The sequence below is a fragment of the Megalops cyprinoides genome, chromosome 7 (assembly GCF_013368585.1).
Source record: "Megalops cyprinoides isolate fMegCyp1 chromosome 7, fMegCyp1.pri, whole genome shotgun sequence".
Classification (NCBI taxonomy): Eukaryota; Metazoa; Chordata; class Actinopteri; order Elopiformes; family Megalopidae; genus Megalops; species Megalops cyprinoides.
This window is the reverse complement of record NC_050589.1, coordinates 33,669,205-33,720,002: the sequence shown is the minus strand read 5'-3', so window position 1 is coordinate 33,720,002 and position 50,798 is coordinate 33,669,205. Positions and strand designations below refer to the sequence as shown.

The 50,798-nt window shown below is 46.8% G+C and overlaps 2 protein-coding genes across 4 annotated transcripts in view; one reads left to right on the top strand and one right to left on the bottom strand.

Moving 5' to 3' along the window:
* Window positions 1-993: 993 nt before the first annotated feature.
* Window positions 994-34,977, bottom strand: LOC118780980 (protein CBFA2T2-like). Of its 3 annotated transcripts, none has more exons than XM_036533794.1 (11): window positions 34,807-34,977; window positions 11,611-11,754; window positions 10,973-11,214; window positions 10,512-10,601; window positions 8,698-8,879; window positions 7,805-8,052; window positions 6,406-6,491; window positions 5,981-6,179; window positions 4,957-5,025; window positions 3,381-3,571; window positions 994-2,553 (listed from the first exon to the last, which is right to left on the bottom strand). In XM_036533794.1, the coding sequence occupies exons 1-11, from the start codon at window positions 34,832-34,834 to the stop codon at window positions 2,242-2,244; spliced, it is 1,791 nt and encodes a 596-aa protein (XP_036389687.1). In that variant the 5' UTR covers window positions 34,835-34,977; the 3' UTR covers window positions 994-2,241. The 3 variants fall into 3 exon arrangements, with proteins under 3 accessions (XP_036389687.1, XP_036389688.1, XP_036389689.1); XM_036533795.1 differs by lacking the exon at window positions 34,807-34,977 and adding an exon at window positions 24,592-24,761; XM_036533796.1 differs by lacking the exon at window positions 34,807-34,977 and adding an exon at window positions 23,882-24,340.
* An 8,352-nt stretch (window positions 34,978-43,329) lies between these two features.
* LOC118780648 (alpha-1-syntrophin-like) overlaps window positions 43,330-50,798 on the top strand; it is a 25,052-nt gene continuing 17,583 nt past the window's right edge. Inside the window, exons 1-2 of the mRNA XM_036533264.1 lie at window positions 43,330-43,816; window positions 48,609-48,794. Of these exons, the coding sequence (XP_036389157.1) occupies window positions 43,453-43,816; window positions 48,609-48,794 (550 nt within the window). The 5' untranslated portion in view covers window positions 43,330-43,452. The remainder of the gene's footprint in view (window positions 43,817-48,608; window positions 48,795-50,798) is intronic.

Below are 50,798 nucleotides of genomic sequence, written 5' to 3'. Positions count from 1 at the left end.
TCATTAAGAGTAATGGAGTCCCTGTTGATGTTTCTACGATGAAACCAAGTTTTGTTGAATATTTCAAAACTAATAAACTGTAGAGTGGCAATCAAAACGTACTGGCTGGATTACAACATAAAAACCGTAAAATCAGCTGCAGTTTCCTACTGAAGCACTACTCAAGAGAAACATGCCCTTGGATTTAAACGCGGTAGGGCTAGGATTCGTTGTGGTTCAAGCGCACTGAACCTAAGCGTCAATTTAAGTACTTATATTTAAATACTTATTTTTAACTACGTTGTTGGTATATTCGCAGCTTGTCGTCTGTAATTAGTAAACGCAGGCTTGATTTGATAACACGCACAGCTGACGAGGGGCGATTATCAGAGGTCATTTGTGACAACACTCAGCAATGTACCCTAGCCGCAGCTTCTCTTACCTTGGAATCGCCTAGCAACACAAAAAGATAATAGAATTGGCCTTACACGATTCACTGCTTATATTCCGCTCTTGTGACACCTTCAAACTGCATTACACGTCGTCTGCCAAATGAATAAATGTAAATGTAAATGTAAATGTCATTTGGCGAATGAATAAGACACACCTTTCTTGCCGGAAACATCTTGATTTCTTATGGACCCCAGTAAGGATGGTCAAATTGTTTATTTTTATTTTTATTTTTTTTATTTCAAGATTACGTTCCGAGAACGCATGGCATTACATACAGGTGTCGCTCCTATTTACTATGTGTGTATGTAAATATATGATATATCCCATGCAACACAATTTTTACTCAACTTTTTCCACTGTACCGGTATAATTGTGTCGCGGCAGATTCCAACGTCATCCACGAGGTGGCGACAGAGTCATTTTAAAAACCACTGAGGGTTAGAAGTACCAGTTTCCTTCCTTAACTGACCTGGCTAATCATGAACAGTGCAGCCGGCTGTCCAGACAACTGAAGACATGACACTGAAGAAAATTACTTTTTTCTTTTTTATTTAATGGTGACATAGACATATGAATGTACAATATACTCCTGAGATTTGAACAGATTCGCAAGCCATAAAAGGGAAAGAAAACTGAGCAAGTGGCATGGAATTGCAAAGAATAGCCACGTCAGTGGTTTGCTTGTCCTTTAGGGTTTCCATTCTGTTATATACAGTTTGTATTCATGAGCAAAAACTGAATTCCCCGGAACATGAAATGAAAGATAGTGTATTGAGCGCAATCTGTTTGGCTCTGATAAGATGGATATGGTTGTGGCTGCTTGAATTACCTGGATGGCAGAAAGCAGAGACGGATGAATGATTCTTAACAAACCCCGAAATAGGTGGAGCCGTTATGGGTTAGTGACTCACTGATTCAAACCAATCAGAGTGTTTTGGCATGCAGAGCCAAGATTGGGTTATGTAAGTCAGCGAATAATAGCCCTTAACAGCTCTACCTCTTTATGTGGCTCATGAAGCCAGACTCTACTACCACTAGCAGAAAGAGAAAGGATTTTAAAAACAATATTTACACAACACAGAGCAATATTCATTGTGTTTACATCAAAATGCATTGACAAATGACGGGACATCAACAGAAAACTTTGGTTAAACAATTGCTTGGTTTCCTGAACAATTATTTTATACTGGTGTCTGAAACAACGAATGTGAGTACTGAGATATCTGTAAACAGCTGACGACACAGATCCACTGGGGGCAGAACCCACAATGAAGGAATCTGAAGATGATTTTCATGAACAACAACCACATATAAAACATTCTCAAAACCAAAAGTAGAAGCTGTTCATAAATTTTCAATTGTGTGGCGTGTAGTCAAAAACAGTTTAAATAACAGACTAGCATGGAGTCTTTCCTTCCCTTTCTCTCTTCTGCTGAATATACACAAGCTTACGAGGGAATACGTGTGTGAAACTGTGTGTGAACCGACATTGCATCTGTGAATTGTGGGTAAAACATGAATATGAGGTTTTACATAAAAGGAAATGGTACTCCTGTCAGTTTTTGTCACGCCTTTCATCCCACGCCTGGCCCTTTTCGGGCACAGTGGCAGGAGGGATGATGTCTACACTTTGGAAAAACCGTCCATATGCTCGACAGAGGATAACACCGGCTGTCCTGTCTCTGTCTTCGCCCCTCTCTGTGACAAGTCTAGCAAATCCATGTGTGTGTTCCACCCGTCAAGGTAGGTAGGGGTGGGGTGGGGGGTGGGGGTTTGCGTCTGGAAGTAGGAGGGACAGGGGGTGGTGTTCTAGAGTCCGTTGGTCTCAGAGGCAGAGATGGAGGCCGGCGTGGACGACCTGGAGGCCGCGGTGGCCTTCTCGGAGCCGGGCCCGGGCGCGGGTGTGCTGTCGGGGGTCTTGCCCGAGACGCTGGGGCTGGGCGTGGCCGTGCTGGCCCGGACGGAGGAGATGGAGAGGGGTTTGGGCTGGGCCTGGAGCCCCGGGCTGCAGATCAGGTGGTGCCTCTCCCAGTCCTTGTGCTGGCAGAAGGAGCCGCAGTAGCGGGCGGCGTTACAGCCGCTGCACGTCTCGCTGGCCTTGCGCCCGCAGTTCCAGCAGCTCTGCGTGCGGGAGATAAGGAGATTTGGTTACGTCTCCATCCTCCCCGGCTCCCGGGAGAGCAGGAACAACAGCAGCCCTCTAATCCCACTGCCAGCGGTCTTAGGTTGGAGAACTTAAAAAGATTAGTCTGAGGACAGGTTCTGACACAACAATGCTCCTTAGACTGCCAGGGATCCATATTAATCGGCCGCATTCACAGGCACATTGTGTTCTTGACACGAGCTGCCTCTCACTGTAATGTGTGCTTTTAACGGCTGCCACATGGAGCGGGCTGCGCCTTAAGTGCTCTCGTCTGAAAGGCTGCTAGTGATGCTGCAGAGGCGACTTGACTTTGACAAATCCAGTCTGACCTTGAAATTGGCCTCTCACACATATGTCTGCATGTGTGCATGTACTTGGATGGGTGTTTGTGGGTGCCTGCATATCTTGAAGTGTGTGTGTCTGCCTGGCAGTGTGTTAGTGGTGTGTGTGTGTATATGTGTGCATACTTGTGTATCCATATCTATATATGTAGCAGACTGCATTGGTGCTTTTGGTGTGCCTGTGCGCTAGCAGTGTGGGTATGAGGTTATCTCTGTATATCTATGTGTATATACATACATGTCGTTGAGTGCATGGGTGTGGCTGGCTGTGTGTTAGCAGTGGAAGTGCATGTGTGTGTGTGTGTGTGTGTGTGTGTGTGTGTGTGTGTGTGTGCGCGTATATGTGTGCATGAGCGTATGCATGGTGCAGACGTGTGTGTATATCTGTGTGCTTATACATGTGGATGAACATATGAATGCACGTATGCATGGTACAGACACAGGTGTGCGCAGGGAGCGGTTACCTCACTGGAGTCCTCCTGCTCGTTGATGACCTGGATGGCCTCCTTGGTGGCCTGCCTCTTGGCCTCTGCGAGCGTCTTCTCCATCTTGGCCCGTTCGGCGGCGATCATCTCAAAAGCCTTCTGCTCCGCCTCTGCCACAGCCTTCTGCACCTCATCCATGGCCTGTCGCTTCACCTCGTTCACTGCTTCCTCTGTGGTGGGAGGGGCAGACACAGGGGTCATGACCTCTCACGAATCATCAGCCAACCACCAGCCTCCATCTCACGCAAACTCAAGGGTCTGCTACTGGAACCAGCAATGCTGGTACCACCAAGCAAAGCAATTCCATGTTCACAACAGGTAGACCATGTTCTTAGGTAAACAACAGTATGTTTATTCTCTGAAGGTACTGCAAAAAAGGCCGTGTTTTCCATCTCTGGCCCTGTAGCACATTGTTCAAACACAGTGTTAACAGCCCTCTTCTGCTTCCCTTGAAATCATGTTTACTGAAATTATGGATGTTTGAAAAATGCATCAACAGGCCAACCCAGCTGAAATGTACAAGAAAAGACAACCAGACAATGGCAAAAACAAAGGAGCAATGATATGAGACAACCTGGAAGTGCTATCAACGTGATGAAGACCATGTTTGTTTGTATACGGTTGTGAGTTATAACCTTGTTCTTTTCAAGAGCATTTTCCAAATTATTTCAATGTAGTCCATTCAATGCATGGCACCCTGCTTTCATACCAAATTAAACACTTGGGCCTACCAATGGAATCATTGCGGCAGGTGTTCACTAATCCTACCAACAATCTCTTTTTGTGTGGTGTTGCAAATTCCTTGCTTACTTACTGACAATGGACACAGATCAGATTAATGTGTTGATATAACAAAGGCTCTCTAAGAGCCTTCCCATTCTATAAAGGTAGTCAGCATACATCTAAGAGAGATCTTCCTGTCCTGTATACAGATCCCGGATTCCGAATCCAGTGTTTCAGTCATGGTTCTCTTCCACATTCCTGTCCACATTAAGCCGTAGCTGGATGTTCACGCTTGCCAGACTTCAAAGACGGAGGAATTCTCTTGTGGTAGTAGTGAGGCACAGCAGTAAGGAGCTTGCAACCCAGGGGTTACTGCTATTGTATCCTTGAGTGAGGCACTTAAACTGAACTGCTACAGTGGATATCCAGCCACATTGATGGATGATGCAAGTCATGCAAGTCGCTCTGGGACAAGGCTGACTGCTAAGCAAATAACATACTAATGTACAGCAAGGGTCAGTCAAATTCTACGCACGAGAAGACAGAAGAAAGAGTCTGTACTCTACTCAGCTGCTTCAAAGTAGCTTCATGTGCTCACTGGGGGCCTAGCGAAGATCCCGGGGATCTAAGCGCTGCGTCTATGTGCAAATAAAGCCACCTGAGAATAACAGAGTATTGTGTGCAGACTCTGTTTCTTTCTTTTCCAGTTATGTTTCTGTCCTGCACTGAGCACTGTTTTTAGGATGCCTGCTGAAGGGAAACCATGGAGAGACGTGAGGTTTCACTCAGGTGGGAGGGAGGGGGTGTGTCTCGCTACGCACGGAGGGCTCACCGGCTTTTCTCCAGATCTCATCGGGAACGTGCCCAGAGCCCGGCCGCGGGGCAAACTCTCTCTGGGACTCTGTGGGGAGAGGAGAGGTCGCTTTAGAACACTGTGGCAAGGCAGGGAGAGCTAAAAGGAGAGTAGAGCGGACGCAAGGGGGGCAGAGCTGTCCGAAAAAGGCAAGCCAAAGCGTGTCCCTAACTTAACCTAACGCTATCCCTAACCCGAACAAAACTTGCAGCGGCTGATGTTGAACTGATTTCATTCATATGGCCCCAAGCTGCATTTTGCCTGTATGGAAATCTTATGTAACTGTTTCAAAGCACTCATTTTTAAGACAGCTGTCCGCATGCTTGTGTAGAGACTCCCTACAAGTCTCTGGCCACATTCGTTGACAGGGTTGCTTTGGTATGGCAGGACTGATCTGCTTCTAGCATCTGCAGCCAGGACATGTTGGTTGAAATGGCTATGCTAACAGATGGCTCTGAGCTGGGGAGCCAGCGTCGGTTCCTGTGAAACCAGCCCAGTCATCTGTCCCACCATGGACAGGTTGCTGTGGCATCTGCTGTAGGCATGGATCACCAGGCACTGTAACATACGCTTTCCACCATGCACCAGCATCAGACAAATAGTAATATCGTTCATACACACAATGGCCACTAGAGGGCAGTCTTTAGACACAGCAACTTTAGAGGGCTACCTAATACTGTTCTGGAAAAAATTTACCTTACACAATATAAAATAACAGTAAGATCTGTTTGGTGCTTGAAATGAAAGTGCTCTTATATTTCAAGCACCAAAGAGCCTACAAGTATTACAAATGTATAAGTAATGCAAAAATATAACCCTGTGGTAAGTGCATGGCTGGACACAACAACTCTGTGCCCTGAACAAGGCTCTTACACATACTTGACAGGTCCAATCAAGCATCTGCACAGAGTTTTACCGTCTCACACAACCAGCCAAGGCGCCTTTAATCTGTGCGTACAGGCGAGGTGGGAGACGTAGCGTGACCCCTGCGCGCCTCTCTCACCTGTGTGGACGGCCTCCGTGACGTGGGGGCTGTGGGCCTTGGAGAGGGACAGGGGCTGCCCGCTCTTCCGGGCCTCCTCCTGCTCGCTGGAGCGCCGCCTCCAGTAGTTGAGCTCCTCGCGGTCGGACTCCTGGCAGCGGCGCAGCACGCTGACCGAGCGCCGTGTCTTCTCCACCATGTCCACGATGCAGTTCAGCACCTGGGGAGCAGCACAGATGTCAGCCTCAGGTAAGGCGGATACATTTCATAGCAGTTAAGCAGTCATGTGTTATATCAAAATAATCAATTTATCACTATAACAGACTGAGGAACTCAGACCATGTGTTAACACACTCTTCTTCAGTAACAGGGTAAGGATGCCCAGGCCCTGAAAGGGTCATTTGAGCCCCTCAGCCTGTCCTCTCAGCTAGCAGAACAGCTCTTACGTGGTCAAGGTGCCGCCATTCGTCTGCCCACTCCCTGTCCGTCAGCCTGTGGTCCACCGGCTCTTCATGGTAGCCCCCGTTGGTGCCTGATTAAAAAAAAAATGAAAATATTTCAAATATTCCGAAAGTTCCTGCAGAGTGTCTGGAAAGAAAAACTGAAGCGATGCTCCCATCAATGATTAGCGTGAGGAGGAAAGCTGTGCAAACACACTTCAACATGCATAACCATACGAAAGACTTTGCAGAGTAGCCAGGAGGGTGATGGTGAGATAAAACAAGAAAGGTTTCAAGATAAACATTTTGCTCACACCGCCAAATACTTTTCTTTATTGGTGGGAACAGAATACCAAGATATACTTCCCACTTCTTTTATTGACCGTGATGGAAAGAAGCAACCTGAGAAATGAAAGTCTCTCACTGACTTACACATTGACTGAACGCTAACAGAGTGTGTGGCTCCTGCAGTAACTTCAATTACAGCTAGTGGCCTAGAAGGCCAGCAGAGCAGTGCACGTCCTGCTCTTGTGTTAGCCCACATCTAGGGCAGTGATTTTATGGTGAATTCCAAATGGAGCGCCACCGCATCCAATGAACCGGCAGCGCAGAGAGTTTTACTGTTGCCCCCATGCGATCCCATCTCCAAATGGGCCCGCCCCGCTCCTCTAAATCACTTAGCAGAACAGACAAACACGTTCCAGGGAGAGCTCCGTGCCAACGGGCAAGCTCCCCCCCCCCCCCCCCCCCTCCCCCCCTGCCCCCCACAGTTGAGCTGGGCGCGTCTCCGCCAGGGCCCCAGAACAGAGGGAAAGCCTGTGATGAAAAACAGACATCCAGCACCGCTCAACATGTCAGGCAGCCAACATCTGGAAGTCAGCTGTCAGCGCTCTGCCCGTTACACCCCCCCCCCCTTCACCCCCCCCCATGGCCCTGCTGCTGTCAGAGAGGAGCCGGCCCTCATCTGGAGTGCCCATCACACCGGCTTTTCATCAGGGGGCCCGGACAGGGCCCTGGGCTCCAGCCACCACTAACCAGCCCGGCCTGGCTAAGTGGGTCTGACCTCACAGCTGGTCCGGCACACCCACCGCGATGCGGTTGAGTCACGGCCCCCCACCCCGGCCGTGTAGCTCCCGTTATGACCGTGCCGGGGCCGCATGGGCCGTGCTCGTTGTCAGGCAGCAAGGAGTGGCGGTTGTTTTCATCCGCACCGCTTTTGAAGGCACGTTAACGGCCTTTTATTTGAAACCGCAGCCGCTTCTCAGATCCCACACGCGCGCAGATCAAATGAACGTGCCCAACGCCGGGGGCTAGCATTTTCTCTTTGTTTGCTCACCACACAGAGAGACCTTGGCTAACGAATGTGGAGCGCTACAAGGGGCGGGGGATGGTTGGGCTGGGTTACCTGGGTGCCGTGGCCTGTCCTTCAGGTCTCTGAGCTCCAGGAGGCGCTGCGGGTCCCGGTGCAGGTGAGGCATGCCGATGTCCTCCAGGGCGTAGTGCTGCAGGGGCGGGGGCGTGGGGTGGAGCTGGCCGCCGAGGGGCACGGGCAGGGCGGGGCTGTGTCGGGGGGCGGGGCTGATGGTGCAGATGCGTTTGGCTGGGGGCTCCAGGGGACCAGGGGGCCGCTCGTGGAAGCCGTTCTCCTTGCCCCTGTTCACAAATGACAGGCTGTGTCACCCCTTGCTACACCCATAACCAGCTGCAGCAAAGACCTCTCACTGTCAATAAGTGCTGTGCTTTTCAAAACCAAACCAATTAGATTCCAATTGTGTGTACATTGAAACACTCCACCCCCCCCCCCCCCTGCAGTGTATTAACATTGTGAGCTATCATATATTTGGAATTTGCAAAGTGCTGTGTCACTAAAACAATTCATTGCTAAAAATAACGAAAAACCCAACAAATTGCAAGGACTTAAGATATGCAGTGCCTTGAAATGTGCTCTATCTGCTTATGATTATCAAAGCAAAAATAAACAAGCTTGAAGAACTCCAGGGAGTCCCAACAACACTGTTTTGCAAAAGGAGGAAATTCACAAAGAACATTTTTAATAACAGCACCAGAAATGTTGGCAACTAAAATATCATGCATGATCACAACACACACGTTCCCAGGCTTACAGTAGTGACAGAGCTGAATGCAGGACAGGATGTGCCCCTTCCTCAACAGCTCTGCTACTGCTGACTGCAACCGGGGTCTGCAGAGCTCAGGGCCCTGCGGGAGGTGGAGCAGCACAGCAGGAGGCGGGACAGCACCGTGGGAGGTGGGGCAGCACGATGGGGGGCGGGGTCTCACCTGTCGGGGGTGTGTCTCTTGGCTCCCTCGCCGGGCTCCAGCAGCAGCTCGGAGGAGTCGGGCGGAGACGCCAGGGCGGCGCTCAGCAGCAGGTGCTCGTGCTGGGACAGGTACTGGGCGGGCGTCTGCTTGGCGGCGCGGGCGCAGTGTAGCAGCTCCCTCTGCAGGAGGGGCAGGTTGGCCTGAGGAGAGGGGAGGGGGGAGGGGAGAGCAGAGGAGGCGACACGTCATGGGGGGAATGGGGACAGTGGGAGGAGAGAGGTGCAGTCCACAGTCCCGCCCTGCTTAGACCGCACTAGGACCGCAGGGTCGCCAAAGCCACGCTCTCACGGTCCAGACCAGCCGCGGCGCCACGCGGAGAGCTAAACGGGCCGGGCATCTGCTTAACGTGACAGCAGCTTTAGGGCGATTTCTCACAGCGCGCCTCACAGACGGTTTCGGCGCAGAAACGTTCGATAAATCTTTCTCGGGGCAGCTCTCGGGGACGCCGTCCAAACCGAGTCAATAAACCAGTCGAGAAAGACGGATTCTTCTGGAGCCCTTGCTCATAGAAGGCGATGTGCGCGGGGTGCCAGCACTTGCTGGCGGTTTGGAGGGCGCGTTGAGAAAGAACAGGGCCCTCTTGACTGAAGGCAGGCGCGGCGCGTAATGAGAACCAGGCCCCCCAGGCGAGCGTGGGGATACGCCCACTTCCTCCCCCCCCAGAGGCCGGGCCTCGGCGCACGCGCCTTCTGTCAGCTGGCGGCCTTCCGCGGGTGGAAACGAGATTTCAGGCCCCCCCTCGGAGCCGGACGCCTCCCCCCCATGGAGGAAACACAGAGCCCGCGCGGCACGCGGCACTCGTAAAAGCACAAAAAAGAAAGCTTTAAAGGCGCGCTTCACACTCCCGGATCCTCGATAGAAACCGCAGCAGTGTTTTCCTCTCCCTGAAATTAAGACTCGGGCCCCATCTCCAGAGGCTCCTCGTAAACAAGGCAGAGGAAGGTCTGAGAAACGCCGGTCGCCCCTTGATATCCCACTTCAAAGGCGCAGCCCCCAACGCAATTCCAGACATTCACGGCTTTTGAGGACATTAAAGCTCTGACGTGGTCAACGATTCAGCAAAAAGGAATTAATGCGGAAAATACTGTGGTCGCCCAAATTCAGCAGATAGCGAGAGGAGAGATTTCAGATCCGGTGGTGTAATTTTTTTCTTGGGAATTCCCAGGAACATTGCCACATATGCCTTTTGAAAAAACATCAAGGTACTTCTTTCATCAAGGAGGCTTTAAAATATTTTTGCTAAAGCAATCGGGAAAAAAACAGACTGGCAATCTATGGGGAAACGGAGGAGAGAGGAAGCATTTCTTTTATCACAAGTTCTTAGGGTGCTTCAAGTTACCCTACTTCTAAAAAAAAAACAAAACCCAAAAAACTGGCTGATGGAATTGTTACGAAAACACTGCGCCCAGAGAACCTGTGGAGTTGTGATGTGTCAAATCTGGCTGCAGGCAGACGTCAGAGGAGTTTATGTTCCGCTGTTCTGTGACCTGGAGATAATGCTCCCCCAAAAAACTGCAATTCACCTTGGGCCACCAGCCTGGTCCATCAGACAGCATAGGCCTGATTCTTAGTGGACTGCGAACCCAGTCACATGACACAGGATCACCTGTGAAACTTCGGCTGCAAGACTAGCGAAGGGAGCAGTTAGGCTTTGTGAACCACTTAATATATATACCACTTAATATAAGATAACACATGATAGCTCCACCTATTTTGGGATTCATCTAGTCTCGCTCTCATATGGATATCTAAGATGTCAGTGTTAGAGGTACCTTCAGGAAGGGGATGACAAACGGGCGCAGGGGAAAGTTGGTCGCCTCCTGCAGCCTGGAGTGGAACTCCTCAATGGTGACCGTGGAGTTCTGCAAGGGACAGTAACAGGTTGGTGAGATTTCAAACACAGAAGAAGCAGTAGGCAGACACCCCAGTACAAAAAACTATAAAACTGTGCGTTAGTCTGTTTGCTCACCTCAGCAATGACAAAAACCAATACAAACACCATCCGCAAGACCTCTGAAGAGAACTGTGGACTTCATTACTGTTACGAATGTGCTTGGCGGATTCCCTTGCCTAGTCCACCTTACACACGCCTTCACTTTACCTATTAGCCATTTTGTGATACTGGAAGTTTACTGACACAATTCAGTTAAAGTACCCATTGGCACACCACCAGTGCCATCCACCGGATTCAAGCTTGCAACTCTCTTGGTCAAGGGGCTCAAGCTGGACTCACCACGAGAGCCAGCACCAGGCTGCGCACGCTCTCCCCGATCTCGGGCGAGATGTCGTTGCCGAACTGCTGCAGCGTCGTGAGGAAGCGCTTCAGCTTGCTGAGCTGCCGGGCGCCACATGTCGCCGGGAGTTGCTGGTTGGCCAGCGAGGAGGACGAGGAGGAGGAGGGCCCATTGCTGTAGCGCTGGGGCGGTGAGGGCACGCCGTTCAGGGTGGGAGGGGAGTGATTGATCCCGTTGGTCACTGCGGACAGAGGCAGAGCTAAAAATTAAGATAACGCAATTCTGAGGAAGTCTGAGACTTGTGATAACAGCTTGAGGTTACTGCAGTGGACGTTGCATTGCTTAAATGGTTCAGTGGCAAATGGGTCTACGTGTTTGCCCATGCTAACTCTTTTTGGAATGGGAAAATCTACAGGCCTGTGTACTATAGCACCTTAGATAACACTGATACTTCAACTACACATGGATTGACAGTTAGATCTTTTCCCCGCTGCACCACAAATGATTGTTGGTTTCCTGGGAATTATATCATTGCGGTGGTTGATTCCAACAGCAACCAGTGTGGGCGGTGGGTAGTGTTTTTGAGCATATCTGACGGGAAGCGGGGTAGAGGAGAGGGAGGGGGGGAGGAACTCACAGGTGGTGGAGGAAAAGGAGGCAGGCCGGGGCCCGCTGGGGTTGACAGAGGGCAGGGGAGGCATGGCAGAGGGCGCTGATCTGGAGTGAACTTTGACCTCCACGGGAGAGCCGGGCATGGCAGGGGTCTTCTTCTCTCCACCGTCTGAAAGAGAAAAGGGGGGGGGGGACACAACATTAACACATATGAGAGAAAAAAGAAGAAAAACGAAATTCGGCAGGCAGTTTGCCCTTACCCATGACCTCATAGGGAATAACCGCCCCGGGGGGGGAGGGCCCTGCCTCACATCAACAGCAGAGATTAAGAGCTGGAACGGAAACAATCAAAGAGACGTCTCATCCAGGGAGGGAAATAAATCAGCCAGAGATCGGACACAAAGACCTGCTGTGAGTCACCGGGGTTCAGCGCCAAGACCAGAGAGCTTCCAGAGCGGGGCCCTCTCCGTCCAAAGGAGCACGGGCCCGATTTCTGTCAGAGGAGCGGGTGGGAGGAGAGGGAAAGTTTGTTCCCTGAATTAGCCAGATGTCATCTGGCCGGGCCCGAGATCCCTGCCTGAGCGGTGGATGAAGGAGCCCATTGTGAAGGGTGCCGGAGCCCGCCACCCAGAGCGAGCGGCGGGAAGATTGGCCATTTCACGCTCGCTCTCGGACACCCCACTGCTGCTGGGCCTCTCTCTGTCCGTGCGCGTCAGCCGGGAAGGCCTCGGGGCGGTGGCAGGTGTCGGAGCTGCAGGGCCCAACGCCCGACTGTCACCATCTCCGTGGTCGCCACTCCGGGTGTGAACTTGGAAGGACGTGACCTCGCGGCAATGACTGCTGGTGCACGCGGTTCCACCCACATGAGACCGCTTTCGGTGCCCCGATTGTCCTCTCGGGTGATATGCCACTGTTAGAATGTGACCTTGTGGTAGGAGCAAGCAAAAAGCTCCATGCTCACTCATTAGAATAAACAAACTATGGATAAACAAAGAACATGACATCAACAAAATGAAGTGTGGTAAAAAGGGAATTCCATTTTGTTTCGCTTGGTTGCTCCTTGTCCACTCTAAAACAAACGTAACACGCATTATTATTGTTTTGTCACTTGCAGTAAAGGGGTAAGGGCATGTGTAATAATGACCAATGACTTATGAGTAAGAACATTAGATGTTTGATTAAAAGGGCTTCAGCAGCATTTTAAAGTTGTTTTATCGTGCTATCAGGTCAGACCACCACACAAGGATCAGCATTGCAACCGAGAAACTTAAAGCTCATACTTTAAAATGCAATAGGCCAATGATATGGTACTCTGTCTCCCCTTCCTGTATTCTATCCTCTCTACTGTTCCAGCAGGGTCTGGTCAGTGCGGTGTCCTCTGTTATAAACACGTCAGATAACTCTTCGTAATCCGGCCTGACAAAGTGATGAAGGCCACCGCATGGCGAGGGCTGGCTCTGAGGTCAGCTTACACACGCTGTGCGGATCTGAAAAAGCCAGCTCTCCCACAGAGAGACCCAACAGGCCCATCTCAAGTGAAAAGGCACCGTTCTGCCAACGAGATGGACGTTCTGGACAGACAGCGCTCTATCGTAGAAATGGTCATAAAAAAAACATCTTGATTTCTCATTCAAATTCCACCTCATAAAACATTTCCCCTCGAGTGAAATTCTTCTCCAGACTCAAGTCTCACTCAGCGTAAGCTTGGTATACGCTCACATAATCGGAAAAAAAGAGACGAGAACAGCCGCTCGCCTAGTGGATCTCGGAGGTTATTTACGACAGTAGAAGCCATTAAACGATGCACTGTTAAACTCAACTTCAGACGTACAACTGTATAGTGAAAAGAAACAAGCAACAGATTATACTAGCGACCAAAACGCTCTGAAAACCATTCACTCATTCATTAATGCGCACACTGAATTGTGTTGCTTTATGGGTATAGTAAAACTATAAAACCAATACAACAGTATTAATCCAAACTTCACAAATTATGAGAAACAATAAATCAAAGGAGTGTGAGATTAACATTGTACTGCTACCAGGTCACCTTGCTGCGGGTTCCTGCCAGAGGGGGGGTCAACCTGAGCGCAGCAGATACACTCTCAGGCCCCAGGTCAGACTTAGTTCTCCCTTGTTCTCTCTCTCTCACAGCCTTCACCATCTTTTGAGTTTGAGATGGATAGTCTATTTATTTTTATTATTATTTTTATCTTGTGTATCATTTTACGAGGCAGAAAAACAGGTTGTTTAATATGGCTTAAAATGGCTTCATAAACTGTCTGGTGAGGGAAGGGGAGGGGTTTAGCCCTTTGTGTTCTCCAGTGGAAACTTTGGAGGTGCAGCCATGAGGGAATGTGAAACTTAATTTCTCTCTCTCTCTCTCTTTCTCTCACATACACACACACACACACACACACACACACACACACAGAGGAATGTTAGAATGAGAAACACACACACTGAGACACACATTCACACACACATACACACTCTCACATGGTGGAATGAGAACACCAATGGGTCTGCACTGCCGCAGCGTCATGTGACCGCGGTTCTGGCAGCTCTGTGACTCCTCCATCTGAGCCCTGCGCCCGCTTGCCGCGCCTGGCCTTGGCTTGCTCCGCCCCCTCTCCACCTGCTTGGAGCAGAGGCCCACAAACAGGCCACTCTGTGCTTCTGTGATGCTGGCCTCAACATGGGCACAGGTTCTCTCTCATGCTTGTAAACACAGTAAAAACCCAAGGCCGAGGTTGCGAGGGCAGAGGGATTACCAAAAATGAGAAGGGAAACTTTCTGGAATTTATAGCGACGAGCAATTTTGGTACTTTTCAATGAAGTGCTTTTTTAAAGGATGAAAGAAACTTGTTCACGTCATTTTCTAACGCTGGGAATACAGCCATTTGGGTGTTTCCCCACGTTAACTTGTCAGTTGTTCAGATGTTACGCTATCCAGCATCTGTTGCATAAAATCAGTAACGCATTTGAATGTCTTTACATGTGTGCGTGTGAGGGAAATAAACATACAGCTTGTGCCAGAACTAAAAGATGAATCATGAGATGCTGTATTTGAATAAGAGGATCTCTTATTATCTTTTATGATATATTATTTGGCTTAAGTGTTGTGCACATTGCACCATCTGTTTCAGCCAACTCCCATTTCCAAGAGCCTGCCTTTTCCAGGGGTTCAGTAATGTCAAAGGTCAAAAGAGAGACTGCTATTCCTTTGGCATAAAGTGAGCGAGAGCTGACAGCTACCTTGAGTGTTTTCAGCAAAGGCCCATACTCAACCTGATGTTCCTGCATGTTCCAGACAGAAAAAAAAAACAGATTTTCCCCCGGTGTCTATATTTTGCTACTGGAGAGCGATCTCCATGTACCAGCTCATGTGGACACAGGAGAGCTATCAATAGAGTGCACCCGCAGGGAGGACTTGTTCTGTTCCTGGAGACACCCAGGGTAAATAGTGACCTGGAACACCGCGTTCACTTCGCCGGACTGCGTGCCACCTGTCACCGTTTCAGCCCAGGAAAAGGACGCTCTTGGTGCCCGAAAAGCACCCACGTTACTGCTGCAAAGCCTTCTGGGAGATGCCAAGAACATGGCTATGTGCACCTTCGCGAAATGCCTAATTGCTCTCATAACCCCATACTCACAGCATAGACCTCAACCTAAAAAAAAGAATTGGGAGTGCAAATGCCAAGATGCTTCTTTTGCCTGATTTATGTTATAGAATGCTTTCCAAACAGAAGCGGTTAGGATTTGACAGTCATAAAGCTCTAAAAAGAAAGCAAAGCTAAACATATTTGGTCGAAACAACAAGAGCAGAATGCTTTTCTTATTCAGATTACTTGAGTTTTCTACTTTTGCCTTGATTTGTGTCCTTCTTCCTAATCACCTATCCACACTCTTAAGAGTACACATAATAAGAACAATAATAAAAAAATAATATTCTAATATTAAATACCTAACACACTACATATTAATAAAAAGCTTTTTTCTTTACATTCAAAATACAATCATGAGACAAGGATGGGAGACTTGAACAACAGAATTCATTGGAGAATTGAGGAACAATGGGTCATTCATTTATACGTAAAAATGTAAATAAAATCTTTTTCCTTTATGTTTCTGGGTCCCTTTGATGCCAAATTGGTCCACACCTTGTGACATTTTTTAATCAGCTTGTCTTTGTGAAGCAGACAGGCTGGTGACATGGGAAAAGCAGGGTGGAGAGGCTGACCGGGCCCTCCCAGGCCTGGAGACCAGAAAGAGAGTCATTGTTGGGGGCCAAACACCCTCGGCTCTCGGGCCATCAATGTCACCTGCAATTTCCTCTCGGAGGGCCGGGAATTGAAGACAGACCAGGGCCGATACGAAAGCCAGGCGCCTCTCTTTCCATTTGCGCCCCACGTGACCGCCGGCGCTGGCCATTAAACCCTCTCTGCGTGCCGCCCGGGGAGGAAGCCATCCGCGCGTTATCGGCCCCGCCCACCCGCCGGCGGGCTCGTTTCAGCATGAAAAAACGCTGCCGGCCCGGCAGGAAATTTACAGAGCAGGAGTCTGTGCGACTGCGGAGCGACTGCGTGGCGGGGGGCCGCTGACCTGACAGGAGAGCTTCCAGGCACGCGCTGGACAAAAGCGTCACCGCGACGTCGTCCGCGTGAGAGCAAACTGCGGGCACGCACGCCCAGTTCAAACAGAGCCCTGATATTCTGATAAACAGTAACCGAGGAGCTGAGCCAGCCGTCTGTAAATGACTGAGGAGCGCATCACGAGGCGTGCGTTGTTTAAAGAGAGACGCCGGAGGCGCGGGGACATGCTTAACGCGGAGTGAGAGCCTTGAGGAGGCCCTCCAGGTGGCTCCAGTCCCCGGGTCTAATAAGCATGCAAATTCACAGCTGCGCCGATGTCAGGTGAATGGAAAATCCATGCGAAAAGGCATGGGCAGCAGGCATGAAGAACACACATGAACCTGGATATACACACAGCTAGATGTACTACATTTTACACACATGTTCAAACACCCCCCTCCCATCAACCCCCCCCCTCCAACATGCATACTCACAAACACACACACACAGTTCCATCAGGGGACAAATTATGCACCTTCAGGTTGATAATATGAATCCATGTGGAAGAAATGCAAGCAGCATAAAACAGCTGTCCACAGACCCCAAACTTCTTCTGTTGTCAAAATAAAAGTCTGCACCTGGCTGCTTGGAACAATAAATGGCTGTATACAAGGCACTTTATTTTATTAGTTCTTCAGTGATTGGGCCCTGTGACACAGAAAACAATGCAACAGAGAACGGAGATCTGGAACCGAAACGCTACTGTAACACAGCAGAGCAATAAAAGAAATTAAAAAATATATAACATTGATACAATTACAAAAAGATGTTATTACAAACAAAATACAAACAATGTTTCCCAAAGCACCTCAGCTTAGCTACCTTTCACATGTTTGGGTGCAGTCACTTGACTTAAAGTGCCCTGAGAATTGTTTGCTGAAACCAGTAGCGTAATGCTGAGGCCAAAATCTTTGGTTGGATGCGTGGAGCATTTATCAAGTAGACTTGCAAGGACCAAATCAATGCTTTATCTTGGTTTAATTCTAGAATTTACTTTTGAGTGACGCACCAATGACATTTACGCTGCTTACGGTAAGGCGAGCCCTTTGTACTTCAGGGAGGGACACTCGGTGGCGGTGGCACTGATTTGAGTGATGTGGGGCCAACGACTTTCTCCACGTGCCACATGTGACGGGGACTTCCTGGCAGGAGGCCCCGATGACCCGACCTTCTGCCCTCTCTGACCTTAAATGGCAAACAGGTCCCCAGTCTCACCCCAGTCACTACAGACGGGCTGACACATCTCTGCAGGAGCAACGACCCAATAATAATCACTCTTTAATGAGCATTCTCATGATAACGGTTCAGCTCTTAACATACATTAAGGGCTGCGTTCAATTAACATTTGTCCCTACCTCTGATTAACAGATAAATGCAACTGTCATCTTTTTAAATAAAGATTCAGTTTGTTTAATTGATTTTGGAGATCCTTGCTCTTACCAAACTTCATCTGCAAAGAATAAAGGTAACACTTGCTTTGAATTGTGGGTTAAGATAAGTAAAAATGTTACTTCTATGTTTTTTGTCAAATTAATATGCTTTCACATGATGGTGGTGGTAAACAATTTCATACACATATACGATGCACACATTTATGTCAATTATACATTTAAGTAATAATCACCACCAGTATCTGAAGCTGAAAGCTATGAAATGGATATCAAATCCAGCAAATAATCTAGTCCCCTCCAGCCTATTTCCATTATCCTTAAGTATATCAGATAACCACTCAGAGAAGGGAGCCCGCAGGCCTGAGGATACTAAAGGGTTAAAGCCATCAGCTCCTTCACTGCAGTGCTGCTGACACACACACACACACACACATACACACACACACACACACTGCCGTTCCTCTGTCCTCTCTACCATATGGATCTAATCGGGCAAGAGCCAGCCAGCCAGCTGGGGCCTCCAACAGTCACCTGTGATGGAGAAAAGGGACAGAAGGGCGCAGATTCTCAGCTGAGGCGGAGACAATGTGTGTGTGTGCGTGTGTGTGTGTGTGTGTGGGGGGGGGGTAAAGCCACAAGACTAAAGGGTACAGCACGGAGAGCAGACCACAGAGCAAACAAAGAGGGCACCTGGTCCCTGTCTGTCCAAAAGCAATGACAATACACCGCACATCTGTTCCTAAATCCCCCCACCCCCCCCCCCCCCCAACCACCACCACCATCACAAACCACCCCCACCCCCCATCTCCACCCTTTCGCCAAACTGCATCTTACAGCACCGCAACAGGTTCGAGCTTCTGCTTAGCCGGGCGGCTGGACAAACACACACACGCACGACTCTCATTTTCAGCCCTGTTTGTTTGTGTTTTCGAGCGCACCCACGTTCGGTCGCCTTGCAATGCCACAAAAGACGCTCGCCCCTTCCTCTCGTTAGAGGCTTGCATTTGAATACGTCGTTTAGGGTAACCGGGCCTTTCGAGCCGCCACAAAAGTAGCATGACAAAAGGTGCCTCACAAATCCAGTGAGCCGCGATCTACATAAACCGCAAAAAGAGCCAACCCCCTCACCCGAAAAAACCTACCCCTGCTGAGTAGTCGCTGTCGCCCAAAAGGGATTTATATCTGAAACAATAGCACTGGGCAGTTAATGATTCCCCCGGTCAGGTGACCACTGAATGCAGGGGCTCTGTATTTGTACACAAATTAATATCATTTACTGGGTTTTGTTTGGGCAGGCAGGACTGTGTCTTTTCAATTCTGCCATCCAGGGTTTTCTTGTTGAATATCCTATTCTTAAGTCAGGATTCCAGACAAAAGCGTGTGCCTCCACTGAATGGATTCCTTGTGCAAAGAGAGATATGTTTTTTTAATTACGGTGCAGTGCTCCAACTTTAACGCGCTAATATGTCCCACCTTGTCTGGTGGTGCTCCTGTTTTTCACTCACCAAAAGTTAAATCAAATGCACCTTTTTAAAAACATGCCGCAAATAATACTGCTTTAGTTTTTAGAACATTAACATATCTGCCGACTCATACTTTCAGAGCATGCTCAGTGAAGAAGTGGGACATACTTTACCGTATATTGGTAAACGCCGGCTTGCAGTTCTTGGCAGTACCATCAGGGCATTGACTAATGACGGCCTCTGCTGGGCAGTAGAAATGAGTCTGTGAGTGTGTTTGCTTCAGGAAAGCATCCCTCTCCACTGAGTAAGACCTGGCGTAGAGAAGTACCCGTGTTTCGTTAGGGGACAAAGGCGTTTGAGAGTGGTTGTGTGGCCTGGGTATGTTTTGACAGGTGAGGATAATTAGTTCACACATTATGGGTGCCCCCACAGACACCCAGAAAAGCAATAGATTCGGAATTGAGTCAGAGACACGACGCGTGTTTTTCTTGGCAGTGTCGAGACTCTTGCCTCAGGACCGACCCACAGAAAGTCGGGCCCCTTCCCAAGACAAATAAGGCGCCTCTACAAAAAAATGAGTGCATTCTCCCTGTTAAATTAGTTTCAGTTTGCAACGGGGACACTGTCGTCTCAGGCTAGGGCAGGGGGTCTTCCTGATGGAACGTTCTCTCCTTAAAAGCAACCGGATTCACAACACCAACAATTGCAGAAATGCAAATTGCTATGTTGAGCTGGCGACAACTGCCGGCAGCACACATGCGAAAATGACTACTGGCACTGATGTAAGTAGGGCGCTGGCAGAGGGCTGAAATAAACCATGCCCCAGAAATACTGGACACTGTAATCAGAGAGCAGCACTTTAAAACCTGGGGGGACTCATAAAACGGTAGTCGCCCCTTGTCAGGGAGAGGACTGCATGCACTGCACATTTCTTACGTAAGAACCATCTTTCCCCAAATGCTCACTTACAGACCTCTGTTGTTAATCAAAAGGCCTATTTGATAAAGTGTCTTCTGTGGTGCTGTAAGCACCACCACACACTTACCGTGAGGGCTCACAGAGCGCTGAGGGGTGGGCTGACTGTAGGATGAGTGTGAGTGTGTCACTGTTGTGGTACACAGCGGGGGTGGAAGGAGTGCTGGGTGGCAGGGGAGCAGGTCAGTGACGTGGGGGCCCAGGAGGAGAGAGTCAATGGGCCTGAGACAATGGGAGAGGAATGAGGACAGATGGAGGCAGATGGAGGGATTGGAGGGGGATGCAGAGAGATGGAGAGGCATACAGCAAGAGGGAGATAAGAGCGGAGATGTGTGGAGACTGAGAGAGAGATGGACAGAGAAACAGAGATAAAGAGGGAGATGGAGAGGGATTGAAAGAGGTGCAGAAAGACAGAGAGAGATACATTGAATGAAAAAGGAAAGAAAAAGAGCCAAGGACAAAGACAGAAAGAGAGATAAAGAGGAAAGGAGAGCGGTGGAGAAAGAGAGAAAGAGACAGGCAGAGAGAGCAGCAGGAAACGTATTCAGGGGGGTGACATTTGGGTCATTTAGACCATGACAGCAGGGACACAGCCAACAGTCCAGGTTTGGGCCCCAGCAGGAGAGCTCAGCCAACAGGCCATCAGCCTTCAGCCCATTAGCATTCATATCTTCAGCCCCGGCCCCCAACCTTTTAAACTGCACTACAGCACTTAACGCAATCTCCATTTTTATTATGCACAACACATTACAAGTTCAACAGCACAAATTGCTATTCATGATTAATTTATAATGAGCCATTTCATCCTCGCTGGTAATGAATTAAAAGATCCTGAAAACCACAAGTAAAAGACAGCTTAAGAGAGCCCACTAAAACTTGATGTGTCACCAGAGGTAGTAAGCCAGACTCGGTCATTTGAGCTGGCCGACTGGTGCACGACTGACAGGCTGCTAAAGCACTTAATGTACAGCGGAATGAAAGCAGAACTCTTCCTGCAAGTTTGCAAAGCTGCAACAGCACTTCTACTGTTTGGCAACAAATACAAAATTCAGATATAGTAAGAAGCTTCATACATGAAATCTCACACACAGTTCCTGTTCTTCACTGTCAGGTGGTACAATAAGTAGCTGTGTAACACTTTTTCTCCAGACTAATTCCCACTGTGGAAGGATTATTTATTTGACAAGACAATTTATTTCTTTGACAATTACAAGCCAAATGAATATATTAAATTCACTTTTAATAATCACTGAAACAGACATTTGCAAAGCATACAGAAAAGCTCATATACCCTCATATAGAGCTCCGGTCATTTCCACATTGATTCGTCACCATCAGTCACTGCGCTCGATCAAACCACTTTTAGCTGGATTTTGTTTTAATTGCCCTTTTGCAATGATGCACAACTTTCATCTCATCCTCTGAATGAACTCTGCACTAATTAAAATAACACTTTGAGCATAAGGCTTGTTTTAAGGAAACTGCCAACTGCAGTAATCCAACCTTTGATTGAACTGGCACTGTCTTGACAGATAGGCCTGAGCCAGCCTACTTTCCACCATTGTTGTGAATGGCTGCTGACAGAAGAGGAGCTGACAAGAAAGAGGGGGCACTGACATCTGGAACAAAAGGATTAAGGAAGAGGGTGCCATTTCCATTCTGACAGGATCAGAGCAGAGGCCAAAATGAAAGTTTATGAATAGTTTCACGCATAGAGAAAAGGTGAACAGATATGAACTGCATTGGGGTTTGTTTGTCTTATAGAATTCATTTCACACATGGCACTCCCTCCACACTCACACACACACACACATACAAACAACACTCCTGCTCATACCCTCTCACTGGAGAAGAATGTGAGCTGAAAGCAGTGGGGGGGTAAATGCGCATTGACCACAGAGAGAAGGTGTTTGTCTTGGACGGCAGCCCGTTTCGGAGGGTCATCAGGTCCGCGCCGGCGAGGGGGCCCGTCAGATGATGCGATGTGGGCCCGCGGCCAACACAAACGCCCCCGTCCCTCCCCCGGAGGTCGGGGGATGATGGATGGGCGAGAGACGCCGCGGCCCGCTGTGACGGGCACCCTCCCGCGTTCTACCTTCACGACCCCGGCGGCCTTCCCTGCCGCCCCTGGAGGGAAGCCAGCAGGGGGCACCGCGCAGACAGAGACGGCCTTGTCGGCCTGCTTCCCCCCCACCCCTGTGCATTGGATTCCTCCGTCGGGAGCCGGGAAGGGTGGGAGGGAAGAGTGACAAAAACAATGTTGGAAAGGGCCAGGTACTGCATGACCCCCCCCCCCCCCCCCCCCCCTTACACACACACACACACACACACAGCCAGAACAGTGATGTTCTGTGATGTACTCTGACGTTAAGATCACAGTCCATCATCAATGGAGGGCCTTACCCACAACAGAACCGACGACCCCATGCTTCTTTACCAGCCGTTGTGTCAAACAAAGGCCTGTCAGGGGTCACTGGACAGAGCACAAAGCATTACTGCAGAGCCCTTCTCCACACCCAAAGGAGGACTCCAAAAGACCTGCCTTGGTCTTGACCCTGCTTGTACTGAGCCCTCCAGAGCACCTCGATAGCTGTCAGGACAAAGGGCCCATTCAGCGCCACACGCCCACGCACAATGACACGGCCATTCGAGAGCAAATCGTTTCGATTGGAAGGGCTTCTTAACACGCAACGACAAGCCCGAGGCCTGATACCGCAGCCCTGGTCACTGGAGCTAATTTACAGCTTCCGGTTCAAAACTTAAAGCAGATGCTTTGTGTTCGTCTCAACCACAAGCCCCTCTCCAGCCACAATCCCATGCACAGCAAGAGTTTATAGGGCTTAGATAGATGACGAATCTCCTGAGAGGTCAACGGTTATTTTACGAATGCCAAGAACTTTGAGGACATTGTTCATGAAATTTACTACCATTTTTAATGTGGACACATTTAAGAGCATAATAAAGGAATACCGACAAAAAGCAACCGGAACAGTTTAAGGTAAAGGCTGAATTACAGGAGAGCAACTGGTGGCTGGTGAAACAAGAATAATTTACTCCTCACCTTCTTCTATGGTAGATATACAGAAAAAAGCAATAAAACTATCAATGAAACCATGTAGTAAATACCATAAATATTCTGCAAATGTTCACCATTAAAGCTTAATGCGTGGATGTTCACTTCCACCAAGAGTCAGCAAAACCTACAAACACCACAACACTGGTTCACAATGCTCTCCATCTTAGATACTGTTACTTGGTTACTTAGTGTAATGAATACATCACACATCTTTCCTATTTAGGTCAAATATTTTGCAGTTTATGAATGCAAGACATTTGAAAAATAAACACAAACAGAAATGATGGTTTAGAGCAATGACACACAGAAGGCAAACAAACCACAATGTTTTCCCTAAACACTGCTATCTTAATGACATCTCTTAAGGGCTCTCAAGGATAATGAGAGATAAAGAAACATCAATTCACAAGAATAAAGCTGACAGCAACCAACACGGCCATGTGCACACAGACGGTGTGACAGTCCGTTGGCCACACTCCGACACACCACGTCCCAGCTCAGATGCATTTCAGAGCGTTTCGACTACGAGGGTCCCCCCGAGCGCCTCAGGATATCCGAAACTCCCACCCCTTGTTCATCCCTGCCCCCTGTCCTGTCAGACACACCACGAAACCGTCACCCCTCGTCTGTGAGGTCCAGGTAAAATGGGAGCCAGCCCTCCACCACGACTCGCGCCCACACAGCGCAGACTGCCGTCCAAATGTACATCGCTGCTCAAAACACCGAGGAGCTAAAAGGGTGACGAATAAAAACTCACATCTGCAAATGCCTGGCAAGCGCAGAAATGAACAGCTTGCCTCCTTCCTCCTCTCCTTTCAGACGAGGCACACGTGACTTTAGCCTGCGTTTTACATCACTGTCAATCACTGACAGATCAACTGCTGATCTCATCATTAGAATGTTGTTTGCAGTGCATCCTGGGTAGTTTTGAATGTGCGGCAGTGCTACCTGTACCACTCCCAAGAAATGGCATGTAGATACGTGTTCCAAATATCTGTGCTGAAGAGTACTCTAATGAGACCTGACGTAGCTTCCTTTCAGGGAACCAGGTTAATTTCTTCCCACTTCATCCCTGTTCACCAGACTTCCACTCAATGTCATGGGTCCCCCATATTGCTGTGAGTTCAGCTTCTTCAGATCCCTAGTCGCTCCCCTGAGTTGAGGGATCTGCTTTTACTCTCCCAACTACTTTAAAAAGCAATGAAGAGCACCGCAAACCAAACACGCAACAAATGGTGCTTAAAATGAATGGCACATAAAAGGCTAACGCAACACAAAGCCCCATCTGCACTCTGCTATCTGAGTCACATCCCTGCTGACTCGTTTAGCCTTCAAGGATAAAGAGATGAGGTGTTAAGCCCCCGTTAGGAGCAACATGTCCATGTAGCAGAGGACGGCAAACGCATGCACACACACGCACCCACACACACACACACACACACACGCATACACACACACTTCTCTCACCTCCTCCCTGTTGTGCTCCCGCTCTCAGTCTCACTCCTTTGACTGTAATCCGTTTGCTTTCTCGTCTTTTTCTTCCTCCCTCTCTCTCTCTGCCTCTCTCTCACTCCCTACCTTCATGTGCTGGGCATGTGTTTGTGTTCCCACATATGTGAGCTGTGGAGTGACCCAGGCGGCTAGTCGGGAGCCAGGGAAACACAGATGGGTCCCAGATGGAAAAGGATATTCTAGCAGACCAGCCCCCCCCCCCCCAGCCGCTCTCTCTTTTTCTCCTTCACAGCCACTTCTCTCCATTCCTAAGGGCTGCCTGCCAGGCTGATGTCACCCCCCTTGGCCACGCCCCCACCACTCAACTCATCTGCCACTGATCTATAGAATGTGTTTACCAGGGGGCCTCCTGATTAGCATAACTGATAGATCCAGTGCACGATGGCCAGGCCTGGGGGATGGCTGCCCTCTTCGAAAGCCCCCCACCAGCCAGCTCTTGCAACGGTTCACACCCTCCATGTCTGCATTGTTGTTTCTGCAACTGGACACTGTTTTTTTTGTTCATAGATTTGCAAAGGGGACATACAATCAATATTCTGCCCTCCTTGGTGATGCTCGGGGGAAATGTTCCCTCAATTCATTTGTAGGTGATTATACAGAAATCCCTCGAATGCCCTGCAAGGCTGGGCAGAGGAATAGTATTTAATGGTGCAATTTAGAAAAAAAAAAATGGAACTGAGGTGGAGTTCTGACACCCTGATTGATTAATTAAGCCAAACAGGGAGTCTGATTTCTCCCGCTATTACAATATGTTACCACACAGAACACTCCATACATTTATACTTTTGTGGAAAAAGCATACTAGACATTTCCTTGACACAGAGATCAGATCAGAAGGGTCAGATCCACCCCCCTCTCCTCAAAAGGTGTCACTAGTTGAAGATAAACAATTTTTTTCTGCCCCCCATGTAACTCAATGGCATTTGCTGCAATGATGTGAAGTGATATGATGTGAGGGGTTTTTCCGCAAAAAGTGTAAATGCGGGGCTTCCTAAGCCTCCATATTTACATCTCAGAGGTTTTCTGGTTATGCACAGTCGGCAGGTATTTCTGTCTCACAACCCCTTGGTCTTACAGTGGAGACACATGTTGCACTAAGATGGGAGGCTTTTTGTGACTCCCACTCACCTTGAAATTGCCTCAGCATGCCACAGTACACACACACAGTACACCGCAGTGCACCAAGGGTTTAAGATCGTTTTGGATAGAAACACTGTCCTGTCTACACATCGTTAAAAGTTAGTATATGAGAGCCAATCAACGATTTGTTAGCTTTGCTGCCCTCTCACCGATGACACTTTATGCCCTCTGACAAAAATCTGGGATGTGTGCACTGGTGACTGTCATACATTCCTCTGGAAACCTTCACAACAGTTAGATGGCGTCGGGATTTAGGGCTTGGCAGGTTCCACCACCGGCCGAGACAGGAGGCGCTGGCGTTGACCTCAGTCTTGTCTTTGCCACAAGACCTGCCACACAGCTTACCTCTCCTTCTCACCCTGGCCTCAGTCTCAGGCTTCTATGCACGGGCACATTTCAAAACCCAAGAACGTCATAAAGAAGAAATGGAGGATCTGAACGAAATAGATTTCTTCTTTGTGGAAGAAATCAATTCAAGGTGCTGTATGGTGGCCTGCTCAGCTCCCTCCCCGCAGCTGGTAACCATTTAGATATTGGGGAAAAAAAGACGCCTGGGCCCAGAATATGGCTCGAGTCACACTCCCTCACATAACGCTGACTTTTTCACAAAGCAAAGAGGGGGGTCGCTGCGGCCGCTCCTGATTACTGGAAGCAGATCTCCAAGGCAGAGGTTCCGAGAGCAGAGGAAAGGGAAAAAAATCATTACTTCACTCCTTGTCCTCAGAACATTCTGGACAAGGGGAGATATTGTAGCCTGATGTCTCGAGAGCTGAAAAAAAAACATCCAATTCATGCACAGACAGCTGTGACCTGCTCCTCCCCGGAAAGTTCAGATTTGCCGACTCACAGCTGCGAGTGCGCGGTTCTCTACCCCTGTCCCAGTTGTGGCGCAGTGACATCACGGGCCATCGTCTTTGCAGTGCTGTGCCCTTCCTGACACAAGCACTCCTGATGGTCAGCAAAGCAAAGGCAGTGACTGCAAGAGGGAGGCTTACCAACTAGCCTCAAGTTACCTATGGTGACTCCAGAACAGGCATTCAAGAGCGCTGACGGAATTCGTTTATAGAGAGGGAACGAACCGTGCATTCATCTCCAAATGTTTGACAAAGAGCGAGCTGCCATGGATCCCTCTATTGGCTGCTTCGGAGACCACCCTCATCGACATTTCATTAGAGAAAATTTCCTTTGATGAGAAAAAATACTGTTACAAGCCCCTCATTCTTCTGTAATTTTTTACATCCACATCATTTGAGTGTTTTATCACACCTGCTCACGCATGGGCCCATAATTTTCCTGGGCTGAACATTAGACGAACTGCAGTGCTGAAAAGTTCATCTATTCATCCACAAAGTAAATGTGGACTAATTGGAGACAGGAACAGAACTCACAGGGAGACAACTCCTATCGATGATACACAACATGGCTAGCCTGTGTTTATCAGATAAAATGAGTGCCTAAGTGTGTGAGAGATTTCAGATCCTCATTACTTTGATCCAGACTCTGCCTCTTGTGATAAAAAGTTGTCAGTGCGCTCTCTTGTTGCAGACTGACAGAGGGACAGATGTGCAGAGAGCCTAATGCAATATCCTCAGCAAAGGACAGTGAGTCTCAGTTCATCACTCGGAATCCCACTACTGAAACCAGGGAGGTGGACTACAATGTCATTTCACCACCTATGTCAAGTGGTTCTTTGGACAGTCACAACGGTGATACGACAGTAACCTGAAGTCTAAATAATACCCACAGGCTTTTCTGGGTCATCAGTCGAACCGAGTCTAAGTGGTGTTGCCCTTCAGCTAAAAGACAATGCCATGAATACTGCATAGACCTCACGAGGAACAATATGAGCAAATTACAAGTAACACGCTACAGCTAAATTAGTGGGTCATACTTGTTTGTACCAGCAACTATTAGAAAGTACCAGAAATCTATTAGAATAAAATATGTGTTTGTGGAAGTCTGCTCTCACAAAAATGTTGAAAACAACATTTGATAAATGGTTGAAATTGAGTCTGACAGGCAGCACAGCATGATGCGCTTAGCTGTCATTTATTCATGTAATTATCTGTGTCATTATATTTATTATACCTATTTATTCAATGCCGTTGGGGTTTATAAATGAAAAGTGGGCACAGTTTTTGTTTATGTTATGCAACATTAAGAATGCAATAGACAATTATGATGACAGTCTGTCATTTTATTCATTGACAATCTTGGATAAGTTTGTTGCAGGTCCTAGCGTAAATACACTGGCTGGAGCTAACACGTACAGTACAGTAAACACAGTGGACAGCCCTAACACCTCTTCTCTAGCAAAACCCTCTCTCAACAGCTATTAAACTGCCAAGGCATATGACCAACCCCCACCCCCCCAAACATAATAGCCCCCATCATTGACCATTACCAACCACACACAGGACACCCATTCACACCTCACCTTTAAAGGTGGATGCAGAGGGCTTAAAAGCACATATTAGTCTTAAAAAGCCAAAACAGTCCTTCTATCCCCCTCCTTTCACCTTGCTCCTTTTTGTCAATCACCTCTGTATCACCCATAACAAATGGCTTCACCCCCTCCTTTCTCCCCCCCTCCCTTCTCTCATCCCCTGGATGAAAGGCAGGCATTGAGCCGGCAGCAGCATTCCAGAACCCCGGCCCACGGCTCCAGAGAGTCTGGCTGTTCCACACTGCTGGGAGCGATTAGTTTAAGATGGGCCTAACCCGCCTTCTCCCTCGTGGAAACCAGGCAGATCTCCCCTTACATTTGGTGGGGCGTGAGCAACTGTGTGCTACATACGAACATGTGTGGTGTGTGCATGTGCATGTGTGTGTGTGTGTGTGTGTGTGTGTCTGCATGTGTGTGTGTCTGCGTGTGTGTATACACAGTCTTAATAAGGAGGGTCACACACTCCCTTGGCTGCATCCTCTCAAAGTTTCCATTTGGACGAGGCCAGATAAAGGGACGCCAAACCTTTCCCCTTCCCACTTCCCCAACAGTTTATAAGGCAAATAAATTATATTAAATAACCCCCTTTTCTCCCTTGTAAAACTCTATACCAGATAAAATCAACAGACAGTCTGTCTCTGACCCAAATGATAACAGCTATTAAGGTCCATGACTCTGCACAAATCTGGTTTCAAGCACACTGCACCAGCCTTACCAAAATGAAGATCAGGACTTTCAAACGAGTTTACTTCACACATGGTTGAGAAGTTGTGTTGATGGTCCTCATCAATAGTTTATTAATGGAACAGTGGATCTCCTACAGCGCACCTCACTACATCTGATACAGCAATGTCCTCATTTGCAATGTAAATGCTCATGTTCAAATTCAGCAATGGCATTGCCGTGTGTGACTGCATAAGGAAATTGTGTAGTTCGCTTATTCTTTTACGAGGATGCTAAAATTGATCTTTGTCATTTCCGTTGCTCAGCTCTGACACAGAAGCCTGTAAGGGGGAAAAAGGAAAAGTCAGCCATGCCATTGACTCAAAGGCTTCTCGTGACACTTGCGGCGGGGAATTTCTCATCGAAGCGAAAGGATTGCTCCTTCCACGGTCCTTCCTTCCTCCTGCTGCAGACAATCCAATAATAACCTCCGAGCCCCCCCCCCCCCCCCCCGTGGGGAAGAGAGCAGCTGTGCTGTGCTTCTGCTGGGCGAGGCCCCGCACCTGCGTTCTGCAGGTGTCTCATCTGGAGCGTGCCTTCTGAACACCTGGCCGCCAGGAGATGGCCCGCGGGGCTTTTCAAGGACGCCGTGGCGGATAAAGCCCCGCTCTCGGGCGTGGAGAGCTGCGCGCTTCTGACTGTGTTTAGGCTCATCGAGAGGACAATCCCACAATGCTCCTCTCCTATCCCCAATGGGTGAAAAATATGTGATTTCAAAGGGATCTAAGAGCTCCAACACTTTCCAAATGTCATAAGATATGAAAAACTATAATGGCAGGGGAAAAAATATTAAAGGATTTTAATTCTCTTACTGTGAACTCACATCAGCAGGATAGGGACTGATGCAGCAGGAAATGCCAAGGAGTCTCTTTCATGACACAGAGCAGCTCCAGGCCTCAGGACGGCAAAACTGTTGATCTCACGTAATCTCCCTGTCGCTATGAATCACAGCCTCTCCGACTAGTAAGGAAAGAATCACAAATCACAACCGGGGGAAAATTATTAGGGCAATTTTCTTACCCTTTAAAACCAGCAGAGCCTGGAACTTTAACCAGCCACTTCCCAGTAATTCAGAACTGAGGCTTGTTACAGTGGGTGGAAAACCAGGGTGAACATTACCATCAAGGGACCCCTAACTGTACAGACAGCGCACACATGGAAGATCTAGTGTCCCCCACACAGCTTCTGACATCTCAAAATAACAGAACACCTCACCTCAGCAGGTCTCTCCAGCACAGCACAGAAAATGAAATGCTTAGCTAACATTTAACTCACTCCTGGGACACACTTAGTCAACACATACATTACAGCATGAATTTGATTTTTTTCTTGGAAGAAATATAACCACTCATATGCTTCACATATTCACATGCTCGTAAAGCCATTCCATACATACATATTGAGAGGCAAAAACCACATGAGAGCATGTGTAATCATTTTTGTGGTTGATAAAAATATGCAGTAAAATATGCCATTCATTGTCAATTACTATTATCACCAATGTCCAGAGTGAAAACGAAAAAACTAAGCCTGGAATATGATGCTAGGATAGTTTGGACAGTTTTTTTTACTTTTTGGCATATTTGTTCTACATCTATGTAGGAATAGCATTAAAAACAAGCCTACTGACCCAAAAAACCTCTCATTGCACCTTGATGAAGAGCCAGAGTATCTATATCCTATAAACCTTTTTGGAAAACAACATCAGACACATACCTCATTTTAATGCAATAGTTCAGTACTGGTGTGACATGAGCGCAGTTTGTAATGTTACATTATTCAGAGGCAACATTGCAATCTCTTTGCAGTCAATCTTAAGAGGGATTGCTGTGCATACAATTGTACATCTTGACCATTCTGTGACACATTAATACAATTATTGTTTTGCTACAACAATTATTGATTTATGCTGCAATCTGCAAAACAGAAATGATGACAGGGATGTGCATTCTGAATAACTGAATAATATTGTGTGGTTTTATGGAATATTTGAATAATTAAGCCCCACCCCACAATCACTGTTTGAAAGCCTAGGTCTTTCTACACAAAAAAATGACTCACCGCAAAGATCTGGATTCACTCAGAGTTTCATTTTTGTTGATTAAAATGCATTTGAATGCTAATCTAAGGAATTGATTTGTGATGTCAAGGTTGGATTTTATGTCCTGTCCTTAAATGATACAATAGCCTAGTTTAATGTTACAATAAAAAAGACTGCTTCTTTACCATCTGTAGAGCCATATACAGTGAAAGGCAACTGCGGAAGTATTCATATCTTAACAACCCACACTGTTAAATACATGTTGCCAATCTCTGGGGATAAGAAATAAAGTTTGACTTATGACGTGTGGATACACTAATGGTCGTCCTCTGGATGTACATTCTCGAGAATTCCTGCTGATGGGATATTCAAAGAAGCTGGCCGCACATCTGGATACAATCCTCTCGACCCCTTAACGCGGCACACGACAACAAGAAACAGCTGTGCCGGCCTGTTGTCAATTAGGCCTCCATTCTCTCGGCGGCCAATCAATTTGTGCTTTGTGTTGCCTCACAGTCTAATGTGGAACACAGCAAGCCTGCGCGCACACACACACAGTCTTACCCTGCACACATACACACACACACACACACACAAAAACAGATGCCTGAACCTGAACACATCAGAAATTGTACACATAAAGACAACCAGTTGCTAACTGTTGCAGCCTAAACAATTTTGCCACAGATGGTACAAGCCTTCAGCCTGTGAGTTTACCTCACTTTCCACACAAAGCACGTCCTGTGTCCATTCCCAAATTCTTCAGGTGGTTCTAATTCTCACTGTCTCGAACTATGACTTTACATTTTAAGCATGGAGACCCTGTTAAACAGCAGGGGATTTGGGTTCAAGGACAGTGCAAGCTTGTCTTTTTTAACAAGGTTGATAGAATTGTGTCTGATTTTGCACCAAATTAGGTGTTTGACAAAGTATTTGTCATATAATGTTAAGTGTGAGGTTAATGCTTTACTTCCTGGGCTGGGCAGCAAGTATATTAAAAAAAACTTTTCATAGAAAAATTGATGAATTTGCCTCCTTTTGATTCACTGACCTGAAAAAGTTCCACTTTTTGCATTGATGCAGTGTGACAAAAGGTTTGAGAGTCTGGCTTTACATTGGAAACTAACTTCATCCCATGAAATTGAAGTTTGACATTAACATTGAAACATTAATCTGTATTTGCAATGACCAGACAAAATTTTTACATAGCATAAATATTAACTTCTTCAATGACAATCAGTCCAAATTATGAAGCTGACACTGGACCCACAGCAAGGTTCCAACTTCAACAAACTTGCTAGCTTTTTCCTGACAAAAGCACCATGAATTTACAGACTTTAACTAACTCACAAAGTGGAAATGTAAACAAACTAACTAGCTAACAAATATAGGTGGTGACATCACAGCCATTCTGCTCATGGCGCTGTCCTGTATTTTGACTGAGTGGGCATCTGTATATTCACTTTTTAGTAATATTTGATCTCAAACATTGTTGTTTACATTATATATAGATTATATTTACCCACAGGCAAACAGCGAAAAGTATATATTTTATAACTGGGGTACACTGTAAATTCATTCTTCACAGTTACATTACAGTACATGCATTTAACAGATACTCCTACCCAGAGCGACTTCCATCACAAAGTTAGTTAAGCCAAACTTCAATGTATTACAGTCTTATTCACAACAGCACATCGGCTGTAAATGTGTACGGTCACTGGATAGCGCTACCACACAGCTTAAGCACAGAAAGTCCAAAATAAATTGTTTGCAGCAATGCTGGCGGTTCATTAATGTCTCATGAGAAATATGTGATTACTGGTAAGTTTTCTGTCCTCCACAGCCTCAGAGGACTGAGTAGGCTTAACCCGCACATATGATTTTGTGTTTGCTGTCAGGGGGGAGCAACGGCCACAAACAAAGGAACAACCCAAGTCTCTTCCCTTGCGTCAACACTGAGACATAGATTTCCAGCTGCCTAATTCTCTGGGCTCTATGAATCAAACTCGTTTTATCGGAGCATCAGTTGGATTCAGATGAAACCAACCAACTCTCAGCTCTCTAAATATGTTCTCCTAGCACCTCCAGGCTGTGAAAATTCAAACAGGTGTTAAACAGTCATGGCACCCACCTCAGGGAAGACACAGGTTCAAGTCATGCTGGGGTTGAGCGGGTTCAAGACTACCAGCTCCAGCAGCATAACATTGGGGGGGGGCTGGCTGGCCGCACTGGAAGCCAGGCTGGAGCCAAAAGCAATTAGTCCTAATGCAAACCTGCAGGCAGGCCCTTTTTAATTCAGCTCCTTCCGAACCCCGGCGGTTTTGGACGATATCCCCCTCGCAGAGGAAAGGGGGGGATAGAGGCAAGACGCCCAACTCTGAAGGGCCACTTTTTTCCCCCAAAATTTTATTCAATCCAGAAGGATCAAACCACTCATTCTGGTGTACAATTGTTCTCTGTTTTGAACTAAGTCATAAGGACCAACATCATATAACTGTTTTGAAATGAATCCCAGAACAACAGGGCAATACTTAAGTATGACACCAAAGAGCAAATTGCACTGTTGCTTACACGCTAAACTTCTTGATTCACGCTGACCCCCATACTGTTAGTATCATTAGCCTACAGGCAAGTATTTGATATTCACAAATAATAACAGCATGAGTCAAACACTATTTTAGGAAATGCAAAACAGTCACTGTTTACATTGAGGTGCTACATAAGAAGGGCTGCTGTTGTATGGTGACAATTGCACGATTGTTGTAATTAATATTATTACTGATGTCAACGTCTTTCTAGCGGTATCATTCGTTTCACGAGTGGGCTCTAGGGGCAAATTAAAGCCCCCGGTTAAACAATGACACAATCGTGTCCTCGGGCGCCTGACACCCCGCTTACATTACATGACAGTGTTTTTGCCCCGCGGGGCAACTAGACAAGAAGGAGCCTTAGTTGTCAGCTTTAAAGCTGCCTGGTGTTATTGTCTTGAAAAGCTGTAAACTCCAGATGGTGCGAAACTTTGTCTGATTATGGACTAATCTCCAGTTGAGTGGGGAGGACGGAAAATGGCCTTTCCAAAAAAAGGGGGTTCAAGCAATGCTCCTTTCTGTAGTCATATTTACATGACAAAAGAATTTTAGAATATCGAAATAATGGAAAACGGGGACCTTCGCGCGCTCGAGAGTTACCATGTGTCTCTTGTGTCACTGTAGCCACTGAACATTTTTAATCAACGACAGAGCCAAAAGCATCTTTTTCACCCGGGTGACATCCATGCAAACCACAGTCTGCTATTTGCAAGTGATACCAGTAACACAAACTAGCATAAGTGTAGACTACATAGCTGACAATTCGTCAGTTTAAACGGCGCCGCTACTACCGTTTACAGTTTAGCCTACTAGATAGCTGTCTCCTAATATATCGGAACCAAAGACAATTAGCTTGCTACGCACTCAAATGCACGCTCTGTAATAAGAGCTATAGACATTCACGATCGCCTGGCACCCAGATTCTGCCAGCAAATTACTAACTAGCTAGATGCCTTACTGTATTGGAGGCTAGCTAACTAGTCAGTTAGCTGACTACACTGAATATAAATTGTAATTCGCTAGCTAGTAGAAGTATTTCAATACGTCATCAGATCTATCGAACACAGCAAATGCTTGTCACCGGTTGTAATTCCATACGACCAGGTTGCTTAATTTGCTAGAAAAGGCATTTGTCCTAGTCGGCCATGTCCTGACAATAATCAAACTGTCAACATCTGCGCTCGAGCATAGCTGTTGCATTAATCCAACGTAAACAAACAATAACTTACACTGAAAAGCGCCGGGAATGCCAACCATTTCGCTTCTCGTTCGGTTGGTAAATGAGCCAATTGTGTTTGCTCACTCCGGATCCAGATGCTAGGCGCTGTAGACCATTCAAGTGCGCTGTTGGTGTTTCATTCGTCGATCGGGATTGAATGTCCTTAGGACGGGAATGGAGAGCAGAATAAAACCCCCCTTCTCGAGTCCGGGTTGAAGAGGAGGTGTAATAGGGGCGGGGAACCCTCTACAGGACTTGCCAACAAAAGAGGGGAAACATTGTTTTTATATGGTTAGCTACAAGACAACTGAAACTAAGCGACCTGCTGTCCGCGGGTGTTTGAAGCGGACAACAATGTTTAATTTTAAGCATTGTTGAATCAAGATTAAGCATTTCCAAAAGTCTAAACGCTTCAAAGCGCTCAAAGATTATATGTTTATTATCAAGACCAGAATAGTCACAAAGGTCAAAATATAATCTTTTTGTTTGAAGTGTTCACACCTTTGGAAAAGTTTCCTCCTGATGTGCAACAGCCAATAACTTGCTGAATGGTGCTTAATAGATGCCACATGCGTCGCCAAGGAGGTTTAGAAAAATGAATGTTTACAATCATGTTTTTAAATGGTTAAAAAGTCACCGACACCGGTGTTTTTGTATATTGTAACAGCAGCTGATCTCACTTGTACATCCTCACCGTTTCAGAGGTTGTATGCGTGACAAATAATGGATTAAAATATGTATCGCTTCTGACACCCGACCGGTGCACGTGTTTTAGTTTCAGTTGACTCCGTGGTTATCCAGCTAACAATGTTTCCCTTCTTAAAGTCAGGCTGCCAGACGTAATAACATGTATCAGGCAGATACAATGTTTTCATTTTTAGCAGCCTGCAAACACCTGTTCAGGAGGTTTCAGCTGGAACATTCAACTGCAGGTGGCTGTGCAATGTTACTCAGATAACCCGATAGCTATGTTAATCCTCTCCCAATGGGAGGAACACAATTTCTTATCTTTGTGGCAGGACGCATTCTTCTCAACGAATAACCAAATAACGTGGTCAGGGACAACAAAAATAAGCGATCAAGTGTCAAGTGCCAAGCCACATGTCTGTAAATGTGACTGTGAAATGTGTTCATGGTACCACGTGTTGTATTTGTCAGAAATTAATACTATAGTGTGGATGATAACTTAGTTTTGTCAGCTCTGTACCTAAGTTTGACAAGTGTACACATTTCATGTCTACATTTTTAACAAGACCATGTCTTCATACTGGACAGGCACTTACATCCCAAGACAAGAGTTTGGCAAAGATGGATTTTCCCCCTGCTACCCCTTTTTCTCATTGCTGGCTTCACGTTCCAAAAAACAATGACCCATTGAGGATTAATGACTCTGTTGGAGACCATCCAGCTCCTCATATGTTATTCTTTACAAGCAGGGCATTTGGATCCTGAGATTAACTCGTCCCCCACCCCCCTCTCTTCCTCCTCCTTCCTTGACCTTTTCCCCCACGCACAAACACACACACACACACACACACACGCCACACACTCCTGCTCCTATCTAACCCTGCAAGGCTACCACCTGCTCTCTCAAGCATGCTGCACAGCTGCTGAGCTACAATAACAAATTAACACCCACCAACGCAGAATATTACCTACTGTGTGTGACAGAGCAGGGTCCTCTGCCCGCCTGTCTTCCCCTCCTCTGCTCTGGCAGAATGGACTGAGCAGAACCGGCCACCCCCCCCCCCCCCCCCCATAACCCCTCCCCCCTTTCCCCTCCCCAGACATCAGGGCTGAGGGCTAGCTCCAGAAATCCAGGCCCAGGCATACGGCCTAACAGGGGAAATTGGTGTGTGGTTGTCGCGGAGCTGGAATTGATAGGAGTTTATTTCCCCTGGTTCAACTGCAGCCCTTCTGCCCCTCTGGGCGCAGTGTCAAAAGAAGTGAAAATTGCATTAGATTTAACAATGGGGCACAGGATGGCGTGGTGCTCACCAACTGTGTAGCACGCTGAAGGCCACATCAGGATGTTGGCAAACACGATGTGCGCTGAAAACAAACGCAAGGTGACGGCCCAGACACAGAGTTAATAAGCTGTCAAGATGTGATTCCCAAATTCAAAGACACCTTCTTTTCCAATGGTCTTTTGTTTAGCCTGGACATTTTAGGGCATGTCTTTTAAGAGGGGTACACTCTTTTTTGTGGTTGTATCTGTGTAAACAGACTTGGTGTGTGCATAAGTCCACTATAGACAGCTCTAGATAGTCCAAGAATGACTCGAGTTAAGAGTTTGATTATTATGAGGTCACTGGTGCAACGCTTGTTGATGAGCTATTGTGCTGTGTGATGGGGATTGTGGGATTACATCCCACATTACATTTGGAAAACAGCACTCATACAGCACTGCACACAGGTTTTTTAAGAAAATAATTGACGTTATGATCTATACCATTGTCCACTTTGGCACAAGTTAGGTATTATGTGAAGTGTAGACCATAACACAATGTGATTAAAATGATTTTAGATTTGACTTTTCAGTTGGAGTAGTCACTATGATTCTAGCAAAAAGCAAATCATCTCCTGGATCCCAGCAACCCCACCCCTCAGCAGAAAATAAGTCTTTCGCACAAGCACTGAAATGAACTCCTAGCCTCATGCTGAGGAAAATAGCAACGAAGCAAAACAACACAGACATTCTCATTACCTTCACAAGACCCTAGCCCTCCCCTAGTCCCCTAGTGACAGCTCTGTCTCTGAATCAATAGAGCAATCAGGCCAAGACTGCACTGTGACTACAGTCTCGTAATGGAGACCTTTTCGGCCCTTTGAAATGAGGCTGGTTGCATTAGGCCTCCGTAATTAGATGTCACAAAATAAGCTGTGGTTGTTATCCTGGAGAGAGCCCATGTCTCCCAGAGCTGCAGTAAGTTATTGTACAATGCACTGTGAGGGGAGCTGTCTCAACCTATTTTTTTCTTGACTTTCCCTCTATATCCAGAGAATCCACTTGGCTAACATTATTCCCATGCACTTTGAATACATAACAAATAATTCTTTTTGAGAAACAGTTATTCAAAATAATGCAATGGAACAGTGATATAACCATGTTCCTAAATTGTTCCCATGCCTCTAAGCTGGATTTTGGATTTTTCTTTGCTGTGGGGCCAGTCTGTTCCTTCAAAATGGCAGGGAGCTGCCACAGAATCACATCCCTCATGACAAAATCCAAATTGGTGGCAAACATCTTTCCCGGGCATGCTACATTGTGATCTTCCATACACCTCACCTCCTGTGGTTGGCTCCTTTGTGTCATGTGACCAATGCAGTAAACATATTTGAAATCTGTTTGTAGCATAGATCAGCGCTGAACGTTACCCCTGTGGTGCACAGGGGGTCATAAAACAGATGCCTTATTAATTCTCAAGAGTAAAGCCCCTCATACATTAAAAACCCCATCTCCACGCCCTCCAAATCCGAGACACTGGAGAGGTTATCTCCCTAAGGTTAAAGCCATCGCTGCGGTTGGCAGGAAGGAGACAGACCCCAGACAGACAGGAGGAAGCAGATGGGGGGTCGTCAGTCCATCGTTTGATGGTCAGCCCCCCCCTCAACGCCCCACATTCACTGCGACTGGCTGAGAGGCCCTTGGAGCAGCTGCCAGGGTTTTGGGGGGATGGTGTCGGCAAGGTGATTAGGTGCATGGCAGGGTCAGAGCAAGGGGCAGTTTAGCTTATGCACTCCCCCCAAACCCACTGAGGTCTCAGAGGGAGAGATGTGGAGAAGAGAGCACTTTCCATCTGACTAGGAAACAGGTGGAGCTGGTTAGCAGTCACCCCTCAGCCACATGTTGCCCAGTCTGAGCCAGACCCGAAACCCGGTCAGACCGCAGCCGAGAAGGCAGGGTCCCAGACTCTCGGCCCATATGGCAGACTCAGGGGGCTCGGCCGAGCTGTGGGGGTGTCTGAAATTAATCACCAAGCCGTCCCAACTGTCCACAGCCCTCACAGGGCCGATCGATGCATATATCTGCTCATATAGAATGCAAGGGGATCCTACAATTTTCACTAATTAATTCTTAAAGCTTTTCATAGTATTAGGTTGTTTCCAGATGGAATCACTTTTGGAAGCCACCTGCCAAATTTAAAATGCATTGAGAGGGAGACAGGCTGATGTTTACATAAAGAGAAAGTCAGGCAGGGGACTGAAATAATCGTTACTGTGTTCACGGTTTGAGGTTTGTTTTTTTTTTTTTACCAAACTAATCCAGCTGGAACACACTCAGTCATTTTCTTTCTGCATCTCTTGACTTTTGCATTGGCAAAATGATTTCTGCAGTTGTACATCTTTTGCCAGTCCCATAGTTAAAAAAAACTGACAATCTGTTCATAGAAACTTCACATAAATTGAGATTTATTTTTGAAAATCTGAAAGTGCTTTTAGTTACCTACCTGTTCATTTTCTCAGTTCCGACTCAATTGTCCTAATAAAATAAGATTTACATGAAATACAGTATCTTCGATTTTTTTTAAGTGGAAATCTTTAGCTGAAAATTAACTTGATCCAGCAATCAGACGTAATTTAGTGTGACAAGAGTGACACCTTTTGATTAATTTTTCTTTTAGTGTTCGAACTGTAAATGAGACACATGATATACTGATTGTGTCCTTTTATTTTCATACGAAGTTGGTCACACACAAATGTGCACATATGCAAACACACACACACATACTCTTGAACCATTGCTTAATATTTCACAAATGTATTTTTGCTTTTCAATTCACACTGGATTCATGTTTTTGCTTTTGGAGTCCTACTAGTTACTTCACTTGGTCCGTGCCTTTTCACAACTCATGTTTACTGAAAAGACCTTGTGGGCGAAGCTGGCCAGCACAAATGAACAGAAGGAACGAGTGTACAAAAAATTACTTTAAAACCAACAAACAAAAGAACCAGCCACTGCACACTAAAAAACTACTGAAGGTAGTGAGCTGTCCTGTTTTCCAACCACACACCTATATTTAATATACTTTTAATTAAGCAGGTTTGTGTGTTACCTACAAGTAGATTAAACATGATGGCAATTACAATTCACAATGAACCTGCCTGGAATGAAGCTTATGGTATGACGTATTTCTATTGCAAATATAACACATTAGAAGAATCAAGGATTCTTAAATCAAACTAACAATACTACAAGAAAACAACACATGACTAACATGTCATAACTAACACATTTCAACACTTCTGGGGACAGGTGAAGGCTTCTCCTTCACAGATCTATTTACCCAGTTAATAATATATATGCATTACTGTTTACGCAATGGATGCAAAGTGATATTGATGTCTATAAGGATCCAAACCCCTAAAATTTTGGCCCTAAGACCCTGACTATTAGTCCACACTGCCCAATTTTTTAAATCATAATCAGTCTCACCATCCAAGTTTATTTTCCTATGCATAAGCACTACTTTTGATGACATGCTTGCTAAGTTGTCACAAAATATCATCACCACCAGGGGGAGGTGGAGGTGCAAATAACAGATCCCTCAAGGCACTGTCTGGAATGGTATCAATTCTGAGTCAACATTCTCAGTAATAGGATGACACAGACAGCTGAAGGCTAATATTTGAGGGCAAATAAAACTAGGCTTCATGAAATACAAGAACTTAATTTCAGGAAAAACACATACAATGTCCAGCCTGTTTCAAAGCTTTGAACCCAGCTGACATAAATTACAGTCTGTCAAAGCCTGTCCTAATCTATGGTTTGTTCATTCGCATTTGTCAGAGGTATGTTTGTGATTATGTTCGGTATAATTGCTCCCGTCTCCATCCACCTACTTAAGTTGCTCAGAAACATTCGTTTGCTGTCAAAGATTGAAACAGATCATTTTAGTCCACTCAGAGCAGGAGAGGAAAGGTTTCCATTGATTTTGAGTGTCTCATCTCCTCAGTTAATTCTGTCCTTACCTCATTGTAATGTATCATTCTCCACTGAACAATGCAGCTGCAGGAGGGACAGTATTTGCAGGGATGGAAATGGCTTAAGTAAAAGCGGACCTGACGAAAGATGTGTGTAATTCGCCGCTGCTGTGCGTGTGCACTTTTCTTCCCTGGGGCTGATGGCCTTGCTGTTGCGCTGGCAGAAACGCTTGCTCCTTTTGCAGGTGAAAATGAGACATTGGAACCGTGAATCAAAACCATTATCTCTCTGAGACACATTCCGTAGTTTACCCCAATGACAGGCATTCTTTGGTTGACTGACACATCTCCGATGCCTTCTGGGCTGCCTCACGTTATCTTAGTCCACCAGGGGGAGCCAGCGATCAGCGTAAATGTGCTTCCAGTGATGCTCACTTGTGCTTACCTGGCATGGAGTTGAACAAACAAAGTGAAGAGGACAAAACAAATCCATTCAAAGGTAGTGGTCCTGATCTGGTCTGAGCCCAGCAGTGGCAAGTACGTCAGGTGCCAATGGTACGTGGCTTGGTGCTTACAGTGTGAGTGCCGACCAAAGGATCAACTCCATCCTGAAGCCTGACCATGCTCTTCAGAGCAGCCAACTCCTCTCCCTGAAGTGGTGGTCACTGCTTGGAGCAAATCATGCTGTGTGAGGCTACCGAAGCAACCAGTGGGCCACCAAGGGGCACAAAAATGTCAGCTTTAGTTTCACCTGTGGTTCTATTTGTTTACATAAGAAGCTCCCCCTACAACCCACCCATACACTCCCACCCATACAACCCCCACACAAACACATACAGTAAAACAACTGTGTCCTCAGTAGGCTGCTTTTGGTTAGGACCAAAAAGGCCAAAAAGGGAGGGGGGGGGTCTAAGATCAGGACTGTTTGGCAGACAATGGGACAAGTGTGACCCAACACCTCGGTCCATGAGTCTTTGGGCTTGGCCAGTTATAGGACTCCATTCTCTGTGCCTGCACTGCTTTAGACAGAGATTGAAAGCACTCCCCCTCACCTTCAGCAAGAGAGGCCTACTCCTATAAATAGTTCATATTGTTTCATTAGCTGCATCCCCATCTCTGGCTGCAGCTGTAGCTCAGGCATTACACATGAGCAATGGGACCATTACAGCCATTTGAAAAATAATGTTCATTTGATTTTAGAACACCATCCACTAGGTCCTAAGAATTGGGACAATGATTTAGAATGTGAAGGCGTTAGGTCCCTTTTGTAATACGCATGATCCGAAGTTCAGTTAAGTCAAGCCAATGTAGTTAGGTTCTTCGATTGTTCTGTAAGGGCTAATCCTGGACTATGTGCTGCCAGGATAGGATTTGGCAGTGGATATGTTTCTGTAATATGCCCCCTGCTGGTAGGTCTTGACCCCACTGGGTGTTCCCTGCATGATACAACAAAACAATTGAAAATCCAACTGAACTGACCCTGGATCCACATTCCAGAACAAGGTTTGTGGATAAAACTGACATCAGGGCTGAGATCTTTGAGGCTCCAGTGAATGACATATTCTTCTCATCAGATATTGATTAATGAGATGGCTTCCAGGACAAGTAAGACAGATCCATAATGCAAGGGCTCAACAACTACCCGAAAGGACTTTAACAGTGTCTACTGTGTTTTATGTATTTATTTATTTAACTGGGGGGGGGGGGGGGGGGGTGTGATTGTTGTCATAGGGACATGGAGTAGGACTACAGCCTATAAGTGCAGAGACCTAACTGATCTCGATTATCTGTCATTTGTTTTTGGTCACAGACAAAATTGTACAGCTCGACGGAAGCATGGGAACTGTGTTCAGCTTTCTGAGTGTAAAGATGTGAAGGCGAGTTAGGTACACTGAGTTGTTTGGTTATATAATTCACACCTAAGACATCTCTACAACATCGTTTGTTGTTTTCTGTCAGCGGAGGGCCTCTGGAGTCCACTTAGCTTTTAGTTTTTGAGTGGGGGATGATGAAATGTCGGCTCCCTGTACCAAACAACAGAAGAGAGGTGTGCTAATTAAAGGTTGAGTATTTTGTTGTTGTTGTTGTAGCAAATGTATTGTCTATCTATTTCTTTATCTCTCACTCTCTACCTACCTATCCGTCTGTCTGTCTGCTTGCATATTTGTCCATCAGTCTTTGTTCAGTTATTCATTCATTTATGCATACTGACACAATTTGCACGTGGACTGGAATTTATTCACACACATTATTATTGCCCAGATGAGATTCGCAGGCGGGGAGCGGTAGTGAGTGAAGCATGGTCGTTTTCTTTATGTGTCTGCTCTCAGAATTAGGGATAGAGCTGTGTTATACTTTTGAATTCAGTTCGACACGGTCCAAGATCAATGGGAAGGGTCAGTTGTTAGACTGGCTTCTCATAAGTGATAATCTACGACCCAGAACTGGGTGTTTTGTAATTTGGCACAGTCCTGGTTAGAACAGAACGTCCAAAAGTGATCAAGTGTTTGGAACCTGATTAAAAGCTGTCTCGTTTCCCCGGTAATTAGTCAAGCATTCTGTCAGCAGAGTTTTTATTTTTGTAAGTCTCTCGGATAAGAAGTTACGAACAGACACCCGCTAATTATTTCTGGATGGTGTGAAATCGACGCACTTCGGACTGCGCAAGGGAACGACCCTACGCGCAAGCGACACAGGCAAACGAAAAGAGGGAGGGTCTGCCGTGTCTCTCATGGTATCTCAGCGCTCCCACCCCCATCTGTGTGTCGGACTGCCAACCCGTACAGAGTGCAGCTATCCCAGGAATGTGTTGAACATGGCTGCCGGGATGAAGGCACAGAAAACTGGACTGCTGGAGCTCAGAATCTCCGCGGATCGGTGGGTCCGTGTGCTGGCTTGTCTCACCGAGGAGACTTTGACGGTCAGCCAGAGTGAAAGCGCCTCGGAGCCGGTCAACCCTAATCCCGTCGGAGCAGTGAACGGGGACCCGTCCAACCTCGGAGTCAGTCCTCCAGTCCCAGAATCAATCACAAACGTCAAGCGCACGGTGCGAGTTACTAAGCAAGATGTGGGTGGACTAGGAATTAGTATTAAAGGTGAGTAGCAAGCAAAGATTTAAACATGCTCGTGTTACATCTTTCCGTTTGCGAAACCGTTTGAAATGTCACTTTATCGTAGGAATGAGAAAAGTTTAAATGATGTCGCCGTGATCTAAGGGCACACAATGCATTTAAAACCAATCGCGACAATACATTTAATATTCCTCTAACGAAACAATTTGCTGACCTTGTTGAAGTAATGGTGACGCTGTGGATTGTAGCGAGCTTGTTATTTTCGAATGGCTACTTTATGAACGACAGACCGTTGCTCTTGTGTTTAAGTAAGCGAGTGACACATCACTCGAGCCTACTGTTGATCGTCAGAACGAGACTGAATGGAAGTTTCCGAAGTGCAGTTCTGTTACAAAATTTGACTTCTATTTATACCTATTCCCCTCAAAATGCACGACATCTTATAATGTAAACCAGCTAAACTACACTACGCAAGGTGTAACTGAGAATCTGGAAGCAGTTTAATCACATTGCTTGATGTTTGAATGCACTTTAAAAGCTGCTCCTTTTAATCGCTTTTTTGGACTTTCCAGCAAACCCACAGACGTTTGATCAGAGGACAAAAACAAACAAAACACTTTTTCCAAGACAAATTAGCCTTTTCCGTGTACGTTTTTGCATGTTGTGGAGGGGGCGAGTTCTTAGTGATAAAGGTGTATTTTAAGATGGGCGTAATAACCGAAGGAGGCAGTTGTTTTTCATACTTTTCATTCGACTATATTTAAGCACTTAAGCACCAAACAGCAAAAGCACAGTGACCCCGTAAAATTTCCAGCCTAATCTGTTTGTTTCACGGTCACCCTTACCCAAGAACTATTTGCAGTGCCGTACAAGGTTCATTTGTGCATCGCACCATTGACTGGATCAAATGCGGTAAGGCCCCTTGCTCCACCAATCCCTGGTTTCCAGACAGGGATTCGAGCCGCTCTTTACAGCGCTCCATACTGTCCTACGCCATGCTACTCTCCTTACCCACTGTAGTTCATATAACAAGTGCTTGTGCAGTGCAAATCTGAAACACTTCCTGAAAGTGAGGTATGAAAGTGGCCATTCTTTGTATTGGTCCATTCAAGTCAGCAATTTACAGAATATGGTGGCATCACTCATTATGGGGTTCATGAAGCCTCACACTCCCATCATTACCTAGTAATATACTGCACACAAATAATACATTGAGGTCTAAACCACTGACACCACAGGTGTTGATGACACTGTAGTCATTCAGGTAATTAGGCCTATATATGATTAGATTGAATTAATGTGCTTTGCAGCTTCCTACTGTTTTTGTTGTTACAGTGACATTGATAAATTAATGTTTTGAGGGTATTATCTTCCATTTGCAATCAATTTTGTTTATCACAGTTCATCTAGAGAGTCTGCTTTCTGTTTTGAAGGAAGGCACTGGCCTGTGGGTGGCTGGAAGACATTAGAATTTGATAAGGGCTGATTAGTATCCAATCAACACCAAGCAAATGGAGGCATATTTGAAGGCATCCAATTAAGTTACCAGGATCCAGCTGTGTGTCAGCTATCTGAGTGCACATATGCCGTTTGTGTGGAATGCCATGTTCATGTTTTCTCCTAGTAGGTAAGCAAGTCTTCTTTAGTAGGTCGTCTATACACTGCCATGCATGGAAATAGGAACCACAAAAGCGCAAATATTTAAAAGGTCTGGATCTGACTTGCTGTTGAGGTGAATGGAGACGACAGGTGATGCAACACCGACTACAACGATTTGTGCCAAAGGAGTCTGATTGAGTCATTTCAGACAAATCTATCTCTCAAGTGTCAAGTCTCAAGTGCAGCGCGCCCCGTCCACGTTTCCGTGAGAAGGAAAAGACAACCCGTCACAATGCCGCGCTGATTGGAATGCAAAAGCTGCAAGGCATGGGACCACACCAGCCAAATATACAGCACATATGATTAGACTCAATTACGCACTCAAGGTGTGTACTTGGCAGTTGTGAAATTGATCACAGTCGGAGGTATGAATTTCCAGATAAGTTTCTTTTTTTCTCCTGCCGTTGGCAGGGTTTGTAGGAATGAGGTGGATTTTCCAAAGTCTATGCACCGTTTTTCTTTTTTATTTCCCCGGGTGTGCGGGCTGTGGTGTGTGCTCGGTTGAATCTTGTCCAAAAGAATTGCTTGTGTTCTCTCAGAGGGGTCCATTCTGCTCTTCTGGTTGTGCATCTGGCACTAAAGCTGCCTAAGTGAAGTATCCCACAGGTACCGGCAGAGCCACAACACCTTCACCACAGCACCCCATTACGGGTAAAACAAAATCACATTTTCCCTAATGGGATGCTAAACGCATGTGTTCCGCAGTCCTCAACCAAGCGTTATGCAAAATACAGTCATTAAGAGTTACACCATATGGCGTTAAACTCCAGCAAAAAAAATTAACATAATTATGTTGCCTGGAAGATACACAGAAGTATGTCTTCCTGGTAAAGTGACTGGGTAAACTGCCACAGACGTGTGAATGGTGCAGCAATGGGCTGTGAAGGAGCTCTTGGGGTCTGAACAAACAGAGTACTACCCGCCATCCCTCTGCCTGGAGCCGTCTGTCCGGGGGCCTCTGTGTGTGGTCCATGCCGGCCGGAGGTGGAAGCTTGCCTCGGAGCATGCCGGTGATGATTACAGGAGCGGGCGCGCCCTGGCTCGGGAACGGCTGCTCGGCCTTGGCTCCAGCGAGGCCACGCCTTGCCATTTGGCCCGCGCGTAGAGCAGAAGTGAAGGACAGGGAGATCAGGAGGGCGAGTTCGTGGACTGAAGGGGTGCTTGTTTCAATTAAAAAGAGTGAGAGCCGATGTCAGCTCTGTTTCTAGGTGTAGTCAAACTGCAGGGTGAGATCTGTGTGCAAATGAGAATTGCACAGCTCTGGTATTCTGTTATGTAATGAGTGTTATAAACTCCCATTGAGCAGAAGATTCAGTCGGTGAAGCTGGGCTTTAACACGTTATTTTCCTTCATTTATGTTACATTATCCTGACTTTTGAGGGTTGGGTGCAGTTATTCCTCCGAAGCTCCTCAAGTGCAACCTGGAGTGAAGGGGGTGACTGGAGATTTGACAGCAAACATCTGACACTAAAACTCCCTACCGAGCAGTTTCTGGAAGCGTCCTGTCTTTCCCCCTTCTCAGAAATAATTCCACAGACAGCCATCCTTGACCATCAGGGGAATTGGTTAATCAGCAGACAGATGATTGGTGTGGATATTGTCCATATGACTCGCGGCTACCTGTCCCAGGTGCATATGGCCGGATGGTGGAGCTTGAGCTTTCATCTGCTCCTCAAGACATAGATGTGTGGGTGGGCAGGTTTTTTGTAAAAGTGTAGTATCTCCAGACCAACATCATGTGAAGGGGCTGTGGTGAAGTCTGTTTGAAGTTATGGATTTTGATCTTGTCTGAACACAATGAGATTGGTCATATCGGCTGTGTGCAACAGCCTGTGGCCTGAGGCCTGGGTGGAGAGCTCCATCATAGTGGGCTCAGCCCTGCCCTGCCACCCAGCCTTTGTCAACTGTCCAGGACATGATAAGAGGGGATAGGGGAGTGTTTTTGTAGGTTGACCACTGTAAAATCACATTCAGCAGGAAGTGGTGTGATGTTTGCCGCAGTAGTACAGTAGATTTTTTGCAGTTAGGCAATCGCATAAGAATACCTGGGTCTTTATTTCTCTGATTCTGTTATTTTCAATGACAATGTTTTAAGTTGTTAAATTTACCCATGCATGCCTGCCATGTTTTTAGAATGAAACTGTCATTGTTAAGAAAGCTATCTCTCCTACCTCTCACATGGCTGTAATCATGGTATATGTCAGTGTCAATATGAATAGAGATATGTCTCACAACAGAGCTTTCAAATTACTAGTGGTCTCGTCAGAATCCCCTTTAGAGGTACACACTACTGGAACTTTGTCATTTAGCATATATTCTGAACATAACAAAACATCAAATGCCACATTAGCATAAGAAGATAGAAGTAGTTGGAGAACGTATCGATCAACCTGACCTCAGAGGAGGAAAAACTAGACGGACTGTGACTTCAATCAGAGAGGTCACGCCGTTCTTGGCCAGTATGCAAAATCGTTTCCTCGGTCGCACCTGGGGCTGGTTTCGTTTGGCGTGGCATGGAATGAAAAGGCATCTGTGGAAGCCATTCGGACTGAAGTTTATTTACTCAGGTTTTTGAGCGGCTCTCACCGGATGAAAACCGCACTTTTCGGAGTGCATGATTACCGAACAGCCTAGCTGATGTGGCAGTCTCGCAGATGCCATCAGACGCTGAGATGGCCTTCGTACTGTGTTCTGAAAAAAAGATAAACAGAACAAAACAGACAAACCCAGGAACACTGAGAGCCGAAATGGATGTTCAGTTTTAGTGTTTTGTGTTTGATGTGCTCTACAGCCAAGGTAAAAGCCTGGATTCTCATAACGTTTTAATGTTGCTGGCTCAAAACTAGTAGTACTAGCTCTACAGTAGCCATAAAGACTGTTTAGCCTCCTCTGATCTTTTTCTTTTGAAAAGCCAGCCTACCCGCTGGGATCATTAGCAGGAGTACTCTAGTTGGTAGAAAAAAATATTGATGAGGTTCAGTGCTTTCTTGAGCCAGGTCACACCCCCGGCCTCTGCAAGAACACCTCCTTGGTCCTGCATAGAGGGACTGTAAAGCCAATATCGTAAAAGCAGAAGGGAATGATTACAACAGTATACAGCGGAACTCTCACTAGTTTGTTTGAGAAAATAATAAAGATTTTTTTTCCATCTTTATAGGAGGCAAGGAAAACAAGATGCCCATACTCATCTCGAAGATTTTCAAAGGGCTGGCAGCCGACCAGACGGGAGCGCTGTTCGTGGGCGACGCCATCCTCTCGGTCAACGGCTACAATCTGCGGGAGGCCACACACGATGAGGCCGTCCAGGCCCTGAAGAAGACGGGCAAGGAGGTCATCCTGGAAGGTAAGGGGAGACGACAAACTACACCTAAACTACAACTAAAACCTTTTGAGCTACACTATTATTTCAGAGCTGCGGCGGGGGAGAAGGGGTGGACTGGATCATTCTTAAAGGTTATGTCCTCTCTTAATGAGTGGCGGTGGGGCCCGCAGAGCCAGGGGTGACTGTGGCGTTTTCCTCAGGAACCCCCGCGAGAGGCGGGGGGAGATCTCGGGGAGGGCGCTGCGCGGAGGTCACTTTAGTTCACCTGCTTCCCACAGCACCGGCAGGCGGTGCCGCGCGCAGCCTGTGTGTAATGCGATAGCAGGCAGAGGCCGGGGCTAATGCTTTCCACAGCTTTCTCGTGGAGGGAGGGCCGCGGAAAAGTCTAGAGCACCTCCGCTCGCCTCGGTTCCGAGGCCCCCTCGCAGAGGCACAGAACAGCCCGAGGCCCTAGATTTGTGAGAATGATCCGTTACGTGTTAAAGATTTTGATCCAGCCCCATCAAAGACACAGTATTTGTGACTGTACAGTAACCGTTTCATACATTTTGCTGAATTATCTGCATTGGTGTTATGTGAATTGAGGATGTGTGTATGGAAATGGCTGTGGATGGATTCAGAGGGAATCTCTGGAAATTTATGACTAATTGCTGTTACATTTGGCTCCAAATATTATGCTGTGGAGAACTTTAAGTGTTTCACCTGAATTTCAATGTGTAAATGTTTGTATAAAAAGTGCTTTTAAGTCATGCTGGTTAAGGGCTTCTTACCAGCACAAATAAATAACTATAATGACACCCAAGATGATGGCGCTACAAGTGATTAATGGGCTGGCAGGGTGTGCGTTGTAAAAGAGGACCATGGTATCCATTCCAGACTGAGACGGTTTAGCGTCAGCAGGCCTGTTCCCGGCGGGCGGTCGCCGCCTCGCGCTTGGGCCTGGTCCACCTGGCCCTCGCTCACCGCTGGGATGGTGTCATGCTCCGAGGGGTTTTCGAGCCACAGGCAGGCGCGGGTTTCTGAGCTGTGTTCCAGAATGCGGTTAAAAAGCGTAGGGGGGAAGAACAATTTTTGGCCGCCTATTAAACGCCACCCACCCGCCTCTCTCTTTCCTCCATCGTGTCCAAGCCAAATCGCCCAGAGAGGCGTTGGAGAAGGAAGAGGAGGAGGAGAAATGGAAGGAACTTCAGGATGTAAAGCTTGTGAAAGCGGTGCTTGTGAGCAGTCCTGATAATGTCGCGCGGGATGCATTCACGCCAGCTAGCTTTGATCTCACTGTCTAGAACAAAAAGAGGAAAACCTCTGTTTGATGTTTCTATCGATACTCTTTCTCTTTCTGCATATCTCCCAGACCAAAGTGTGCCTGCAACAGGTCATTTATTGTATGATGGCCATGATTGTTCCTTTGAGCGTGCTCTGCATTGCACAACTCGAGTGATTTTGGGGTGGGTCCATGCATTGGTCTGCAAGGCCACTGATTGGATAAATACACTGATAGTGTAGAGATTGGCAAGGGTGAAAACAGAAGCTGCATCAGTCTGGGTGATCATGCAGAAGGCACCCCTGACCCCCTATGGTGGAATGCAAATATAGTTTTTTTCTAATCCTTACAAAATGTCCTGGGTGGTGTTTAAGGTAGTGCAAGATGCTCTGTGTTGTACTGCTGTAGCCCTTATTGTCTGCACAATGATTGGCTGGGTTCCCTTTATTAATCTCCCAATTGTGTCCAGGGCATTCTGGGTATGTGTTTTATGTTGCCACTGTGGAGCGGATGAGTGTGGTGTAATATGATCCTGTCCTTGTCTGCAGTAGACTGGTTTTGCATGTAAGTCGTACAGGAAAACAGTCTCTATTCAACAGGTCTCTAGTCAATCGAGTGACTGTATCATGCTTCCCCCCCTCGGGGCATGTCAGAGGAGGAAAGGCGGCGCTCGAATCTGACAGGCCCTCTCAGTGCGCCACCCGCCTCTTGATAGCCCCACAGGAGACCTTCCAATCCCATCTGCACCTCGCTGCCACCCGGAA

What these genes read in the sequence shown, in the direction of transcription:
- LOC118780980 (XM_036533794.1), bottom strand. Translation starts at nt 34,834, where the DNA reads ATGGTTGGCATTCCCGGCGCTTTTCAGT. An exon ending in TTGTCATCCCCTTCCTGAAG is followed by an intron (nt 8,880 to 10,511) that starts GTACCTCTAACA and finishes CCCTCTCCTCAG; the next exon opens with GCCAACCTGCCCCTCCTGCA. An exon ending in AGCAGGAGGACTCCAGTGAG is followed by an intron (nt 2,554 to 3,380) that starts GTAACCGCTCCC and finishes TCCCGCACGCAG; the next exon opens with AGCTGCTGGAACTGCGGGCG.